The 60,948-nt window shown below is 42.0% G+C and overlaps 1 protein-coding gene across 3 annotated transcripts; it reads left to right on the top strand.

The window, feature by feature from the left end:
• The first annotated feature begins 1,230 nt into the window (after positions 1 to 1,230).
• taf1c (TATA-box binding protein associated factor, RNA polymerase I subunit C) lies at positions 1,231 to 52,953 on the top strand. 3 transcript variants are annotated; one of them, XM_043687082.2, is made up of 15 exons: positions 1,461 to 1,557; positions 3,234 to 3,330; positions 12,554 to 12,680; positions 16,421 to 16,530; positions 16,973 to 17,068; positions 17,516 to 17,586; positions 18,220 to 18,467; positions 25,840 to 25,968; positions 26,802 to 26,919; positions 30,057 to 30,128; positions 40,431 to 40,566; positions 44,335 to 44,463; positions 48,189 to 48,366; positions 50,929 to 51,066; positions 51,365 to 52,950. In XM_043687082.2, exons 4-15 carry the CDS (start codon positions 16,474 to 16,476, stop codon positions 52,648 to 52,650), a joined length of 2,658 nt encoding a protein of 885 aa, XP_043543017.2. In that variant the 5' UTR covers positions 1,461 to 1,557; positions 3,234 to 3,330; positions 12,554 to 12,680; positions 16,421 to 16,473; the 3' UTR covers positions 52,651 to 52,950. The 3 variants fall into 3 exon arrangements, with proteins under 3 accessions (XP_043542998.2, XP_043543017.2, XP_087845810.1); XM_043687063.2 differs by lacking the exons at positions 1,461 to 1,557; positions 12,554 to 12,680 and adding an exon at positions 1,231 to 1,391 and having other exon boundaries at positions 51,365 to 52,953; XM_087989684.1 differs by lacking the exon at positions 12,554 to 12,680.
• Positions 52,954 to 60,948: the final 7,995 nt, after the last annotated feature.

Raw genomic sequence — 60,948 nt, 5'->3', positions numbered from 1 at the left:
AATATCTCCACAGGGGCTGGTATCCCATCACCCAGTCACCCTGTATTCATATTGGTCCAGCTTCTTCTAAGCCAGCTGTCAGAATGAACAGAACTTCTGATACTCCTGTTTAGATCTGCCAGCCAGGGCTCCTTGATTGGACAAGGTTAACAAGCTCAGTGAATTTATATTCTGTGAGATCCATCTGGCTGACCTTGTTACAATCACTACACCTTCCTTATTATCTGCTATACCTGCATCCAAATTTTCAATGATTCATACAGAACACCGAGATCCCTTCACACTGAAGCACTCCGAAGTTTTTCTCCATTTAGATAAAGTTAGAAATCACACAATCACACATTAGAACGGGTTCTAAAAGATGAAAGACTTAACAGCAATCTAGGTTTGTTCAATTTATCCTATCAGTTGCATGACATCTATGTCTTATGATCCCGGTCCACCAGCTACCTGATAAAGCAGCAGTGCTCCGAAAGCTAGTGCTTCCAAGTAAACCTGTTTGTTGTGCGATTTTTAACTTCGTCCACCTCAGTCCAAGACAGGCACCTCCTCATCATGGCTTCCATTTAGATGAGTTACCTTTCTATTCTTCCAAACCTGCTGGATAACCTCTCACTTACCTTCGTTCAATTTTCGTTGGTAATATCTGTGCTACAGAAGGAGCATTAAAGTTTTCCATTTTATTTTTCGTTTTCTCTTTATTCTAATTGACTGATATTGTCAGTGCAACTTTGTCTGTGGTATTATTGATTTATTGGCAATTGTAACCACATGAATTTCTGTAAAGTCAATGTATGAGTATGGATGAGTAAATCAAAGTTGGTCGAGCACACTTTGCCTGTATCAAATCCATGATGGCTTTCAAACTAACAATTAATTTAGTCCCGGATTAGTCCATCATGCTTTCAAGTCTCCTAGATCGCCTCTTGGCAGAGTGGGCAAGCCCTGGTGCTCTCGGAACAAGCACAGATCCGTTATCGAGCGGCTTCTGCCAGAGAGCGTCTGGTTGCCCTGGGTAACGCAGGGGCCATTTGCTCGCCCTCACCAACATGGCGTACTCGAGCAGCCACAGAAGGTCGCGAGCTGCCGGGATCCCTGGCGGTTGGCGCAAAGGCTCCGGGCCTCATTCGTGTCAGACGGAAGTCAGTTGGAAGGCGGTCCTCACTCCAGGGAGCGCGCGTGCGCGCAGGCATCGGCCGGGGGTGAGGGGGCTGGTTTCCGTAGGGATGCCATGTGGGGTCAGTGATGGTCGAATGGAGAGCGCTTTCCCCTACTCCCTGTATCCCAGCTTCTACAATCCCGGCCCCTCCGTCAGGAACCCTCGGGAGCCGGGTGGCTGGGGGCAGTATGAACATGTCCAGCCGTTCTGTGCGGAGAGCGGGGACCAACAGGTGAGGGTTGAACTGCGGGAGCGGGATGATCCTTCTCGATGGTTAAGCGGGAAACGCCGCTGCTCCTCCCTTTGAGGAGGGACAGGGGCAGCATACAGCACGCTTAATCAGCAAAACACTCAGATGTGTCTTCACCTCACCGGGAATACTCAAGACTACTTGCTAGGTTAGAGCAACAGCAATTGTCATTTCATGTGGCAGGAGTGTTTTGTAAATCTTAAATGTTCGTGTGGGAGGCTGAAGGGACAGAACTCATCTGCACCTACATGGGATGTCAGGAAAGGATTTATTTTTGGGTATAGTTGACAAGGGAGGTGAAGCTGCTTGATGGATCAAGCATATTAGAGATGACGAGTGAAGGGTCATTTGATTAAAGTTTATAAGATTCTGAATGGTCTTAGCAAGGTGGACTTGAGTCCAGAAATAGGGGACACTTTTTTAAAAGACAGATTTAAAGGTTTTCTTTTAGTAGGGTTGTGAGGCTCTCTGCCTCAGAAGGTGGTAGAAGTGGGGTTATTGAATGACTTTAAAATGGATGCATTCTTGTTAGGAAAGGAAATTGAACATTGTTCTAGATCTCATTAAATGGCAGAACAGGCTTGAGTGCAGAAAGGCATAATCTGATCCTATATTCATATGTTCATAGATGTTGGAAGATGAGTCAATGCTCATGTAGTGGAAAGTGAAAATAAGGAGAGAGCCCAATTATATTTCTGAGAAGAGGTAGATGCAGAGAAGGTAGTACAAATCTATCAATTATTTGTTTTAACTTAAAAAACTCATAAAATTAGATTCCACTCAGGTTCAGATACAATGTAGAGGTAATCAGGTGAAACTTTACTGTATCAGCAATACTGCTCAAGGGTGTAGTATTAGTTCAGTTTGTCTTTTATATCCTGGGAATGAAGGGTTTGTCATGTGAGGAGTGGTTGAGGACTCTGGGTCTGTACTTGTTGGAGTTTAGAAAGATGAGAGGGTATCTCATTGAAACTTAGAGAATACTGAGAGACCTGAATGGTGTGGACATAGAGAACATGTTTATAGAGAATAGGGAATGGTCACAGAGTGAAGGGATGACCCTTTAGAATTGAGATGAGGAATTTCTTCAGTGAGAGGGTGATGAATCTGTGGGACGCATTGCTACAGAAGGTCGTGGAAGCTAGGTCATTTGAGTATATTTAAGATAGAGAAGATAGGCTCTTACTTAGTAAGGGGATCAAGGGTTACCAGGAGAAGGCAGAAGAGTGGGGTTAAGAAATGTATCAGCAATGTTTGAATAGTGGAGCAGCCTTGATGGGCCAAATGGCCTAATTCTGCACTTATACCTATAGACCGTATTGTTTAAAAGAGACAATTTTAAAAATCATTTGGTCATACAAGTTGATTTTCCAATCAGTCAGCACTCTTTATCTCCTGTAGAATAAATTATTGTACCCATTTGAAATTTGCATTCTTGCATTTGTCCTGATGACTGCAGGATGAACATCTTCAGTAACATGAGTCTGGATTAGAGTGGTGCTGGAAAATCACAACAGGTCAGGCAGCATCCGATGAGCAGGGAAATCAACATTTTGGGCAAAAGCCCTTCATCAGGAATCAGGGCTCCTCAGCTGCTGCCTGACCTGCTGTGCTTTTCCAGCTTCACTCTAATCTAGACTCTGGTTTCCAGCATCTGCAGTCCTCACTTTTGCCTACTTTTGCCTATCTTCAGCCACATGTCATTTGTCTGCAAAATTCAAGTTCTGCACTAGAAAGCAACTATTTAAATCTTTTAAAATCACATTTTCTTTGAATCAAGCCTTTGAATGTTTCCTTTATATATGCACACAACTGTTGTTGCAGGAAACTGAATTAAAATGGTCAGCTCTGAAAAGTCTGAAGCAAGAGAGTTGGGAGCCATTGGAACCCATTGCACTTCCACTTCTTCCAGCCAAAACAGGTAATGCACAGTTGGTTTCATTTATCAGCTACATTGTCAGTAGCTTTATTTATGAGTAAAAAAACTTATGAGAGCTCATGGATGAAAGCATTATCATGAAAACAGTTTGTTTAGCTTATCTTTTCATCGCCACCATTTTACTTTAGGCATTTGCTATGCAGTTTCTCACCATGTGAGAAGATGGTTATAGTGGGAACAGAAGCAAGATGCAACAGATACTGAATATTTGGGAATAAAGCAAGGTGCAAAAACCTTCCGCTGCCATTTGGATACAAAACTGGCTCAAAGGTAGAAGACAGAGGGTAGTGATGGAAGGTTGTTTTTCAGACTGGAGGCCTTTGAACAGTGGAGTGCCACAAGGATCGGTGCTGGGTCCTCTACTTTTTGTCATTTACATAAATGATTTGGATGTGAACATAAGAGGTACGGTTAGTAAGTTTGCAGAAGACACCAAAATTGGAGGTGTAGTGACAGTGAAGAGGATTACCTCAGATTACAACAGGATCTTGACCAGATGGGTCAATAGGCTGAGAAGTGGCAGATGGAGTTTAATTCAGATAAATGTGAGGTGCTGTATTTTGGGAAAGCAAATCTTAGCAGGACTTATACACTTAATGATAAGGTCCTAGGAAGTGTTGCTGAACAAAGAGACCTTGGAGTGCAGGTTCATAGCTCCTTGGAAGTGGAGTCGCAGGTAGATAGAATAGTGAAGAAGGTGTTTGGTATGCTTTCTTTTATTAGTCAGACTATTGAGTACAGGAGTTAGGAGATCATGTTGCGGCTGTACAGGACATTCATTAGGCCACTATTGGGATATTGTGTGCAATTCTGGTCTCTTTCTTATTGGAAAGATGTTGTGAAACTTGAAATGGTTCAGAAAAGATTTATAAGGATGTTGCCAGGGTTGGAGGATTTGAGCTATAGAGAGAGGCTGAACAGGCTGGGGTTGTTTTCTCTGGAGCGTCGGAGGCTGACGTGTGATCTTATAGAGGTTTACAAAATTATGAGGGGCATGGATAGGGTAAATAGGCAAAGTCGTTTTCATTGAATCGGGGAATCCAGAACTAGAGGGCATAGGTTTAGGGTGAGAGGGGAAAGATATAAAAGAGACCTAAGGGGCAATATTTTCATACAGAGGGTGGTACGTGTATGGAATGAGCTGCCAGAGGAAGTGGTGGAGGCTGGTACAATTGCAACATTTAAGAGGCATTCGGATGGGTATATGAATAGGAAGGGTTTGGAGGGATATGGGCCGGGTGCTGGCAGGTGGGACTAGATTGGGTTGGGATATCTGGTCGGCATGGACTGGATGGACCGAAGGGTCTGTTTCCATGCTGTACATCTCTATGACTCTATGGTCAGGTACCTGGACCAAAAGGTTGAGTTGAGTTTCAGACTGACAGCCTTTCATCATAACGAGAAACAAAAAGGTCAGTGAGCTGCAATGCAAACTTTAACTTGGGTATTATGTTCTAAAAATACGAATTGCTGGAGAAACTGATCAGGACTTGCAGCATATGTGGAGAGAGAGCAGAGTTAGCGTTTCAAGTCCAGTCTCTGTTCTTCAGAATCAATAATAGCAAGGAAATGGTGGCAAATATACTGAAGATAGAGAGATGGAGGAAAGAAGTGAGCTCGAAGAGACAGGATGACAATTAGACAGACAAAGGAATGGATGTCTTTAGGGAACATCTCCGGGACACCCGCACTAATCAACCACACTGCCCCGTGGCCCAACATTTTAATTCCCCCTCCCACTCTGCCGAGGACATGGAGGTCCTGGACCTCCTTCACCGCCGCTCCCTCACCACCAGACGCCTGGAGGAAGAACGCCTCATCTTCCGCCTCGGAACACTTCAACCCCAGGGCATCAATGTGGACTTCAACAGTTTCCTCATTTCCCCTTCCCCCACCTCACCCTAGTTCTAAACTTCCAGCTCAGCACTGTCCCCATGACTTGTCCGGACTTGTCCTACCTGCCTATCTCCTTTTCCACCTATCCACTCCACCCTCTCCTCCCTGACCTATCACCTTCATCCTCTCCCCCACTCACCCATTGTACTCTATGCTACTTTCTCCCCACCCCACCCTCCTCTAGCTTATCTCTCCACGCTCCATGCTCACTGCCTTTATTCCTGATGAAGGGCTTTTGCCCGAAACGTCGATTTCGAAGCTCCTTGGATGCTGCCTGAACTGCTGTGCTCTTCCAGCACCACTAATCCAGAATCTGGTTTCCAGCATCTGCAGTCATTGTTTTTACCTAATGCATGATAATATGCTAGGGATAAAGAAAACGTGATCACAGGGATCATAATTAGGTGGAAATGGGTTGGCTGTACTGAAAGCAGCCCATGTGATGACTGGGTTGGGGGGTGGATTAGGTTATTGGAGGAAAGTGATCAGGCTCTCAAATTATTGAACTCTATATTGAGCCCTGAAGACCACAGAGTTATCAAGCCGAAAATTAGATGTTCCTCCAGCCTGTGCTGAGCCTTGCTGAAACACTACAGCAAGCCCAAGACAGAAATGTTGGCTAGGGAACATAGTGGTGTATTGAAGAGGCAGACAATTGCAACCTTGGGGTCATTTTTGTGGATAGAGTGTCGGTATTCTGCAAAGCATCTATCCAGTATGAGTTTTGACACCCCAATGTATATCTCCCATCTATTTCCAACCATAGTGGTGGGGAATTCTTGGCTGAGGCAAAAGGTGGATGTTTCTGAGGCCCCCCCACTCTGCGGAAGGTAGCATCATCAATAGAGATGTGAGAGACAGAGAAATTGGGACAATGGAATAGAGTCTTTAGAAGAAGCACAGTGTGAGGTTTTATAGTCCAGGTAACTGTGGAAGTCAGTGGGTTTGTAGTGAATATCAGTGGCCAACCTATCCTAGGAAATGGAAACAGATGTCAAGAAAGGGAAAGGAGGAGTCAGATGGACCAGTTGAATGTGAGAGCATGTGGAAATTAAAAGTAAAATTGTTAACATTTTACAATTCTGCATGAGAAACAGAAGCAGTTGTGGGGAGTAACCTGAGTAGGAATGGAATAAGGAATGTTGCACGTATACCATAACAGGTATAACAGAGGTTCATGTGTGTATCCATGGCTACCCCTTTGATCTGAAGTAAAAGGAGAAGTTCCTGAAAATGAGGATGAGCTCAGCCAGGCAGAGGACGATGTTGACTCTTCAGGCCTTTTTTCTTTGAGGTTGTCAGTTCAGAGGCAGATAGTTTTGAATGGGTGAGTGGGTAGAGAAATTAAGATGCCATGTCACATGAACAGTTCTCAATGAACAGGTTGAGTGCATGTAAGGGCCAGAGGGTGGGATCTAGGTGGACAGTATTGGAGGTGGGTTAAAGGAAAAGACTCTTGCACAAACAAATGGATACAGAGGCAAATGTGATGGAAGGCGAGTTTAACGTTATTGTCCCCGAAATTCATTGACAGTGGAATTGCAAATGGAATGCTGCTGCAACCCCTTTAGAATTGTACCTATGCTCAGTTTATTTTCTTTTTGTCGTGCAGACCTCCAAGGTTTGTGCACAGCAGCAACTTCAGAATCCAACGGAACAACAGTGTAGCTGCAAAGATTAGATGGAACAATGGTTGTATGCTCTATTTGATGTTGTTTTTCAATGATCTTCTGACCAAGTATTTGCAATTAGTCAGCTGTGAAAGTGCACTGCTCCTTCTGTTTGGTTTAGATTCCCTACAATATGGAAACAGGCCCTTTGGCCCATCAAGTCCACACCGACCCTCTGAAGAGTAACACACCCAGACCCATTCCCCTAACCTATATTTACCTCGATTAATGCACCTAACGTTATGGGCAATTTAGCATGGCCAATTCACCTGACCTGCACATCTTTGGATCGTGGGAGGAAACCTGAGCACTCAGAGGAAACCCATGCAGACACGGGGAGAATGTGCAAACTCCACACAGGTGGTTGTGGTGGGAATTGAACCCAGGTACCTGGTGTTGTGAGGCAGCAGTGCTAACTACTGAGCCACCGTGCCGCCTCAGCCCTTCACCCTCTCCACGTGGTCGCTATCCTGAAAGTTCGTCTCCGACTCTCTCTCTCTCTATTTCCTCCCATTTAAGGTTTCATTGTTTTTGATTTTCTTCTTAAAAGTATCAAAAAATGCAAACTTTATAAAAACAGTAATTACTGCTCCAAGAAAGTAAGGAAATTACTTCCAGCATTGAAAAAAAGCCCTCAAAAAAAGGAGCAGCAATTACTACCACGATTCTCTCCCATCCACCATTTTTGCAAGGAGGGGAGACCAAAACTAGAAGGCATAGGTTTAAGGTGAGAGGGGAAAGATTTAAAAGAGACCTGAGGGATAATTTTTTCACGTGGAGGGTGGTGCATGTATGAAATGAGCAGCCTGAGGAAGTGGTGGAGGTGGATACAATTAAAATATTTAAAAGATATCTAGGTGGGTACATGAATAGTCGAGAGTGTGGTGCTGAAAAAGCACAGCAGGTCAGGCAGCATCTGAGGAGCAGGAGAATCAACGTTTCCAGCATAAGTCCTTATGCCCAAAACGTTGATTCTCCTGCTCCTCGGATGCTGCATGACCTGCTATACCTTTCCAGCACCACACACCCGACTGATCTTCAGCATCTGCAGTCCTCACTTTCTCTGGATACATGAATAAGAAGGGTTTAGAGGGATTTGGGCCAAATGCTGGCAAATGGGACTAGATCAGTTTAGGATATCTAGTCAGCATGGACGAGTTGGACCAAAGGGTCTGTTTCCACCCTGTACATCTCTATGAAATGCATCACCTCACTTTTTTCTGCATTGAAATGCATCTGCTACCTACTCACCCACTGCACCAACAAGTGTGTGTGTTTTTTGGTGTTCTAAACTGTTCTTCTCTGTTTATAAGTCTACCATGTTTTGCATCTTTTGCAAACTTTAAATTGTTCTCTGCACACCAAGATGATAGATATCAAGAAAAGCAGGGGTCCCAATACTAACCCCTGGGGAGCTCCATTACAAACCTTTCTCCATCCCAAAAAATATCTGTTGACCATTATTCCAGGCTTCCTATCACTCATCCAGATTTGCATCTACGTTGCTGTTGACCCCTTTATGCCTTGTCCTACAACTTTCCTCACAGGTTTGTTGTGTACCAAACACTTGCTGAAAGTCCATGTACTCCACATCAATGGCATTACCTGTTTGAACATTACTACCTCTTCAAATTCTGCAATAACTTTAGCTAAACATGATTTCTGCCTTAGAAACCCATGCTGATTCTTTTTTTTCAGAACCCATGACACTCCTGTTTATTGTTTTAAAAATTACCCACACTACTGCCTAACTGCGGTAGTGCTTATTTTATTATTTTTTCCCCAGCACCCATGTTGTGTGTGTGCAGGTTTGAGACACCGTGAAAGACACAAGGTATACAAATCTTTATTCAGTTTCCACCACCAGGAAGAAAAGAAACACCCAAGTGGTCAGTGACAAGCAGTGCCCTTCACATCAAAGGGCAATGCTGCGTGGTCAAACAGTGAAGGGGAGGGCAGGGATTAAATCAAATTAGAGTTGGAGGGGGAAATAATGCACTCCACTCCCTGCGGTGCCCACGTCTCCCTGAACAGCTCAAGGGTGTTGGTGGACACCGCATGCTCCTTCTCCAGAGACACCCGAGCTCTAACGTAACCGTGGAAGAAGGGCAGGCAGTCAGCTCTAACGGCTCCCTCCACGACCCGCTGCCTGGACCTGTTTATGGCCAGTTTGACCAGGCTCAGGAGCAGACCCACGAGGAGGTCTTCAGACTTGCCGTCACCCCTCTGTACCAGGTGCCCGAAGATCAGGAGCGTGGGACTGAAGTGCAATCAAAAACAGAGAAGGAGGTTTTTAAGAAAATCAAAAAGGGAGTTCAAACGCCCACACCCCATATATACATGGTCTAAGGAAAATATTTTAACCTAATTTTCTAACCAACCTGTTCAGAGATATTATTACACAACCCTGGAGTAGGTGAGATTTGAACCCAGGCTCTTTGTCCACAAACAGGGACATACCACTGCACCACAAGAAGGCCCTTCATGCTGATTCTTCCTAATCAACCCATCTTTTTCCATGTAACTATTAATTCTATCTTAAATAATTGTCTTCAGAAGCTTCCTATCACTGAAGTTAAACTGACTGGACTGTAATTACTGGGTGAAAACAATGACTGCAGATGCTGGAAACCAGATTCTGGATTAGTGGTGCTGGAAGAGCACAGCAGTTCAGGCAGCATCCCCTTCTTTAGAGACCGCAATTTCCCTTCCCACGTGGTTAAAGATGCCCTCCAACGCATCTCGTCTACATCCCGCACCTCCGCCCTCAGACCCCACCCCTCCAACCGTAACAAGGACAGAACGCCCCTGGTGCTCACCTTCCACCCTACCAACCTTTGCATAAACCAAATCATCCGCCGACATTTCCGCCACCTCCAAACAGACCCCACCACCAGGGATATATTTCCCTCCCCACCCGTTTCCGCCTTCCGCAAAGACCGTTTCCTCTGTGACTACCTGGTCAGGTCCACGCGCCCCCCCCCCTACAACCCACTCTCCCATCCTGGCACTTTCCCCTGCCACCGCAGGAACTGTAAAACCTGTGCCCACACCTCCTCCCTCACCTCTATCCAAGGCCCTAAAGGAGCCTTCCACATCCATCAAAGTTTTACTTGCAGATCCACTAATATCATTTATTGTATCCGTTGCTCCCGATGCGGTCACCTCTACATTGGGGAGACTGGGCGCCTCCTAGCAGAGCGCTTTAGCGAACATCTCTGGGACACCCGCACCAATCAACCACATCGCCCCGTGGCCCAACATTTCAACTCTCCCCCCACCACCCCACCTTGCCGAGGACATGGAGGTCCTGGGCCTCCTTCACTGCCGCTCCTTCACCACCAGACTGGAGGAAGAACGCCTCATCTTCCGCCTCGGAACACTTCAACCCCAGGGCATCAATGTGGACTTCAACAGTTTCCTGATTTCCCCTTCCCCCACCTCACCCTAGTTCTAAACTTCCAGCTCAGCACTGTCCCCATGACTTGTCTGGACTTGTCCTACCTGCCTATCTCCTTTTTCACCTATCCACTCCACCCTCTCCTCCCTGACCTAACACCTTCATCCTCTCCCCCACTCACCCATTGTACTCTATGCTACTTTCTCCCCACCCTCCTCTAGCTTATATCTCCACGCTCCAGGCTCACTGCCTTTATTCCTGATGAAGGGCTTTTGCCCGAAACGTCGATTTCGAAGCTCCTTGGATGCTGCCTGAACTGCTGTGCTCTTCCAGCACCACTAATCCAGAATGTAATTACTGGGCTCATCCTTACAGCCATATTCAAGAAAGCTTATAATGTTTGCAATGTTCCAATCTGACAACTCCCCCCAAATCTAGGGAAGACAGAGATTGTGTTCGGTGTCCCTGCAATTTTCACACTCACTTCCTTCTAACTGTCAGATGCATCTCATCGGTCCAGGTACCTTGTTAACTTGAAGTACCGACAGTCAGTCTAATACTTTTGCCCTATCAATTTGGAACCCTTCTAGTGACTGTCATCATGGTCTGGGTAGGTTCTTCTGATTAAGTAAAGGCAAACATAAAGTATTCGTTTAACACGTCAACTGTAGACTTTGTCTTGAGGTGTAAATCCTCATTTTGGTTCCTCATTGACTGTACTTCTCCTTTGACCTTTTAATTGTTTATACGCCTATAGAAGGCTTGGGGCACCCCTGTATGTTGGCTGACAGTCCTTTCTCATACCACCAATACTCAATAGCAGCAACGTGTATTCACCAACTCAGTGACTAGTAATCTACAGTCATCTAAGTTAGAGTTTTCCAAATATTCACAATCTGAGTGAAGGTATTTCCTCTCACCCCAGTTCTAAATTGATAACCGTTTTATTCTGAGATTACGATTCCTAATTTTATATTTTCCAGCCAGGGAAACGACCTCTGATATTTCCACTTTTTCGTTTGTTTCAGTGGATGTCCCATATTTAAACAGGCCATTTCTATTGAACTCTTGCTTACAGGACAACCTATACATTCCTGGAAAAAATAACATAAATGTTTGTTTCCCCTTTGTTACAACTGTATCCTTCCTTAAGAATAGACACTAAAGATTGTTTACAATCCTTCAAGGAGGAGAAAGTGAGGATGCAGATGCTGGAGATCAGAGTCAAGAGTGTGGTGCTGGAAAAGCACAGCAGGTCAAGCAGCATCCAAGGAGCAGGAGACTCGACGTTTTGGGCATAAGCCCTTTCTAGGGAGCTTATGCCCGAAACATCGATTCTCCTGCTCCTCGGCTGCTACCTGACCTGCTGTGCTTTTCCAACACCACACTCTGAACTACAATCCCTCAAGCCCCATATAATTGCAGCAAGACTTTATTGCAGAGCCTTCCATATAAAACTAAGGATCTTATTTCTTCTTAATTCCTTACTGTACTTCTGTTAATTTTCAACAATTCATATGCAAAGACACACAATCTATCTTTTTCCAAAAATATTCACAACATTTCAAATGTATATTCAAAACATTTCAAGTTGAGCAAAGCGCAGTAAAATTAAAAAATTTTCCCTACAATATGTTGCAAACAGATGCCTCAATACAGTTGCCGCACAATAGATATTTACAATATATTTTCCATGTGATGCATCTAACCTGACTGATTCTATACATTATACTATAACTGAAAGGCCTTGAACTGTTATTTCCTCAATGCACCTCTATGGCAGCTGCCCCAAGTTCTTCTGGGTCCCTTAACACGTGAATGTTGGAATGTGCCAGTCTGCAACACTTGGATATGGACTGCTCCTTGCACTGGAAGGCTAGCAAGTTTTAAACTGACCAAAGAGCATCTTTCACTGAGTTGATGACTCTATGGCTGTACATACTGTTTGTCTCAGTGCACATTCTGGGAACAGCATCATTGTCCTGCTTGTGATGAAGCTTGATCAAACCACTGCATCCCTGCAGGAGACCTTCTTTATAGAGGCATTTTCCATCTAATGGGATCTTCCCTATTTCAGCCACCCTGAAGGTGGTTTGTGAAGTGGAAGGGCCTTTCTCACCACCGGCCAGCTATTTCTTGCTGATTGTTTGAAAAATCTGGAGATGAGGCATTTTGCCAAAAGATTTTGAGTCATCTCGAGAAACCATCAAACAGAATTTACTATCTCCTTTTCCTGCAGGGCCTCAGATGTTATATGCAGACCACTCCATGATGAGCTTGTGGTTAGAAGTACATTTCTTTGGAAAGACCAGATAGCTATGGTGAAACAAAAACTAGACGTGAGCAGTGCTCCCTGTCCATTTGGGGTAAGATCCTGGTCATCGGGTGCAAGTTGTTCTTTGTGTTGCCGTACACGGCGTTATCTTCGTCATACCCGCTGCTGTGCTGTGACGATTGCTTGAGTAGTAATCTTCATTGTCCATACATTGAAAATGGACTTTATTCACAGAAACACGATATACAATTCTATTAAGAGTTGAAAAAATGTACCCAACACTGCTTTTATCCTGACAGTCACCTTTGTATGTGGCTGCTTCAATCTGTGCAGAGACCCATAATATGGAATGAATAAGCTTCAATACTTACCAAGACTCAGCTGTTTCTGGTGTTGCAAAGATGGGTGTGATCATGTTTCTGTGAATTGATCAAGTCAGCAATGTATGACCAATGTAGATAGAGTGTGGCACTGGGAAAAACACAGCAAGCCAGGCAGCGTCTGAGAAGCAGGAGAGTTGACATTTCAGGCAGTACCCTTCATCAGGGCTCCTGCTTGAAATAACGACTCCTGCTCCTTAGATTCCCCCTGATGTGGTTTTTCCAGTGCTACACTCATCTACTCTGACTCGCTAGCATCAGCAGTCCTCACTATATCTCAATGTACCAACCAGTGCCTCATGGAAGAGCTAGTGTAGTAAACCACACAAATCAAATATTTGCCAGTGCCTTACCCACCAAAAAATTATCTTTTTGATTTCTCTTGTTCCTATCAAAGTAGGTGACAAAACACTGCCATGTTATACTCCATTTGCCACCATCTTGATCTTTAGATCTTCTTCAGAGCTTACTTTCCCAGCAATCTTGGATAAATTACACTTGGACTGCTCATGTAAGTCATTGGCATAGATTGTAAAAAGAAGAGAGAGTTCCATTGATGTAGCACTTTCGATAACCGCTGTATATTCCAATGTCCTTTGCAGTCAATTAAGTACTTTTTGAAGTGCAGATGTTGTTGTAATATAGAAACATGGCAGGTAATTTGTGCTCAGCTAATCCCAGTGACAGCAATTTAGGAATAAGACCATACAAAATGGGAGTAGGAGTAGGCTATTTGACCCCTCGAACTTGCTCTGCCACTCAGTAGGATCATGGCTGCTTTGACACTCCTCATGTCCACTTTCCTGTCCACTTTCCCATAATCCTTGATTCACCTGCTGATCAAGAATCTAAATCAGCTTCAACTATACACAAGAACACTTCTCCCACAGGTCTCTGGGGCAAGGAATTCCAAAGACTCTGCCTCATTGCAGTCTTAAATTAGTGCTCTTTAATTCTGCGACTTTGCCTTTTGGGGGAGTGTAGAATTAGAATGCAATCACCTCTCATTCTTCTCAACTCTAGTGAGTAGAGTGCCAACCTGTTGAACTTTTGCTTGTAATCCCTTCATACTGGAGATCATAATGACCTGATTCTGTTTTGTGATGTCGATAGAGGGATCAATATTGGCCAGAACACTGGGGATAACTCCCTCATTCTTATGAAAATGTTCCATGACATTATTTCAAATATGTACCTGAGAGGGTAGACAGAACCTTGGCATCATTCTTTTCTTAAAATTTGCACCTCTAAAGGTGCAATGTTGCCTCTGTACTGCGCTGAAGTGACACCTTTCCTCTGTTCAGGGAACACTACTTAAACCCACAGCTGCCAACTGAGTCATGGTTAACACCCAATAATTTAGACCGAAGTACCAATCTTTGAAGCATTCCACTAATTACTGTCTGTATTCTGTAAGCAGCTCATTTGTTCCTATGTTGTTTTCTGTCTATTGACCAGTCTTCGAAGAATGCAAGTACATTGCCCCAAATCCCAGAAACCCTAACTTTGCATAATAACCTATTGTTGGTAAATGACTTTTGAAAATCCAAATATACAACATCCACTGATTCTCCATTATCTACCCACTTTATACACTTTAAAAAACTTCAAATTTTCTTTCATAAAAGTGTGTTCACTCTACATGATCCAAGTTCACCAGATAATAGGGAAGGCAAATAGATGGCCTTTATTTGAAAGAGATTGGAGTATAAAATAGGGAGATGTTGCTAAAGCTCTAGGCAGAGAGACCTGGATTACCATGAATAATTTTAGTCCCTTTATCTAAGGAAAGATTGGAGGCAGTCCAGAGAAACTTCACCAGGTTGATTCTAGGTTAGGAGGGATTGACTTAGGAGGAGAGATGAGTAGGTTGGACTTGTAGTCATTAGAATTTTGAATAATGGAAGTGACCTCGAAACATACATGGTAGTTGCAGAAAGGTTGTATCCCCTGTGGAAGAGTCTAGCACCAGAGTGCATAATTTCAGAGTAAGCGGTCAACCATGAAAGCAGAGATGGAACATAGAACAGTCCAGGACTGGAATAGGCCATTTGGCCCGTTGTGTTTGTGCTGGCCATGATGCCATTTTAAACTAATCCCATCTGCACACATTTTCTGCATCCCTCTATTCTCTGCCTGATCATGTGTCTGTCTAAATGCCTCAAACGTTGCTATCGTACTTGCTTCAACCACTTTCTCTGGATGCGTGTTTTAGACAGGTACAGCTTCTGTTTAAAAAGAAAGCTTTCTCTCTTTCACCCTAAAGCCTAGTATTTTACATTACCACCCTGGGAAAAGACACCGACTATCCACCCTATCCATTCCTCTCATAATTTTATATACATCTATCAGGTCGCCCCTCAACCTCTGATCCTGTCAGATCTTGGGATCGAGCCCATCAGGCCCTGGGGGCTTATCTACTTCAATATTTTTCGAGACATCTAACACCACTACTTCCTTAATATTGACATGCCCTAGAATCTCAACCTACCTCTCCCTAATCTTACCAAGATGAGAAATTTTTTTCTCTCAGAGGATAGTCAATCTGGAATTCTCTACCACAGAGCACAGTCAGAGCTGGGTCAGTAGCAATCTGTCTGTCTCAACCTTGATTATACTTAATCTGTAAGAGAATTAAGTGAAATTGGGGATAAGATGGTAAAGTGGAGCTGAGGATTGATAGATGAGCCATGATCTCATGAATGGTAGAACAGATTCAATGGCTAAAAGGCCAGTTTCTGGTCCTACATCATATTGTCCCTTTCCTGTCTCAGTCGAAGCAAAACGCTCAGCGACACAGTATAGTTTTACCTCCTTCATTTTTATTCTGGGCCCTGAAGGGAGAGAGAACGATCGCCCACGTGCACAGAGAACAGGAGTTCTTTGTCTTCTCTTAATGAGTAATATAGTCACTTGCAGGGAGGAGCATCCAGGTAAGGCAATATACATATTCATTGGGTGGCCACTACAATCAGCGAGTGTCAATAGTAAAGATTAAGCCATCTGTTGTTACACAATGAATAGCTCGCTTTTCACCTTGTTAAATGACTTTACATGCTGAATGCTTCTTGATCTTGTTAAATGGTTTTGCATAATGAATGCTTTTCCACCTTGTCAGCCCACTACCTGTCCCTCCAGCACCTCATTGTTTATTATGAGTTCTTAACTGATCTGACCTTTTGTTTCACAAAACTCAAAACTTAACTCTTTCCCTACCTGCTCATACCCTGTGCACATTCTCAGTATGGTCTTATTATCATTTTGCTATCCATGAAATAAGCATTGTTAGTTAAACAAAAAGTAGTTTTAAATGCTCTATTACTTTTTAAATTCCAATTTCCTTTTAAAGATATTTTGTTCATGTAGTGACCTCTGATGGAAAGTCTAATTTCTGTATGTATTTTTTCCTGTTGTTTATTCTGAAACTCTATATTTTCTCTTTCCACTTAAGTTTGCAAGTTTCAGCCAACAAGCCTGGAAGATCTAACTTATACTGGGAGGCTAATGACAACTGGAGGAAGGGATGAAATGACAATGGGTGCACTTAATTTCACGCTACAGGTATGTTGCATGAAACGTTTTATTTTATGTTGAGATATAGTTCAGAAATTGAAGAACAATTTTCTATAATTCATTATAAAAACCATGATTCTCTACGACCCTTCATTCTCATGATAATTGACCAGTGATAGTCTGTGTTAAATCTACACCTGTTTCAATTTCTATTAATAAAGGCTATATGGATCTTTTTGTGATCAATGGCTTCATTATTTGGTTTGAGTTATGATGCATTCATATCACAAAATTTGATATTCCATTCTATTAAAATGAATTAGTTTGTTTATTTACTGGAATGTGGTGTAATAGTTGCAACATGTTAAAGGAATGGCATGTAAAACAATCTATAAACTAGTTGATGAGCAGGAGAGGTATAACAATTTGAGTTGCTTCTATTATGCAAATTTGTTTATCCTCTGTCAACTTGCTTTTCATAATTTTGAAGATGGCTAATTTCTTTCTTGATCACCGTAATGATGCCTTCAGTTCAATGGGCAAACTTCTAGAGGAGAACTTCTATTTTGGAGAATATCCCCTCAGGGTAAGGATTGGTTTTGTTTTTTGTAAAGTGATTACAAGAATTTAATAAAATTATAACAATTTCATGATGAACAAAATGAATTGTATGATTTATTTTTGTTCCTGCTGTACTTACACAAGGTTGTAAGTCTGAAAGTATGTATTTGGCTATTAGGCAAGAACAGATTGGTGAGGATTGGGAAGCCCATTGATCTGACCAAACCTTGAACCTACGTCAGTTAAATACTGTAGGCTTTAATACTATGACCAGTCTGGCTCTGTGGTTTGACTAGTTTCGGCATTTCAGCCTCTGTAGCCTACATCTCTTGTTATTCTTCAGCTATCTTGGTGTTATGGACCACACCAAATTTGAACAGCTTTAGTCTGTTAGACCTTATATGTTTAATATAGTAAGTATAGAGAGCTTGGATATTAAATACTTTTGTCATCACAATGTTCTTCTTTCAAGGGAAAAGCAAGACAGACCACAATAAATGTAAGCCATCTGAGGGCGTTCACAGAGCAAGTAAAGCAAAATGAGTAAGTGGCACTAGAATTTATATCCTGTTCAGTATACATGTTGTAAAAAAAATTAAAATTTTCCCATCCCCCAGTCTTCAGGATATATACCACATTTTACTGGTTCTGGAGAAGGGTCACAAGACCTGAAATATTAACTTTTCTCTGCACAGATACTACTAGACCTGAGTTTCTTCAGGAATTTCTGTTTTTGATACATATTGTAATGTTGGTTTCTAGAAAAAAAGATCCCTTGCCAGATATGCTGAATGATTTGCCCAGGTTACATTTTACTGATGTCATCAAATTCATTTTAACAAAATACAGAGTAATGTAAAAAGTAAACATGCCGTATACATTAGCTCTAAATGACAGCCTTTGAGTATTGAATATTTTAGGTATGTATGAACATTTAAGTTGCATTTGCTGAGTTATAGGATTAGATTTTCTAAATATAAAAATCAATATTCAGAATGGCCTTTGATCTAGGTTCTTTTAAGAATTCACCAAAGTTGTTTGAAAAGTAATATATGGTTAAGTATAATTGTAACATTGTATTGCTTGTCCTACTGCATGTAAATATTAGGACCTGCAAAAATGTATAGGTGACTATATTTCACATTCTTCTGTTTATGCACTTCATAATTTTTATAGGTGCCCACTTTCTTGTAGAAGTATGCAAGCAAGACTTTTAAATACTTTGTTGCGGGAGTGTATTTTTGATATTCCACCAAGCTTGTTGGCAGAAAACATTCATGAAGAAATGAAGATTCAAAGAAACAAACTTCTGTTTGATCAGTCTGCCACTGGTGGTGCTCTGGTATACTGTCCTTTCTCCAAAGAAGCCAGTTTAGAAGAAGGATGCCTGATCTATCCTGGCAGCGAGTCCATGAGTATACTGAGTATCCTTTGGGTAAACATCATTTGTTTTTGATAGTTTGTTGGGGATTGCATTTTATGCATTTCTTAACACAAATCCATACCACATTTGAGGCAACCTAGTTATCTTTCACCACTTCACCCAATGCTTCCACAGTCATAATTCGGAGATGCCGGTGTTGGACTGGGTGTACAAAGTTAAAAATCACACAACACCAGGTTATAGTCCAACAGGTTTAATTGGAAGCACACTAGCTTTTGGAGCGACGCTCCTTCATCAGGTGATTGTGGAGGGCTCGATCGTAACACAGAATACGATCGAGCCCTCCACAATCACCTGATGAAGGAGCGTCGCTCCGAAAGCTAGTGTGCTTCCAATTAAACCTGTTGGACTATAACCTGGTGTTGTGTGATTTTTAACTTTCCACAGTCATTAGTAGTGAAATATATTTAAATATTTTCTTAATGAGAGCAATATACTCAAAACTCCAATGACTTGCTACCTAAAGGAACAAAAGTGGAATGTGCGTGGGAATGAGCTCCTCTCCAAGCTACAGGCCATTCTGCAACTATACCACTGTTTTTCTTTTGCTGCTAGTCAAAATCCTGGCTCTCCCTTCTCACAGGCACTGTGGGTATACCTACAGCACCTGGATTGCAGAGGTTTAAGAAGGTGGCTTACCGTCTCCTTTTCAAGTTGGAAAGTACAATAAATGCTGCCCTCGCAAGGAAGACTCCTATCCTGTGAATAATTCCTTATTGTAAAATGACTTTTCCTCACATGGGTAAGCTTTTTTTTTTGAGGCTGTACACATAAATAGAAACTGTCCACATTGCATTTGAAAGCAAGCACTGAAAGTTCTGTTAAAGTTGGAATCTGAGTTTTCTTAGTTCCATGCCAGCAGGACTCTAGCATTTAATATTAGGAACACAAGCTGACACTTCTATTCCTGTTCTTTTTGAGCTTGTTTTACCAATACTGGGATCATGACTGATCCTTTGTACAACTACACTTCTTTATTAAAAGAGAGCTCGCTTTTATTGTTTGCTATCACATGATAGATATTTTTGTGCTATTCTGCAGAAATGTTTGATAATGAGGATTTTTATAAATATTGAATGATCTTTGTTTTAGTTCCCACATTTTTACATTTTGGAAGATACTGAAATGACCCTTGATTAAAATGTGAAGAATATTAATGTTAATGATCCACCATAAATAAAGTACTAAGCAATCTATTAATCCATCTCTTAAGTTGATAAGTAGCTTCTGCCCATCATGTTTAGCAAGTCTCTTGTTCCTCCTTGTGTGTACAAGTGATAAACAGATCCTGGTTCTGATATATAAAGATAGTAAAATAACAGTAACAACGTGTTTTTATAGTGCCTTTAACAAAGTAAAGCCCCAAGTTCCTTCAGAGGAATGTTATCAAACAAAATTTGGCACCAAGCCGCACCGTGGCATATAAGATTAGATGGTCAGAAGCTTTGTCTAGAAGTTAAATTTTAAAAGTGGCTTAAAGTATGAAAGCAAGGTATACAGAAAGAGAACTTTATTGATTTTATTGTTGTCACATGTACCGTGATAGTGAAATATGATGTTTTGCATGCAGTACAGGCAGATTGTACCTTTATAAAATGCATCAGGGCAGCAGAATACAGGTTGTTCTGCTATAACATGAATTTGAGGGTTTCTAAGGTGCAAACTTTTAAAGTGTGTGTTGGCTGTAGCATAGCCAACTTTAAATGTGATTTGTATAATGCGATTTTTGTATAACACAGAGCTGCTCAGGAATGCAGCTACTGCGTAATAGCAGAACTACCTGTATAGTACTACAGCTGGAAGAAGGTGCAGAGAGAGAAAGCAATCAGAATTAACATTTGAGACGTCAAAAGTGATAACTGTGGGAAAGAAGCTATTCTTGAATCTATACGTACATGTATTCAATCTTTTATATCATCTGCCCGATGCAAGAGGGTGCGAGAGTACAACTGGGGTGCGAGGGGGTCTTTGATTATGTTGGTTGCTTTCCCAAGGCAGTGGGAAGTATTGATGGAGTCAATGGATGGGCAGCTGGTTTCCGTGATGGACTGGGCTCTCTGTAGTTTCTTGTAGTCCTGGGAAGAGCACATGCCATGTCACACTGTTACATCCAGATAGGATACTTTCTATGGTGCATCTATAAAAATTTGTAAGAGTCCATGACGACATGCTGAATTTCCTTAGCCTCCTGAGGAAGTAGAGACTTTGTGTTTTCTTGATCATCACATCGATGTTGGTGGACCAGGGCAGATTGTTAGTGATCATCATTCCTAGGAACTTGACGTTTGTGACCATCTCCACCTTAGCACCGTTCATGCAGACAGGGACATGCTCTCAACACCTCTTCCTGAAGTGAGTGGTTTTGCTGCTGATGATGAAGAGATTGCTGTCCTTATACTATGCTGTTGAGCACTCACTCTCTTTCCTGTATTCTGTCTTGTCATTGTTTGAGATCCAACCTACAATGGTAGTGTCATCAGCAAACTTGTAAATGGAGTTGGTGCAGAATTTGGCCACACAGTCATGTATGTATAAAGTGTATAATAGGGGGATGAGTATGCAGTCTTGCAAGGCATGGTGTTGGGTATTACGTGCTATCGCCTGTTCTTACTGATTGTGGCCTATAGGTCAGGATGTCAACGATCCAGTTACAGAGTGGGGAGCCAAGACCTAAGTCTTGGGAGTTTAGAGATGATAGCGAGTTTTGAGAAGGTTTGTAGCTCAGGTTGAGGTTCTGGACGTAAGTTTGCTTGCTGAGCTGGAAGGTTTATTTTCAGACGTTTCGTCACCATACTAGGTAACATCATCAGTGAGCCTCCGGTGAAGCACTGGTGGTTTGGCCAGCTTTTTATTTACGTGTTTAGGTTTCCATGGGTTGGTGATGTCATTTCCCATGGTGATGACATTTCCTGTTCTTTTTCTCAGGAGGTGGTAAAGGGGATCCACGTCAATGTGTTTCAATGTAGATCAAACACACTGATTTGGATCCCATTTACCACCCCCTGAGAAAACTAGTAGGAGCTGACATCACCACAGGAAATGACATCACCAACCCAAGGAAACCTAAACACATAAGTAAAAAGCGGATCATACCACCAATGCTCCTCCGGAAGCTCACTGATGATGTTACCTAGTATGGTGATGAAACATCTGAAAGCAAACCTTCCAGCTCAGTGAGCAAATTTACATACAGTTTAGAGATGGGTTTGTTTGGGATCATGATGTTTAAGGTGGAGCAGTGAGGTTTTTCCAGAGCTTGGCCCTGTCAGCAACTGAAGATACAGTTTTAGAGATTAAAACTGGGGATGCTAAAGAAGCCAAAATTGGAAAAATGCAGAGATTCTGCAAGTGTGGGCCTGGAGGAGTTTAAGCAGGTAATGAAGAGGGTAGTCCTGATGAAGAGCTTATGCTTGAAATGTCAACTCTGCTGCTTCTCAGATGCTACCTGACTAGCTGTGCTTTTCAGAGCCACACTTTTTGACTCTGATCTGCAGTCCTCACTTTCTTCTCGCCCTGGAAGGTTTGTAATGCAAATTTTAAAATCAGTACATTGCTTAACTGGGTGACTATGTGCATCACTGAACACACTTGTAATAAGTGACTTAGTATGCATTACCAGTCAGACAGCAGAGTTTTTAATTATCTTAAATTTATGGAAGTTAAAACATTTGAGGATGTCAAGGTGAGCAATGGGATAGTCATGTCTGGGGGAAGTAGCAAAACGATTTGAAGCAAATGAGCTCAGGTTGGGGTGAGTCAGGTGATGTTATAGAAATGACACTTAGCAATGGGTCCCAGTTTGATTTTTGGTTCACCTCCAGACAGTTGTCAGGGAGAGGGCTCAAGTCTGTAAGGAATGGAATTGGTGATGTGGCTCAAAGACTATGATTTCAGTGTTTCAGTGTGTTTAGTTCTGGTCACCGAATTATAAGAAGGATGTGGAAGCTTTGAAAAGAGTGCAGAGGAGATTTACTAGGATGTTGCCTGGTATGGAAGGAATGTCTTATGAGGAAAGGCTGAGGGCAATGAGGCTGTTCTCATTAGAGAGAAGAAGATTGAGAGGTGACTTACTAGAGACATACAAGATAATCAGAGGGTTAGATAGGGTGGACAGGGAGAGCCGTTTTCCAAGTATGGGGACGGCAAACACGAGAGAACACAACTTTAAAGTGAGGGGAGATAGGTATAAGACAGATGTCAGAGGTAGTTTCTTTACTCAGAGTAGTAAGGGTATGGAATGCTTTGCCTGCATCGGTAGTAGATTCGCCAAGTTTAAGTGCATTTAAGTCGTCATTGGACAGGCATATGGACGTACATGGAATAGTGTAGGTGGGATGGGCTTCAGATTAGTATGACAGGGCGGCGCAACATCGAGGGCTGAAAGGCTGTAATGTTCTATGTTTCCAACACATAGTTCATATGCACTGTGGCTATATTGAGCAGTTCTCCATCTGGAAGGGGCACATGTTTATGGGGGCCTTCTTGGGTCTAATGGCTGTCAAGCTCCTTCCCTGTTGCTGAATCTGCACAAAGTTTGAGAAGTGAAGAGTGTTGTATTTCTGGCTTAGAAACATATGCTAGGCGGCACGGTGGCACAGTGGTTAGCACTGCTGCCTCACAGTGCCAGAGACCCGGGTTCAATTCCCGCCTCAGCCGACTGACTGTGTGGAGTTTGCACATTCTCTCCATGTCTGCGCGGGTTTCCTCCGGGTGCTCCGGTTTCCTCCCACTCCGAGCTAAATTGCCTGTAGTGTTAAGTGAAGGGGTAAATGTAGGAGAATGTGGTCTGGGTGGGTTGCGCTTCGGCAGGTCGGTGTGGACTTGTTGGGCTGAAGTGTTTCCACACTGTAAGTAATTAATCTAATCTAATCTGCTGGATTTAAAATTTTCCAGTGGGGTGACAGAGGCAAAATGAAAAGTGAGAGGCCAGTTTACTCTCATGCCTGCTGTCTCAGCATGGCAAATTGAGCACCAGATGGCCAAGTATTGGTGCAAATGAGTTCTGGACCATTTGAGTGCTAAAGTCAAATATCATGAAGGAGACATTGTGCTGTGTGCAACAGCTAAGTCATGACCTTAAATTTAAAGGCCCCTGCTCTTCATCTCTCCTCTCCTGTCAGTGTCAAGATAATAAATGAGTAATGTAAAAAACCATATTACCATTGTCACTTTCACTAGCAAACACGAAGTCTTCTACGTATAGCCATTGCCCCATAGCAAGGCCTTTGTGCCCTCATACTGGCATAAATCTCTCTGAAGTATTTTCTCATTCGGTTGCAAAATAATGGAGGGAGTAGTAAAAAGTGAAATGCAGTTGGGTCATTAATATGTTCAATAGATTGTTGTTTCAAAATAGCAGATGGACCTCTGATTTTCACACCTGCTTGTCTTGTAATTTAAAGAGACTGGTGCAGTGACATTGTATTAATGATTCGATGCCATCACATCATTGCACGTGGGCCAATTCATAAAAGATATCACAAACAAGGCCTTCAGTCCACACAAACATTTAAAACAACTAGGGATGTGGCGAGAGTGCAGGAAATTGGTTTTGAAGTGGAAGACCAATCATTATCAAATTGAATGGTGGAGCAGGCTCAACGGTAGTGTTCCTTCTAGTTATCTACCTGTTGCATGGGCTACTAAGGCCTGGGTGTGGTAGTGACTTCCAGAATCTGAAGCCAGTGTTCTGATCGATGTGCTGATGTTGACCGCCATTGATTGGGACCAGGCCAGACCCCCTCAAAACATTTCAAGAAGGTAGCCCAGAACTTAACTTTTCCAGTTGTTTTGAGCAGGTATACAATGGATACTGCAGGAGTGATGCAGCTGGTCAAAACCCTTTGTTTTTAAACAAAACAGAATTCATTTACAGAGTACGGAATGAAACACTAACAAAAGAGAACAGAATACAGAATAACATAACCTCTCTGAAAACCCAACAGACTACCCCAACTTGCTATTCCAAATTTCTGCAACAATTTCCTTTTAATAGAGCAGTAAATCTGTTATCCTTAATTGATATGGCCTACATTTGACTCCAGACCCACTACAATGTGTTGAACCGTTAATTACCCTCTGAAATGACCTGGCAAGCTGCTTAGGTCAAGGGCAATTGGGATGTCCAATAAATCTCAGCCTAGCTAGTAACGCCATTTTCCATGAATGAATTAATAAAAATTTAGATTATGATAGCTTCAGAGCCCTTCCAAGTTTTTAATTTAAATGCAATGAGCATCTCTGCCTTCACCAACTTATGGATCAACTAGTTCCAGGTACCCTGTACTGATTGGGTGAGAAAAATTCTGTTCAATTTCCTTCTGTTTATCATCAGTCACTCTGCTAACAGATGGAGGGAAAAGAGTATTACATTGACCCAAACTGCTGATCCTTTCACTTCATGATGAATCAAATTGCAGGAGATCTGCTAACAAATGCATATTAAGTTGAGCTTCAAGATAGACAAGAATGCCCCTGTGTAACTCAGATTGCCTACACATGTGCTGTATGTCAGAACAAAATCCTAAATGGAAACAGTAAATATGTGAAAAATCTCTTTCTTTCTTTTTTCTCCACATCTTAGTGCTTTGACCTTGTATCGGTCCAAACATCCACTGCTGCAGGTGAATTCTTTGTAGACCGGCATCTGTGCCAGGGTGATTGCCCTTCCCAGCAGGATTAGCTTCCTCTGAGCTCCGTGATTTCACTCTTGTGTGACCTACCTCCATTACAACTGGTTGGATTGGTCATATGACCATCTTGCACAAGTTTGGCTAATCCGGATTTACCGGTAGAGAACTTTGACTTATCATTGACAGAATTCTGTTGGATTTGATTTCCTACTGGTTGGCAACTCCGAGACAACCAGAAAGTTGCGCTGTATGAATTTAACTCACCATAATGTCACTATGTTCAGCTTTGTTTGTTTTAAGCAAAAATACGCTTTAATTCAGAGGTTCTTGCTTCTTCACTTGGAAACCTTGACAGCTAAAATTTGGGAGAGATTTGTAACTAGTTTTTAATATGTCAGTACAACAAGTGAGTTGCTTGTATTATTTCTATTTAATTAGTAGTTTTTGTTTACTTGAAATTAGGTACATTTTTCTGAACTTTCTGAAGTTCTGTTCAGAACTGAGACATTAAGTCTGTTAGTATGAGGTGAACAGAAAGTTGCAGAGTGACTGTTGTAAATTTTGAACAAGTATCACACAAAACAAAAATAGAATGTTTTACCTTTATTTTTCTAAGACTCTGTGGCTTTAGACGACCAATGATGCATGAACAGAAAGTATGGAATTGCGAAAAAGCTATAATTTCTCAATATGTTAAGTTCCTTAATATGCCTCTATCAGACTTTCACAAAATCAAGTTGGGTCTTGATGAACATAAAATGCCCAAATTGAATGTGAAATTTAAACCAATGAAATTTAAACTAAATGGTAGAATCCATCAAATAGATTCCAGTGCTGTTGAAGAAGAAGGTAACTGTTGATGCAAGCTACTGAGATCTGCAACATTGCTTATCACATCAAATGTAAATAGAAACAACTCGTATTTGTATAGCAGCTCATGATGACCTTAAACATTTCACATTAAGGGAGTCATTCTTCAAATCCAGGGCTTTGGTTTGAGGCAGCCAATTAAAGCACAACTAAATTAAAAAAGAATAATGCAATTAATATTTTTGAAATATTGTTCCAGTGCTGGCTGAGGAGTAAATGTTGGCAAAGGTATTAGAAACCCTCCTGTTTTTCTTTCAATAGTGCAATAGTGTCATTGTAGTTCATCTGAGAGTCTCCAGAAATATCTCATCTGAAACGCACTATCCATGCAGTACAGCACTCCTTTCGTACCGCATTGAAGTATTAGCCTTTATTATCACTTTAGAATGGGTTTTGTCATAGCGATAAATGATGAGGACTAATTCAGCAGGAATGTACTTTTATTGACTTATTTCCACCTTTTGGGAGTTCTGGGCCAATGCCACAGAAAAAAAGCCAATGCCTGTTCACATTTGTATTTAATTTTTATTCAAATGCATATTTTCAAAATACTCCACCTAGCTACTTCCTTTAATTGTCCATACACTTATAACAGGGCAAAACCATTTCCTCCCATTCAGCTTGTGCTCTAGACTAAGGTGATTGACAGGCACAGAGGTATGTTACTGTTGAATGTCAGTAAATCTACTGGATAATGAAGGATAATTGTCTGCATCAGTCAGAGTTTATTTTTCAGTTTTAAAACTTTGTGCTTTAATTTACTTAGTCTGTTACTACCTCATTTTTATTCTCCAATCTTTTCTGAATGACAGTTTTTATAGGGGTTCGGTCTGACTATCATTGCGGAGTGTGGAAGCTTTCCCAGGATGTGAATCCATCTATTCTACAGGTAGTTCAGGTGGATAATATTGCTACTTGCATCAATGTCAGGTAAAAGATTATGTTCTGAATGCTTTATTTAGTAAAATCATCCTGCTGCTAAAAATGTCAATATTTTGATGTAGGCACTCATATACAAAATATGCTATGTAAAGCTATCATGTCAAGAAAATTAGTTTTCCTATTGTTAGGTGACACTGTAGTACATGAGATTAGAACTATTTTCTAGTCTACAAGATGAACGCCACTACAAAGTGATGAGAGATAGAGGTAGTTGGACCTGAACATTCTGAAGTTTTGAAGAATGAGCGTGTTCCTGTGGTTGAAGAATCTTAAAACATGTGCACAGCCTCAGGATAAGGAGTCGATTATTCAGGACTAAATTTGGAAAAATGTTTGATGTCTGATTACCAGTCTTTAAGGACTAAAGGCCTGTGCTTTTATTTTTCAGATTTAAAAAGGGGAAAGTAAGTGGCATGATAGAAGAAAATCAATCTAAAATATTTGGCCTGAGCTTTCACCATGACAAAACTTTTGGGCTTGATCACCCTGATGTTTTAATCTAGGCAATTCTGACTTGTTGTCAGCCTGACCACCCATGGATTAAAAATCTGATGTCCAGGCAACCAATTTTTAAAGGTTGGTTTGCAGTATCAGAATTCTTTCACCTCTGGGCACCCGATCTGGGAGAAAATAACCAAGCCATTATTTTTTCTTAGCTGATAGACAGTAATAGATTCAAACTAGTAAAACATGAAGACGTGAAATTGTTTTCCAAGAATAATAGGGCAGTTATGGTTAGATTATATTGCTTACAGTGTGGAAACAGGCCCTTTGGCCCAAAAGCGACCCTCCGAATGGTAGGGGATTTTAACTTTCCAAACAAGGACTGGGACTGCCGTAGTGTTAAGGGTTTAGATGGAGAGGAATTTGTTAAGTTTGTTCAACAAAATTTTCTGATTCAGTATGTGGATGTATCGACTAGAGAAGGTGCAAAATTTGACCTACTCTTGGGAAATAGTGCAGGGCAGGTGACTGGTGTCAGTGGGGGAGTGCTTTGGGGCCAGCGTTAGTTTTAAAATTCTGTTAGTTTAAAAATAGTGATGGAGAAGGATAGACGATTGAAAAGTTGAATTTTTAAATTGGAGGTAGGCCTATTTTGACAGTGTTAGGCAAAACCTTTCACAAGCTGACTGGGGGCAGATGTTCGCAGGTAAAGAGACAGCTAGAAAATGGGAAGCCATCAGAAGTGAAATAACAAGAGTCCAGAGACAGTATATTCCTGTTGGGGTGAAAAGAAGAACTGGTAGGGTAGGGAATGCTGGATGACTAGAGAAATTGAGCGTTTGGTTAAGAAAAAGAAGAAAGCATATGTCAGGTATCGACAGGAGAGATCGAGTGAATCCTTAGAGTATCAAGGCAGTAGGAGTATACTTAAGAGGGAAATCAGGAAGGCAAAAAGGGGACATGAGATAGCTTTGGCAAATAGGGTTAAGGAGAATACAAAGGGTTTTTAGAAATACATTAAGGACAAAAGGATAACTAGGGAGAGAATAAGGCCCCTCAAAGATCAACAAGGCGGCCTTTGTGTGGAGCTGCAGGAGATGGGGGAGACACTAAACGAGTATTTTGCGTCAGTGTTTACTGTGGAGAAGGACATGGAAGATATAGAATGTAGGGAAATACATGGTGACATCTTAAAAACTGTCCATATTACAGAGAGGAACCCTAGAACTCTGTGGGAGGCTAGGGAAGTGATTGCTGGGCCTATTGCTGAGATATTTGTATCATCGATAGTCACGGGTGAGGTGTCAGAAGACTGGAGGTTGGCTGACGTGGTACCACTATATAAGAAAGGTGGTAAGCACAAGCCAGGGAACTATAGACCAGTGAGCCTGATGTCAGTGGTGGGCATGTTGTTGGGGAGAATCCTGAGGGACAGGAGTTACATGTATTTGGAAAGGCACGGACTGATTAGGGATAGTCAACATGGCTTTATGAGTGGGAAATCATGTCTCACAAAGTTGATTAAGTTTTTTGAGGAAGTAAAGAGTATTGATGAGGGCAGAGAGGTTAGCACTGAAAAGTAGTGGACCTCGTAGCACTCTACTGGTCACAGGCCTCCAGTTTGAGAAACAACCCTCCACCATTGCCCTTATCTTCTATATTGGACCCAGTTCTGTATCCCTGTATTCCATGAGATCTAATCTTGCTGAAGTCCATATAGATCACATCTACTGCTCTGCCCTCATCAATCCTCTTTGTAATTACTTCAAAAAACTCAATCGAGTTTGTGAGACATGATTTCCCACACACAGAGCCACGTTGACTATCCCTAATCAGTCCTTGCCTTTCCAAATACATGTAACTCCTGTCCCTCAGGATTCCCTCCAACAACCTGCCCACCACCGACGTCAGGCTCACTGGTCTATAGTTCCCTGGCTTGTCTTTACCACCTTTCTTAAACAGTGGCACCACGTTAGCCAACCTCTAGTCTTCTGGCACCTCACCTGTGACTACCGATGATGCAAATATCTCAGTAAGCAGCCCGGCAATCACTTCCCTCGCTTCCTACAGAGTTCTAGGGTATACCTGATTAGGTCCTGGGGATTTATCCACTTTTATTTGTTTCAGGACATTCAGCCTGTTGTGCGACTAAAATAAAGAACTGTTTATAAGTAATGCATGATAACTTGTCTAGTCCAGAATTTCCAAATCTGGCATTTTATTGAAAGGACCCCATACACTTCACTTAATTGTTCTGACTGTGGTATAGCTCAGGAACATATGGTCTCACATGACCTTCAGAATGAGGGTAGAAGATGGCAGGTGATGGAGTGGATATTCTTGATGTCACAAGGAATTAAGGGCTACGGGGAGAATGCGGGTAAGTGGAGTTGAAATGCCCATCAGCCAGGATTGAATGGCGGAGTGGACTCGATGGGCCAAATAGCCTTACTTCCACTCCTATGTCTTATGGTCTTATGTTGACTGTTAATATGAAAAAACTCAAAACATGGTTACCAAGCCATTCCACTTCTCTCTCCAACCCTGGTAGTTTGTTTCTCCATCTCTCACTTTTTTAGTTCCAAATATTGTGAACTGGAGAGGTTGTAGTGTAAAAGTTTTTTTTTAAAAAAAACCACGTACTGAAATAGTTTTGCTGTAATCTGTCCTTTTTATCTCAGTCCTCATGTTCCTGGAGAGCTGGTGATTGCCAGTGAGTGTGGAACTGCGTACCTCTGGACTTTAGACAAAGGGTAAGATGCAACTGAGCTTTCAAAAGTCTTTCACGGGTGAAGATGAATTTGTATAAAGATTCTTATGTGGGATGTGTTTGTTACTGGTGAGGCTGGCATTTGTTGCCCATCCCTGTTTGCTCTCCAGATCATTTGAGAGGGCAGTTAAGAGTCAGCCATATTTTTGTGGTTCTGGAGTTACATGTTTGCCAGCCTTGGTAAGGGTGGCAGATTTGCTTCCCTAAAGAACATTGGTGAACTACATGGGTTTTTACAACAATTGACAATTCCATATTCCTCATGTTATTGAATTCAAATTTCACTATTTGCTGTGATTGGATTCAAACCCATGTGTCCAGTGCATGAGCCTGGGCTCTTGATTCCTAGTCTAGTAACATTACCAGATGGCACTACCTTCCTTCTGAATGTTGATGTGGAAGAGCTGGTGTTTGACTGGGTTGGACAAACTTTAAAAATTCACACAATACCTGGTTATAGTTGAACAGGTTTATTTGGAAGCACTAGCATTTGAGCACTGCTCCTTCTTCCAACTAAACCTGTTTGACTATGACCTGGTGTTGTGTGATTTTTAACTTTGTCCCTTCTGAATAATAGTCTTGATCAAAATGCTAAACACAGCAAAACTTTCTTTGAGTTGCAGTTACAGTATATTTTCTTACTGTACTTCTCTATCAAGTGGTGATATATCAAGCTAAATGTTTACCAATCAAAAGCATTTTTGCAGTAAATACCAAGCAGTTAGTTAATCCTAGCGTTTGACTATCTTGGTCTCTTTTAAGTACCTATAGTGGGTAGGAGTGAAACACAATGTTGGCTACTGAGAAGTTGTACAGAAAGGGTTATTGGAAAGCAAGATTTAATTCTCTATTTGGGTTATGATCTAACGATATCACTTCTTTAAAGCATCTGTTTTAATTTGCCAGACGTTCTGTATTTTGAGCAACAATGATCTGATCTTAACAATATTTGCATAAATCAAAAATCAGAATTCAGTTTCTCTTTGCATCATATGTTTCCTTTTCTTAATTTTCCTATCTAATGCTTCTATTATAAAGATGGTGAACATACTCTTCTTTTATAAGAGGGATTTAAGAAGGATTTTACTGCATGCCCTTATAAAAGGGATATGTCTTTGTTTTGTCATTTTTGTTAAAGAAAGTTGTACCAGTGGCTATCTATTGAATCTTTAAAAATATTTAATTTAACCTGATGCCGATGGATGGGAGGTCTCGTGGCTCAGTGGTAATGCGCCTGCCTCTGAGGCAGACATCCAAGTTCAAGTCCTGCTCCAAGACTTGCTGACCATGGAAAGGGTATTCACAACGCAGTCAAGCAAGTTGATAATTAATCTGCTAAATCATCCAACATGCCCATACTGGCATTAAAGCTGGAGAGATTCTGATAAGTAATGCTTGATATGGAGTGGTACCCATTCAAGTTATAACAACTATTCTATAAAACAGAGAGAGATGCCTACCAAAACCTAAACTATGGAACAAAGCTTGAAGGAGAATGCAGCCCAACCCTCAATGTTCATGCCACATCTTCTGGCGCCGTCCCTAGTTGACCTTGAGACGGTGATGATAAACTGAATTCTTGAACTGCTGCGGTCCATGTGCTGTAGATAGACCCACAATACCCTTACAGAGGGAATTTCAGGCTTTGGACCCAGTGACAGTGAAGAAACAGCTATGTATTTCTAAGTCATGATAGGGAGTGGCTTAGAACATAGAATATTACAGCGCAGTACAGGCCCTTCAGCCCTTGATGTTGTGCCAAACTGTGGAACCAATCTGAAGCCCATCTATTCTACATGATTTCATTTTTATCCATATGTCTAAAACATCGAACAGTACAGCACAGAAAAAGGCCCTTCAGCCCACGATGTTGTGCCGACCATTGATCCTCAAATTTCTGTGACCATATGCATGTCCAGCAGTCTCTTAAATGTCCCCAGTGACCTTGCTTCCACAACTGCTGTGGCAACGCATTCCATGCTCTCACAACTGTGTAAAGAACCCGCTTCTGACATCCCCTTTATACTTTCCTCCAACCAGCTTAAAACTATGACCCCTCGTGTTAACCATTTCTGCCCTGGGAAATAGTCTCTGGCTATCGACTCTACCTGTGCCTCTCATTATCTTGTATACCTCGGTTAGGTTCCCTCTCCTCCTCCTCTTCTCCAATGAAAACGTCCGAGCTCAGTCAACCTCTCTTCATAAGATAAGCCCTCCAGTCCAGGCAGCATCCTGGTAAACCTCCTCTGAACCCTCTCCAAAGCATCCATATCTTTCCTATAATAGGGCGACCAGAACTGGACGCAGTATTCCAAGTGCGGTCTAACCAAAGTTTTATAGAGCTGCAACAAGACTCTTAAACTCAATCCCCCTGTTAGTGAAAGCCAAAACACCATATGCTTTCTTAACAACCCTGTCCACTTGGGTGGCCATTTTAAGGGATCTATGTACCTGCACACCAAGATCCCTCTGTTCCTCCACACTGCCAAGAATCCTATCCTTAATCCTGTACTCAGCTTTCAAATTCAACCTTCCAAAATGCATCACCTCACATTTATCCAGGTTGAACACCATCTGCCACCTCTCAGCCCATCTCTGCATCCTGTCAATGTCCCGCTGCAGCCTACTACAGCCCTCTATACCCTCAACGACACCTCCAACCTTTGTGTCATCTGCAAACTCGCTGACCCATCCAAGTCATTAATAAAAATTACAAACAGTAGAGGCCCAAGGACAGAGCCCTGTGGAACACCACTCACCACTGACTTCCAGGCAGAATATTTTCCTTCTACTACCACATGCTGTCTTCTGTTGGCCAGCCAATTCTGTATCCAGAAAGCTAAGTTCCCCTGTATCCCATTCCTCCTGACCTTCTGACTGAGCCTACCATGGGGAACCTTATCAAATGCCTTGCTGAAGTCCATATACACCACATCCACAGCTCGACCTTCATCAACTTTTCTAGTCACATCCTACAAGAACTCGATAAGGTTTGTGAGGCATGACCTGCCCCTCACAAAACCATGTTGACTGCATTTAATCAAGCAATGGTCTTCCAGATGGTCATAAATCCTATCCCTCAGAATCCTTTCTAACACCTTGCAGTTAGGGGAGACTTACTGGTCTGTAATTGCCGGGGATTTCCCTATTTCCTTTCTTGAAGAGAGGAATTACATTTGCCTCTCTCCAGTCCTCAGGTATGACTCCAGTGGAGAGCGAGGATGCAAAGATCTTCGCAAGTGGCGAAGCAATTGCATTTCTCGTTTCCCAAAGCAGCCGAGGACAAATCTGATCGGGGCCTGGCGACTTGTCAATCTTAATGTTTGACAAAATTTTCAGCACATCAGCTTCCTCTATCTCTATCCATTCCAGCATGCACACCTGTTCTTCAAATGTTTCATTCATTACAAAGTTCATTTCTTTCGTAAAGACAGAAGCAAAAAACTCATTTAGGGCTTCCCCTACCTCCTCAGACTCCACACACAAGTTCCCTATACTATCCCTGATCGGCCCTACTCTTTCTTTGACCATTCTCTTATTCCTCACATAAGTGTAAAATGCCTTTGTGTTCCCCCTGATCTGTTCTACCAAGCCTTTCTCGTGCTCCTTTAGGGCTCTCCTCAGACCATTTTTGAGCTCCTTCCTCGCCTGCCTGTAATCCTCTAGAGCTGAGCTTGACCTTAGCTTCCTTCACCTTATGTAAGCTACCTTCTTCCTTTTGACGGGAAGCTTTACCGCTCTCATCATCCAAGGTTCCTTTATCTTACCCCTTCTTGCCTATCTCAAAGGGACATATTTATTCATCACTTACGATAACTGTTCCTTAAACAGTCTCCACATGTCTAGTGCCTTTACCATGGAACAATTACTCCCATTCCATGCTTCCTAACTCATGTCTAATCGTATCATAGTTTCCTCTTCCCCAATTAAATATCCTCCCATTTTGCCTAATCCTCTCCTTCTCCATAGCTATGTAGAATGTGAGGCAGTTGTGATCACTATCTCCAAAACGCTCTCCCACCACAAGATCTGATACCTGTCCTGGCTCGTATCCGAACACAAAGTCTAGAATGGCCTCTCCCCTCGTCGGCCTGTCAACGTACTGAGTTAGGAAACCCTCCTGAACACACCTTGCAAAAACAGCTCCAGTGATCATTTAAATGCCCTTAAAGTTGGCAAGTCTACTACTGTTGCAGGCAGTGCGTTCCACATCTCTACTACTCTGAGTAAAGAATCTACCTCTGACATCTGTCCTGTATCTATCACCACTCAATTTAAAGCTATGTCCTGTTGTGCGAGCCATCACCATCAGAGGAAAAAGACTCTCACTGTCCACTTTATCTAACTCTTTGATTATCTTGTATGTCTTAATTAAGTCACTCTCAACCTTCTTCTCTCTAATGCAAACAGCCTCAATTCCCTCAGCTTTTCCTCATAAGACCTTCCCTCCATTCCAGACAATGTCCTAGTAAGTCACCTCTGAGCCCTTTCCAGAGCTTCCACATCCTTCCTATAATGCGGTGACCAGAACTGTCCTCAGTACTCCAAGTTCGGCCGCACTAGAGTTTTGTACAGCAGCAGTGGACCTCGTGGCTCCAAAACTCAATCCCTTTACCAAAAAAAAGCTAACACACCCATATGCCTTCTTAACAACCCTATCAACCTGTGTGGCAACTTTCAGCGATCTATATACATGGACAGAGATCGCTCTGATCATCTACACTACCATTAGCCCAGTACTCTTTATTCTAGTTGCATCTTCCAAAGTGAATCACCTCACACTTTTCCATATTAAGCTCCATTTGCCACCTCTCAGCTCTGCAGTTTTCTATGTTCTTCTGTAACCTGCAACATCCTTCAGTACTATCCATAACTCCACCGATCTTAGCGTCATCTGCAAATTTACTAACCCATCCTTCTCCACTCTCATCTAGGTCATTTAGAAAAATGACAAACAGCAGTGGCCCCAAAACAGATTCTTGCAGTACACCACTAGTAACGGAACTCCAGGATGAACATTTCCCATCAACCACCACCCTATCTTCTTTCAGCTATCTAACTTCTTATCCAAACTGCTAAATCACCCTCAATCCCATGTCTCTGTATTTTGTGGCAATAGTCTACCATGGGGAATCTTATTGAAACTCTTACTGAAAACCATATACACCACATCACCTGGATCATCTCTGACACCTCCCTCCCCTTCCTGGACCCCTCCATCTCCATTAATGACAACCGACTTGACACTGACAATTTTTACAAACCCACCTGGATTACACCTCTTCCAAACGGACCCCACCACCAGGGATATATTTCCCTCCCCACCCATTTCCGCTTTCCGCAAAGACCGTTTCCTCCGTGACTACCTGGTCAGGTCCATGCCCCCCAACAGCCCACCCTCCCTTCCTGGCACCCTCCCCTGCCACGTAGGAATTGTAAAACCTGCGCCCACACCACCTCTCTCCCCTCCATCTAAGGCCCTAAAGGAGCCTTCCATATCCATTAAAGTTTTACCTGCACATCCACCAATATTATTTATTGCTCCCAATGCAGTCTCCTCTACATTGGGGAGACTGGACTCCTCTAGCAGACCGCTTTAGGGAACATCTCCGCACCAATCAACCCCACCGCCCTGTGGCCCAACATTTCTACTCCCCCTCCCACTCTGCCGAGGACATGCAGGTCCTGGGCCTCCTCCACCGCCACTCCCTCACCACCCGACGCCTAGAGGAAGGGCGCCTCATCTTCCACCTCGGAACACTTCAACCCCATGGCATCAATGTGATTTCACCAGTTTCCTCGTTTTCCCCTTCCCCCACCTCGCCCCAGCTCCACCCTTCCAGCTCAGCACCATCCCCATGACCTGTACTACCTGCCTATCTTCCTTTCCGCCTATCTTCCTTTCCGCCTATCTTCCTTTCCGCCTATCTTCCTTTCCGCCTATCTTCCTTTCCACCTATCTTCCTTTCCACCTATCTTCCTTTCCACCTATCCACTCCACCTCCTCTCCCACCTATCACCTCCATCCCCACCCCCATTCACCTATTGTACTCTATGCTATGTTCTCCACACCCCCTCTCATTTATCTCTCCATTCTGCAGGCACTCTGCCTCTATTTCTGATGAAGGGCTTTTGCCCGAAACGTTGATTTTCCTGCTCTCGAATGCTGCCTGACCTGCTGTGCTTTTCCAGCACCACTCTAATCTAGACTCTGGTTTCCAGCATCTGCAGTCCTTGTTTTTACCTACTATCCTTGATTGGCCCTAGTCGTTCTTTTATTCCTGATATACCTATGGAAAGTTTTAGGGTTTTCCTTGATCCTACCTGCCAACGACTTCTCATGTCCCCTCCTGGCTCTTAACTCTCTCTTGAGGTCTTTCCTGGCTAACATGTAACTCTCAAGCACCCTGACTGAGCCTTCACGCCTCATTCTAACATAAGCCTCTTCTTCCTCTTGACAAGAGATTAAACTTCTTTCGTAAACCACGGCTCCCTTGCTTGACCCTTCCTCCTAGCCTGGCTTGGAGGGGAGTTCCCATCTATCTGCTGCTGTTGTTCTTCAAGATGGAAGTGGTCGTGATTTTGGAAGGTGCTCAGGATCTTTGGTGAATTTGTGCAGGGTATCTTATAGATTGGTGATGGAGGGAATGCATACTTATAGAGATGGTGCCAATCAAGCGGGCTGCTTTGTCCTAGATTCTGTCCAGCTTCTTGAGTGTTGTGGACCTGCACCCACTCAGGCAAGTAGGGAATATTCCATCATACTCCTGACATGTGCTTTATAAATGGTGGACAAGCTTTGGCAAGTCAGAAGGTGAACTGCCATTGTAGCCACTTCATTTACTTGGTGAGTCCAGTTGAGTTTCTGGTCAATGGTAATTCCCAGGATGTTAATTAGTGGAAAATTCAATGATAGTAACATCATTGACTATCAATGGGCAGATATTAGATTGTCCACTATTAGAGATGGTCATTGACTAGCATTTGAGTGGAGCAAATGTTACTTGCCACTTGTCAGCTCAAGTCTGGACATTGTGCAGATCTTGTTGCATTTGAGTATTGACTGTTTCAGAATCTGAGGAGTTGTGAATGGTGATGAGCATTGTGTGATCATCAGCGAACATCCCATTTCTGACTTTATGGTAGAGGGAAGATCATTGATGGGGCAGCTGAAGATAGTTGGGCCTAGGACACTACCCTGAGGAACTCCTGCAGAGGTGTCCTGGAGCTGCGATGACTAACTCCTAACAACCACAACCATCTTCCTATGTGCTAGGTATGGCTCCAACCAGTGGAGAGTTTTCCCCGATTCTCATCGTTTCCAGTCTCATTGTCTCATTCCTGAAGAAGGGCTCATGCCCAAAATGTCGATTCTCCTGCTCCTTCGATGCTGCCTGACCTGCTGCGCTTTTCCAGCAACACATTTTCAGTCAGTATTGTAAGGCTTGGCTAAGGGAGCAGTACGTTTTGGAGCACAAATCTTCAGTGCTATTGCCAGAATGGTGTCAGGGCTTACTGCTTTGCAGAATCCAGTGCCTACAAATATTTACTGTTAGCACATGGAGTGAATCAAATTCAATGACCATAATTCTATAGTTTTAAAATAGTGATGGAAAAGGATAGACCGGATATAAAAGTTGAAATTCTAAATTAGAGGAAGCTAATTTTGATGGCAAGAACTTTTAAAAGCTGACTGGGGACAGATGTTCACAGGTTAAGGGACAGCTGGAAAATGGGAAGTGTTCAAAAATGAGATAACGAGAGTCTACAGACAGAATATTCCTGTTAGGGTGAAATGAAAGGCTGTTAGATGTAAGGAATGCTGGATGACTCAAGAAATTGAGGCTTTGGTTAGGAAAAAGATGGAAGCATATGTCAGGTATAGACCGGAGAGATCGAGTGAATCCTTATAAGAGTATCAAGGCAGTAGGAGTATACTTAAGAGGGAAATCAGGAGGGCAAAAAGGGGACATGAGATAGCTTTGGCAAATAGGGTTAAGGAGAATCCAAAAGGTGTTTATAAATACATTAAAGACAAAAGGGTAACTAGGGAAAGAATAGGGCCCCTCAAAGATCAGCAAGGTGGCCTTTGTGTGGAGCCGCAGGAGATACTAAATGAGTATTTTGCATCAGTATTTACTGTGGAGAAGGACGTGGAAGATATAGAATGTGGTGATATCTTGAAAAATGTCCATATTACAGAGGAGGATGTGCTGGATGTCTTAACGCATAAAGTGGATAAATCCCTCGGACCTGATTAGGTGTACCCTAGAATTCTATGGAAAGCTAGGGAAGTGATTGCTGGGCCCCGAGCTGAGATATTTGTATCGTTGATAATCACCGGTGTGGTGCTGAAAGGCTGGAGGTTGGCTAATGTGGTGCCACTATTTAAGAAAGTGGTAATGAAAAGCCAAGGAACTATAGACTGGTGAGCCTGACAGCAGTGGTGGGCAAATTGTTGGAAGGAATCCTGAAGGACAGGATTTACATATATTAGGAAAGGCAAGGACTGATTAGGGATAGTCAGCATGGTTTTGTATGTGGGAAATCACGTCTCACCAACTTAACTGAGTTTTTTTTGAAGTAACAAAGAGGATTTATGAGAGTAGAGCAGTGCATGTCATCTACATGGACTTCAGTAAGGTGTTTGACAAAGTTCCTTATGGGAGACTGATTAGCAAGGTTAGATCTCATGCAGTACAGCGAGAACTAGCCAGTTCTGTATCCAAATGGCTCAAAGGTAGAAGACAGAGGGTGGTGGTGGAGAGTTGCTTTTCAGACTTGGAGGCCTGTGACCACAAACTTCAAAGCCAAGTCCACTATTTTTCGTCATTTTATATAAATGATTTGGATGTGAGAAAAAGAGGTATAGTTAATAAACTTGCAGATGACACCAAAATTGGAGGCGTAGTGGACAGCAAGGAAGTACAATGGGATCTTGATCAGATGGGACGATTGGCTGAGGAGTGGCAGATGGAGTTTAATTTAGATAAATGCATGGTACTGCATTTTGGAAAGGTACATCAGCGCAGGACTTAGACACTTAATGATAATGTCCGAGGGAGTGTTGCTGAGTAAAGAGACCTTTGAGTGCAGGTTCATAGTTCCTTGAAAGTAGAGTCACAGGTAGATAGGATAGTGAAGAAGGCGTTTGGTATGCTTTTCTTTATTGGTCAGAGTATGGAGTACAGGAGTTGGGAGGTCTTGTTGTGACTGTACAGGACGTTGGTTAGGCCACTGTTGGAATACTGCATGCAATTCTGGTCTCCTTCCTGTCGGAAAGATGTTGTGAAACGTGAAAGGGTTCAGAAGAGATTTACAAGGATGTTGCCAGGGTTGGAGGATTTGAGCTATAAGGAGAGACGGAATAAACTGGGGCTGTTGTCCCTGGAGCGTCAGAGGCTGAGGGGTGACCTTATAGAGGTTTATAAAATCATGAGAGGCATGGATAGGGTAAATAGACAAAGTCTTTTCCCTGGGGTGGGGGAGTCCAGGACTAGAGGGCATTAGTTTAGGGTGAGAGGGGAAAAATATAAAAGGGACCTAAGGGGCAACTTTTTCATGCAGAGGGTGGTGTGTATGGAATGTGCTGCCAGAGGAAGTGGTGGAGGCTGGTACAATACAGAATTTTAGCCATCTGGATGAGTTTTTTAATTAAAAGGGTTTGGAGGTATATAGACCATGTGCTGACAAATGGAGCTAGATTAGATTAGGATATCTAGTTGGCATGGATGAGTTGGACAGAAGGGTCTGTTTCTGTGCTGTACAACTCTGACTCGATGGCTGAAGGAAGACTGGTATCTGTGATGCTGAGACCCCTGGAGGAGGCCGAAATGGAACATTCAACTTGGCACTTCTGATTGAAGATTGCTGCGAATGTTTCACTCTTATTCTTTTGCATTGATGTATTGGTCTCTTCCATCATTGATAGTGGGGCTATTTGTGGAGCCACCTCCTCCAGTTAATTGTGTAATTGTCCATTATCATTCACGACTGGATGTGGCAAGACTTCAGAGCTTAGATCTATCTTGTGGTTGTCAGATAGTTTAACTCTTTCTATCACTTGCTGATGGACAGCTTTAAAAAGTGCTCTGTTTGTTTGAGGGACAGGCTGTTGTTCGGCATACTGTTTCCTTCCCTTCCCTTTCAGTCATGTCTTGTAAAATATGGTGTGATCTATGTGAAGATGGTGCTAAATGTACTTGCTTAGTAATTAATATACATGTCAGCTGGAGCATCTTCTATCATTCATTTTTATTATCTTTCTTTGTTAAAATGTCATCAGCCTTCAGAAAATTCGAAAGGAAGCGGATAATCTCTACTTTAATGCCCAGTTGCCTTGGAGATGGTGCGATTTCACAGCTCACCCACGAGTTTATATGTATGCTGACAGAACCGGCCTTGACTTAACTGATGTGAGGGTAGGTACGCTTTTTAAAACAGATTTAGGACTCTTGGGACTTAAGTTGACGAATATTCTGTATTTTCAGAAATTGATTGTTGATTGCTCTTTCCCTATCTCTCTCACCTCCAATAACGATGTTGAGAAGTATGTCTATTGGTGTTATGATGTGTCTATAACGGGAGTTTTTTATTGCATGTGCAGTTATCATCCCTTGCTTCAGTACTGCATCTCTGGGGTTTTACAGAAAGCTTTGTGCAGAAGTAATTCAAATGTCCAAAAACAAGAACCTCAGCCATTGCAGATGGCCATGTGTGTGTAGTAATAGATGTTGGCAGCTGGCAACACCAACTGAAATATTCTACAAAAAACAGTAAACCTGTTGTAAACAGTTATTGGACATTTGCCTTGGATGCTTCATGAAGGCAGTATTTGACTGAATATGGAATCAAGGAGGCTTAGCCTAGGCAGAGTTATTGGGAGCTGGGACAATCATCCCCAGGATTTCTCTGCAGGAGGTCCTCAGGGTAGTGTTCTTTCTGTAATCATCTGCAGTTTCCTTAATGATCTTCCCTCTCTCATAAATTCAGAGGTGGGGATTTGTTACTTCCCAGATACTGAAGCAGACCGTGTCCTAGTGCAGCAAGATCTGGACAGTATCCAGGCTTGGGCTGTTAAGTGGCAAGTACCATTCACTTTACTGATGTGCTAGGTAATGGCCATTCCCAACAAGAGTAAATCCAGCAACTGGCCTTGACATTCAATGGCTATGCCATTGCTGATTCCCCTCGGAATTCCTGGGATTCTGAGAGCAGGTCCAAGACTGGGAATTCTTCAGCTGATAGCTCATTATTTGACTGTCCAAAGTCTGGCCACCATCTACAAGGTACAAATCCAGGACTGTGATGCAATACTCTATTTACCTGAATGAGGGCAGCTCCAGCAATACTCATGAAGCTTGATACTATCCAGGGCAAAGCAGTCTACTTGATTGTTAGTCCACAACTTGTGAAGTGTGTATTATCCCAGGTTTCCCTGATATGTCAGGTTGTTCACTGAGATAAGGGAGGGGCACTAGCAAAAATGTTCATTTCCTTTCTGACCAAAGGGGAGGTATCCAAGGACTGGAGGACAGCCAATGTGGTACCTTTATTCAAAAAGGGATAAACCAGAAAACTACAGGCCAACCTTGATGGTGGGGAAGTTCTTGGAAACAATTCTGAGGAACAGAATTAATCTGCATTTGGAGAAGCATACATTCACCAAAAGCAGTCAGCATCTTTTTGTTAAGGGGAGATCAGGTCTGACCAGCTTGATTTAATTTTTTTTGAGGTGGTGACCAGATAAGTAGATAACGGCAATGCTTTTGATTTGGTCTACTTGACTTCAGCAAAACTTTTGATAAGACTGATCGCATAGGTAAGTCCTCATGGGATCCAAAGAAATTTTGGCAACTTTGATCCACAGTTGGCTCAGTGGCAGGATGCAAAGGGTGATGGTTGAGGGTGTTTTATGACTGGAAATTTGTGTCTAGTGGGGTCGTGCAGGGGTCAGAGTTGGGGAGGCCTTGCTGTTTGTGATTTATATAAACGATTTAGACTTGAATTTAGGGGGGTTGATCAGTAAGTTTGCAGATGCTACAACAATTGGTGAGGTGATACATAGTGAGAAATATCACCTTCAATTAAAGGAGGATATAGATGGGCTAGTCAGGTAGCCTGATCAGTGGCAAATGGAGTTCAATCCATATAAATGTGAGGTGATGGATTGGGGCAGGCAACCAAGGCAAAGGTGTATATGTGAACAGTAGGTCCTTGGGAAGCACCAAGGATCACTTACCCCTTAGTGTGAGTGTTCTCTGGTCCCTTAAGCTGTCAGGAATAGATAAAATGGTTAAGAAGGCATACGGGATACTTGCTTTTATTAGTCAAGGGATCAAATTTAAGAGCAGGGAAGTTATGCTGGAACTGTATAAAATGTTGGTTTGGCCACGGTTAGAGCTTTATGTGCAGTTCTGGAATCCACATTATAGGAGAGATGTGATAGAACTGGAGAAGGTGCAGAGGTGATCAACCAGGAGGATGCAAGGGCTGGAGTGTTTCAGTTCAGATGGGGTTGTTCTCCTTGGAGCAGAGGCGATTGAGAGGAACATGATTGAGATGTGTAATGCTAAGAGGGGAAATAATATGGTAGACAGGAAGAAACTTTTCCACGAAGTGATCAAAGACCAGGAACTTTAAAAAAAAGGTTTAGAGGAGATATGAGGAAAATCACTTTCACCTAGAAGGCGATGTGAATCTGTAGCTCACCCTCATAATGTTTAACAAGTATTTAGATCAACACTTACAATGTCAAGACATATAAGTCTATGGGTTGACTGCTGGCAAATTAAAATAATTAGGTGATTGTTTTTGACGACATGGATGTGATGGGCTGAAGAGTCTTTTTCTGTGCTGTGGAACTTTTGTCTCTATGACAACTGACATACAGTGGCAGCAGTTTGTACCATCCACAAGATATGCTACAACAACTCTCTGGGGCTTCTTAGACAGTGTCTTCCTCCTAGAAGGGCAAGGACAGCAGCTTCATGAGAAAACAACATCTGCAAATTCCCATTAAAGTCACATACCATCTAGCGATACAAACATTAATGGAGTTGTGGATAGCGAAGTGGGTTGTCAGAGGATAGGGCAGATATAGGTCAGTTGGAGGCATGGATAGAAAAATAGCAATTTAATGCGGCCAAATGTGAGGTGATGCATTTTGAAAGGTCAAGTACAGATTAAAGTTATACAATGAATGGCGGAACCCTTAGGAGTATTGATATGAAGAGGGACCTGTGTATGCAGGTCCACAGATCAATGAAGGTGGCAGCTCAGGTAGATAAGGTAGTAAAAAAAGGCCTGTGGCATGCTTGCCTTCATTGGAAGGGGCATTGGGTATTAGACAAGCTATGCTGCAGCTTTATAGAACTTTAATTAGGCCACATTTTTGCATGCAGTTCTGGTCATCACACTACCAGAAGGTTGTGAATGCTTTGAAGAGGTACTGAAAAGGTTTACCAGGATGTTGCCCAGTGTGGTGGATTTTAACTATGAGAAGAGGTTGGATAGATTGGGTTTGTTTTCACTGGACAACATGTGGTTGAGGGGCGACCTGATAGAAGTTTGGATTGTGAATGGCGTGGATAGAGCGGAAAGTGTGAGGCTTTTTTCTCAGGTGAAGGGGTCAATTACTAGGGGACAGGGGTTCAAGGTGGGGAGAGGAGTTTAAAAGAGATGTGCGGGGCAAGTTTTTCACACAGGGTGTTGACTGCCTGGAACGTGCTGCCAGAGAAGGTGGAAGCAGACACAATAGCAGTATTCTAAAAGCAGTTGGACAAATATATGAATAGGAAAGGAAAAGAGGGGCACAGATCCTGTAAGTGATGGCCATTTTATTATGCAAGGGCAAAATGTTTTGGTGCAAGCTTCATGGGCTGAAGGACCTGGTCCAGGAATGGATTGTTCTTTGTTCTGACATGTAACTAAATTGCCATTCCTTCATGTCCCTTTAAGCACATCCATGGAGCCTTCTTGGACTGCGATAGTTCAAGTGGCTCATTTCCACTTTCCTGAGAGCAATTAGAGAAAGGCAATAAATGGTAGCCTGGCCAATGATGCCCACATCCAAGAATGAATACTAAAACCAAAGCCTCAAGACTGTATTTTGTTCAAGCATATTGCACATCATATCTATTTGCGCATCATTTTCTAATTCTAAACTGCTTTTGAATATGCACTTTTAGGCTGGCAAGACCTGTGACCAAACCTTGTTTAAGATAGGAGCGACTGCCAACTGTCAAAAAGGTGAACGTGTAATTCTTCCCAAACATCTGCAAGATGTAAATCCATATCATTATCTTGTTACCACTCAGGTTTGTGCTCTTGAATCTTTTTTTGTTTTTGATTATCTGATTTTGTTTGCTTCTTTGACAATTGATTAGTGAAAAGGAAATGAATACCTTAGCTTCAAGTCATGAGAGCCACTGTTTTCTGCAAGAGACTTTAAACCAAACTTCTGTGTGCCTATTCATAGAGTCATAGAGCTGTACAGCATGGAAACAGACACTTTGATTCAATTCATCCACGCTGACCAGAAATTCTAAATTAATCTAGTCCCATTTGCCAGCATTTGGCCCATATCCCTCTTAACCCTTCCTATTCATATATCCATCCTTTTAATGTTGTAATTGTACCAGCATCCACCACTTCCTCTGGCAGCTTATTCCATACATGAACCACCCTATGTGTGAAAAAGTTGTCCCTTAGGTTCCTTTTTAAATCTTTCCCCTCTCAAGTTAGATCAATGCCTTCTAGTTTTAGATGTCCCCAACCTGGGGAAAAGACCTTGGCTATTCACCCTATCCATGCTCCTCATGATCTTATAAACCTCTGTAATGTCACCCCTCGACCTCAAGCTCCAGGGAATATAGTCCCAAACTCTGCAGCCTCTTCCTATAACTCAAACCTTGTAAATCTTTTCTGAACCCTTTCAAGTTTCACAAAATGCTTCCATAGCAGGGAGATCAGGATTGAAAGCAGGATTCCAAAGTGGCCTAACGAATATCCTATCCAGCCGCTACGTGACCTCCCAACTCCTATATCCAAATTAATTGAACAAGCATACCAAATGCCGCCTTCACTATCCTGTCTACCTGGAACTCCACTTTCAAGAAACTAAGAACCTGCACTCCAGGGTCTATTTGTTCAGCAAACCTCCCAGGACCTTACCATTAAGTGTGTAAGTCCTGCTCTGATTTGCCTTTCCAAAACCCAGCACCTCACATTTATCTAAACACCTTTTGCCACTCCTTGGCCCAACTGATCAAGATTCCTAACTGTCTCATCAGAGGCACAGACAGGCGTGTCTACAGTCACACCTGAGATTCCAGGGTGGTGTGCCACCATAGTGGGTGGCACGGTGGCACAGTGGTTAGCACTGCTGCCTCGCAGCGCCAGAGACCCGGGTTCAATTCCCGTCTCAGGCGACTGACTGTGTGGAGTTTGCACGTTCTCCCCGTGTCTGCGTGGGTTTCCTCCGGGTGCTCCGGTTTCCTCCCACAGTCCAAAGATGTGCAGGTCAGGTGAATTGGCCATGCTAAATTGCCCGTAGTGTTAGGTAAGGGGTAAATGTAGGGGTATGGGTGGGTTACGCTTCGGCGGGTCGGTGTGGACTTGTTGGGCCGAAGGGCCTGTTTCCACACTGTAAAGTAATCTAATCAAATTCCATTGTACTCTGAGGTAACCTTCACTATACCGAGAATTTTGGTGTCATCTGCAGACTTAGTAACCATACGTCCTATGTTCACATCCAAATTATTTATATAAGCGGACTGAGCACCGATCCTTGAGGCACACTGTTGGCCACAGGCCTCCAGTTTAAAAAGCAATGCTCCCCCACCACCTTCTGTCTTCTATCTTCAAACCAGTTCTTCATTCAAATAGCTAGTTCTCCTTGTGTTACATGTGATCTAACCTTGTTAACCAGTCTACTGTGAGGAAACTTGTAGACACCATACTGCCACCCATATAAATCATGTCCAGCACTCTGCCCTCAACAATCCTCTTCACTACTTCAAAAATTCATTTAAGTTAGTGAGACACGATTTCCCAAGCGCAAAGCTATGTTGACTATCCCTAATCAGTTCTTGCCTCTCAGTTCAGGTCCAACCTGTCCTTGTACAGGTCACTTCTTCCCCAGAAATGATCCCAGTGATCTAAAAATCTGAATCCTGCTCCCTGCACCAGTTCCTCAGTCAGGAATTCACCTGCCAACTTCTCCTATTCTTACCCTCAGTAGTGTATGGTGCCAGGAGTAATCTAGGGATTATATCTCTTGAGGTCCTGCTTTTTAGGCGAGTGGTTAACTCCTTATATTTTTCCATCTATGTCATCGCTACCAATATTTACAACGAATTCTGGCTGTTCATACTCTCCTTTGAGCAGTTGCAGCAAATTCTTAGAGATGTCCTTGACCTTGGTACCAGGGAGACAGCACACCACCCTGGAATCTCAAGTGTGACTGTAGACACGCCTGTCTGTGCCTCTGATGAGACAGTTAGGAGTTAGGTCATGTTGCGGCTGTACAGGACATTGGTTCAGCTATTTTTGGAATATTGCGTGTAATTCTGGTCTCCTTCCTATTGGAAGGATGTTATGAAACTTGAAAGGGTTCAGAAAAGATTTATTACAAGGATGTCGCCAGGTTAGGAGGGTTTGATCTATAGGGAGAGATTGAATAGGCTGAGGCTGTTTTCCCTGCTGCATTAGAAGCTGGAGGGTGACCTTATAGAGGTTTTAAAATCATGAGGGGCATGGATAGGATAAATAGACAAAGCCTTTTCCCTGGGGTGGGAGAGTCCAGAAATAGAGGGAATAGGTTCAGGGTGAGAAGGGAAAGATATAAAAGGGACCAAAGGGACAACGTTTGCACGCAGAGAATGGTGCGTGTATGGAACGAGCTACCAGAGAAAGTGGTGGAGGCTGGTACAATTATAGCATTTAAAAGGCATATGGGCCAGGTGCTGGCAAATGGGACTAGATTAGGTTTGGATGTCTGGTCAGCATGGATGAGTTGGACCGAAGGGTCTGTTCTGTGCTGTACATCTCTATGACTCTGAGAGTCCCCCATCACAATTGCTCACTTGGATTTTGCCATACCCAGCTTTACATTATAGCCAGTCATGGTGCCAAAGACCTGGCAGCTACTGCTGCTATTTTCCCCTGAGAGACTATTCCCCCCAACAGCATCCAGAATGGTATACTTGTTTGAGAGGGAGATAATCACAGGAGACTCCTGCACTCCTTGCCTATCTCTCCTGGTTGTCACCCATCTACGTGGCTGTACCTGCAGAGTGACTACCTCCCTGAAACTGCTATCTATCACACTCTTTGCCTCCTCTGTGCTTCTGATTGCTTCCAACTGCTGCTCCAACTGATCCATGGTGTCTAAGAGGAGCTGCAGGGAGATACACATCCTGCAGATGTATTCGCCATGGACAGTCGACTGCTCCCTGATCTTCCACATCTGACTGGAGGAGCATACCACTCCATTGACTGCCATCTCTGCCTCTTTAACAACTAGCAGACTTAGGGTAAAAATGAGTCTCATCCTCACCTTGTTGCTGCTTGTCCTCTTCTTCAACAAAGTCTGGTATTCACCTCGGGCTGCTCTTCAATCTAACCTGCAGCACCTTGACCACAAAGCAGCCCCTTGTAAAAATGGCTGGAGAAAGACACAACAATACCTCCTTTCAGCACTTGTCTGAACTCCCACACTTAGCTCAACTCCAAGAGTTTGCACACTCTCTTTCTGCACACTCCAACATTTGTATTGAGACATACCCATGAAAAATAGTCACTTTGTCAGTCTGGTTGACGTCAATAGATTTTATACCAAAATGTATCAGTTTGGCTTTCGCGGTGGGAAGAAAATGGTGGTCCAAAAAAAGATTATTTTGTGTCAATGTTGAGGTCATGATCTAAGCATTTTAAAACATAATATCTAATTATGAAACCTGTGAGAGATTTTAAATAATATTTAGTAATTGATACTTGTGGTGCTAGAATACTAAATCAATATTTTACTTTTCAAATATAGTATTCTGCCTACATTGTAGATGAACGGTTTCCAACTGTACCTGTCCTAAAATGGGCTCACATGCTGAAGTCACCACCGATGTTTGCACAAGTTGCATGTGGGGCAGCCAAAAAAAGAGCAAACAAGATTGTCCTGGGGACTCAGCGTACCCAGGAAGTCTTACTTCTGCAGTATTCAGGTGATTAGTAAATTCTGACTTATTATTAGTGAGATTTTGTTTGTCTGCTCTGTAACAACAAGATGATAATGATTCAAAAAAAAATAGCGTGCTTTGGGAGATTTTAGGATGTTCAAGGTGGGCTGATGGGGAGAAAGGAAAATATTAAAGGGGCACCCAGAAATCTATGGCTAGTCAAAGATATTTAATGGCAGCTATAAACAATTTTCTGCAAGATAACAATGTTTGGTAGCTTATCTGGGATTTGGAGAACATTTTAAATTCTATTATAAATGCTGCAAATGAATTGGATATGAACTCAGAAGGTATAGTTAGTAAGTTTGCAGATGACATCAAGTTGGAAGTGTAGTGGACAGCGAAGAGGGTTACCTCAGATTAAAACAGGATCTTGATCAGATAGGCAAATAGGCTGAGAACTGGCAGATGGAGTTTAATTCAAATAAATGTGAGGTGCTGCATTTTGGGAAAGCAAATCTTAGCAGGGCTTATACACTTAATGGTAAGGTCCTATGGAGTGTTGCTGGAGTGCAGGTTCATAGCTCCTTGAAAGTAGAGTCGCAGGTGAATAGGATAGTGAAGAAGGCATTTGGTATACTTTCCTTTATTGGTCAGAGTATTGAGTACAAAAGTTGGGAGGTCATGTTGTGGCTGTACAGGACATTGATTAGGCCACTGTTGGAATATTGAGTGCAATTCTGGTTTCCTTCCTATCGGAAGGATGTTGTGAAGCTTGAAAGGGTTCAGAAAAGATTTACAAGGATGTTGTCAGGGTTGGAGGATTTGAGCTATAGGGAGAGGCTGAACAGGCTGTGGCTGTTTTCCATGGAGCATCAAAGGCTGAGGGGTGATCTTATAGAAGGTTTATAAAATCATGAGGGGCATGGATAGGATAAATTGATAAAGTCTTTTCCTTGGGCTGTGGGAGTCCAGAACAAGAGGGCATAGGTTTAGGGTGAGAGGGGAAAGATATAAAAGAAACCTAAGGGACAACTTTTTCACACAGAGGGTGGTACGTGTATGGAATGAGCTAACAGAGGAAGTGGTGGAGGCTGGTACAATTGCAACAGTTAAAGGCATTTGGATGGGTATATGAATAGAAAGGGTTTGGAGGGATATGGGCCAAGTGCTGGCAGGTGGGACTAGATTAAGTTGGGATATCTGATTGGCGTGGACGAGTTGGACTTGAAGGGTCTGTTTCCGTGCTGTACATCTCTATGACTCTGACTAAGTGTGTTAAACCAGTGTCCTTTGTTGGAGAAGTTGTGTTAAACTGATTTTAGGAATAGTATTAAGGGAGAAGAGGGATTGAGAGTTGGTGAAATGATGGAGCAGAATATGTCATCACAAGTGTAAAAGCTGATCCAGGGTTACCAAGGTGCTGTGGATAACGTGGTTAATCGAGTGGGGGTCTAAAGATTGGTGGTTCCTAAAAGTACAGTAAAGGGTCAGAAGAGAAGTCATTGATGGTGGTGCCTTGGCTCAATTACCTGGGATTTGCAGTTAACAGTAAAGCAAAGACACTCACTGCTGACCCCTCAGAAAACGGTTAGATCCAGAAATTTCTGTGGAGAGAACTTTAACTTAGCTATACTGCATTTCAATGGGGATTACGGGTGTCTCACTCCAGTAATGTCATCAAACCCTCAAAGCACTAATCAGATTAAAGTATCCTTAGCCTACCAGGAAACAAAAAGCACTAATACTGAAATCATTTTAATTTCACAATTTCATTGAGTAAATTAAAGATTGGAACATAGACTTGGATTAAACAGACTTCTTTAAATATTTTTTTTTTAATTATTTAAAAGTCTAAGTCACTGGAGATATTTAACATAATTTCCACAAAAATAAAATTTAAGATTGGTTGTACAGTAAGGCTGAATTTGTTGCTGCTGTAACTACAGAGGTTGCACTCTGACCTCAGTGCCTCTGACATCATTGCCAACATTTTCATAGGTAGCTGCTGGCATTAAAGGATAAGACCATCCACGATTGAGCAACTCAAATATATTTTAACAAGTGTAACACCAATAAAATATATTTTTCAAATGTTTCTCCAATATGCAGAGTCATAAATGTTGTGTTGTCGCATCTGGCAAACTTAAACCGTACTTAAAGATTGCAGTTTTCAGAGGGTGTTGAATCACAAAACACCAGATAAAAATCCTGGGGTCACAATTTAATCTCTGCCCCACTTGTAACCATTGGCTGTCTAACCCACTACATTATAACTGGTTATCTAACTCCAAACCCTTCACTGTCTCCCTACTCTCCTGAGGACTGAGGTAAGTGAGCTGGACGGCTAACGTAAGGTAGTGAGACAGATGAGCAATAGGGTGGCAAGCATTCAATGGGTGCACAAAAATGTCGTCTTCAGCACCAACCTCCTATTAGTGTGAGAGCAGGAAGTGCAGTGATTAGTACTGAAATCACAATAAAGCCCACACATCTCATTGACGATTTGTTGTAAACTGCACAAGTTTCAGGCCAATTAAGTGGTAATGCAGGAATATAATTATTATACAATATTCAATTTCATCAAAACATTTAAAAATTCATTAGGTGGATCTCAGCTTCCTTGCAAGTCACTTGGCCCACCACTGAAGCTTTCTAGTATTTACGATATGATGCAGCATTTACCGGTCAAGTTACCTCGGCAACATGAAGCAGTTGTTGAGAGACTTCACTCCCCTGGAGCAGGTGAGATGTGCATCTTTCAAAAGGTTGTATTAAAATAGTCTGATAACCAGCGTAGTTGTTTGTAAATTTGTTTACCATTTCACAATGACTGATTCATATATGGGAAATATAATTTTTATGAAATCTTACAAGATCTTCGCTTTATAATCATTAAGGTAGCATGAAGGTATGTTGCAGTTTTTATGTACCCGTAGGTTTGGAACAAGATGAGAAATAGATGCAATTTAAATTTACAACTTGGTGTTTGAGGTCCTGAATGAATTTGATAGGAAGAAAAACCCTTGTTCTTATTTTACAGGACTCGCAACACTTTACCATTGTTGTGGCAAAAAGTCCCTGTCAGTGATTCAGCTCTCTGCAGTGGGAGACCTGTTTTACCAGATGCTAATTCATAAGAATTCATCAACAAGTAGAAAAACCTCTAGAGTGAGGGTTGGATGTGATCATGAACCAAATAACTCAATTTTGACTGAAAGGGTACAATCATCAAATCATTCTACAGAAAGTAGGGATGAAGGAGCAGAAGATTTGGCACAAGGTGAAACTGAAAGACCAGAAGGAAATTCTTCACGAAGTGAAGTAGATGAACAAAGTTTCCAATGTACTAATAAACCTTTAAAACCCAGTTGCTCTGCTCTTGCCACATGTTCAAGATGGGTAAACTCATTTTTAAAGAAGCAAAAAAGCTTTCAAAGTGCCTCCAATATGCTCTACAAACGTACTGGTATCAGTTCAAAACGTTTGTTTCCATGTAAAACATTTAAGAAGGGTGAAGAATCAACTGACACATGCAGGGAACTGTGGAATAAAATGAGTGCAGTTATGGAGAAGCAACAAGTCCTTTGTCACAGTACGTTTCCAATACTGGATCCTGTTAGTGTCCCAGATGTTGTGGATGCCTCAAATTGGAGAGATGAACTAAGTGAAAGGCTGACAGCTGCGTGGGAAGGAAAGTGGAGTCAGTGGTGGGAAGAAAAGCTAGGTATGAACCGGGATAAGAAGGTTCAAGCACTACGTGCGAAAAGACGACGTGAAAAATTAGCCCGGATAAGGCAACGGAAAGAGCTCTCGGGCAGTTTCACTTCCTCAGTATCTGGCTTGTCTGACTTCAGTGATTTTTCAAGTTGGAGTACTTTCTCTGGAATAAATTCAGAACACAGTGATTATTTGTCTGGTACAGAAAGTAATGTTACATCCAATAAATCAGCTGAGGCAAATCAATCAATTAGGACAGTTGCTAAAGAGTCTCGTAGAGAAATGGAGGCTGAGTCCAGTGCGGCTGTAGTGGAACAAAGCCAGGCACCCATACCAATTTTTTCACAGGAAATGCAGTTAGTCAGTATTCCCAAGGAACGGAAAAGGATTCTTCAAAATTACTTAGCCGCCCTGGAAGACCATTCATTCCAACCTTCTCAAGAGGGTGATGAACCAAGTATGCCATTATCATTAACTTCATCCATTCAGATGTCTTTTCCTGAACCATCACAAGTTGCATCTTCTTATGAAGTACCCTGGCGACCATCCTCTCAGAGTCAAGTTGGATCATCTCAGCCAAAGAAGAAAAGAGCCAAGATGGGATTTTAAGAATTTAAACCAAAACTATTGAGTCTTCATTTTGGAGAGAATTACCTTGCACACATCCCATTTAAATGTAGATTTTGACTACCTGGATAGTACTTGTATTTGCAAGATGATTGTTAGTTCCTGTTTGGAAATTTTCAGTCCAAAATTGATATAGTTTTCACCTGGATGATTTGTTTTATTATTTGTTAAATTTATACTTGAAAAAATATATAACATAAATAAATAAATATTTAAAGTAATGTTTCTTCAGGTTTTTGTTAGCCAAATATTGGAATATGTCTGTTCACAAACTGGTCAATTTATAATGAGGCATGTGATGAGCAGAGTAGACTTTTTCCTCCAAGCTCCAGTATGTAAATGTCTTCCATTAGTTAGGTGCTTCATATCTAAACCATTTCAGTGCACAGATGCTAACATTGTAACAAGTGAAGCTTCTTCATGTCGACCAGTCAATGAGAAGTCTCAGTTATATTCAGTCTTCCTAGTTTTAGTTCTTTAACACTGAACATGTAAGGAGTGTATACCTCCTAATTTTTATTTTCATCTGTAGGGATCTCCAAGGCCTGTGAGTAGCAGTAACTTCTGGAACCGAAGTCAGTGCCACAATTGAGATGCTGATCTCTGTGTGCGAAATGTTGGAGTAGATGTATACACACACCCTCATGCTAACGCAACTAACCAGGGAACGCGATTGAAAACGTTCACTGATACGGAGTGAAACTTAAAGGGTGTTGTTGTCACATGCTCAAGGAACTCTGCGGTATAGACACAGCAAACTGGGATGCATATGAATGACAGTCATGAGCGAAGGGTCAGGAAGGATAGGAGTGGTGAACACAATGGGGGAAATTGTGTACTCTGGTGAGGGCAAATGAGCAGGTAAACTAAGAAAGGAATAGTAAAAGCCTAAGGCATAAGGATCTTTGTGGGAGTGGGGACAGTGGGAATGAGGTGGAAAATTGAGGATGATAGTGAAAGGGCTGATAGTCACAAGGGTGCTGAAGAAGGACAAAGAGACACCAGAGGAAAGAAGACTATTTATAGTTCTAGGAGAAAAGAAATAGAGGACAAGGAGTTCATGACTTGAAGGAAAAGTTTGCCATCACTGTTTTTCTCCAATTCAGTTTTCAAAATACATTTTCTCCAAAAATGTGCAGTCTAAATGGGAGGGACCCCCAGATTTGTTTGCATTTCTTCCTACACAGTGCAAATACCAAACTGAGGGAAGCAAAGCAGAAATTGGGGGAAAAAACTGTTCTGTAGGCACTCTTAATATCGTTGCATTAATGGAAGCAATTCTACAGAATTAAATCAAAGAATCTTTATTTAGGGCGGCACAGTGGTTAGCACTACTGCCGCACAGTGCCAGGGACCCGGGTTCGATTCCAGCCTCGAGCGACTGTCTGTGTGGAGTTTGCACATTCTCACCATGTCTGCGTGGGTTTCCTCCAGTTGCTCCAGTTTCCTCCCACAGTCCAAAGATGTGCTGGTTAGATGAATTAGCCATGCTAAATTGTCCATTGTGTTTAGGGATGTGTAGGTTAGGTGCATTGGCTTGGGTAAATATAGGATAATAGAGTAGGGGGACGGGTCTGGGTGGGTTATTCTTCAGAGAGTCAGTGTGGACTTGTTGGGCCAAAGGGTATGTTTCCACACTGTAGGGATTTTGATTTTAATCTCTTAGAACTCCAAACACTAATGTCCCAACAATGTCCCTTCAAGAAAGGCATCTAAGATTCACCAGCTGAGGGGATCGTGCTGGGGACATTATTCCACATTCAGACATGCAGGAGTGTACACAGGGCAGTATACCTGATAGTTAACAACATGACAATGAAATGGTAATGCAAAGGGTCAAGTACAAGATTATTGGGCTGTATCACAGGCTATTGTGAAGGTCACCAAGAGTCACATTGCTTTCTATGTGGCAGCACAATGTAAAGATCGAGGCTGCCACTTAAAGAAGGGAAAACTTGTGCACTTTATCATGTATATATGGCAATGGGACAGGCTTTCAAGACATAATCTGCCTGATAATGGCTCAAAGGTTAGATTGATTATCTCAACTGGAAAACATGCATCTCGTTCCTGATATTTCTTCTTGGATCAATACACCTGTGCTAAATGTTTGACTGCCTTAACCCAGTAGCTGACTTGACTTTACTAAGGTTAACACTCTCATCCTGGGGGTTACCATTGACCAGAAGTTGAACAGTGCATTTAAGGAAGGAGAGCAATGATTTTGATCCAATGACAGTGAAGAAACAGCAGTATAGTTCCAGTCAAGATGGTTTGTGGCTTGGGGAATTTTCATGCGATGATGCTCTGAACAGACTGAATGCCCCTTTTCAGCAATTTCTCATGGATCTGTCCATTTGGTAGAACACAACATACCCAAAGATGGTGTTGGTAGTGTCTAGGACTATAATGCAAGCAGTGCTTCATCTGTGGTTGCTGTGAAGAGACAGACATTAATGAGGCAAATGATGGAGGAGATACTTGCCAATCAGTGATATCCAGACAATGTAAGCAGCTTGAAGCATTGAGCAGAACAGTGGTGCATACATCATGGAACAAAGCTAGTCATTCATTCTTTTGTGGCACTGGACCCAGGTTCCATTGGAATGATCAGGATGATCTTGCATTGCTAGCCCTCGTAAAAAGCACTTCTTTATGGGTTAGACTTCAGGAGATCTATAGGAAAGAATTACTGAAATGTTGTGCTTTTCAGTTGGTTTCTGGCATCTCCAGGGGTGGGTTGAGGTGATGACAGGAAAGGTTAAGTTGAGGAGTAGTCCTGGGTGGTGGAGAATCAAATATGCTGCCTAAAGGTTCAGCTGAGAAGATCCCATCAAGAAGCAGAATGCGTTTCCCATGAAATTTGTCATTGTACCCATACGTGAATATATGATAAGCTGAGAGGACTAAATTCTTGCAAGAAACTCCATCTTGTCCCTGAATTGGAATACCTCCCGCTTTTTGAGCCTTTCTTTACACTTGAGGACTTTTGTTCTTCGGTTGTGTGATTGACATGTCATCATTGAACTATAGATATGAATTTTCTGTGGATTATTCGTGTGAAATAATCCCCATATGATTATTTGTGTGAAATATTTTACATCTTCATTTGTAAAATATGTATGCAACTACAGTTATATTCAAAATTGCCTCCTGAAACAATTATATCCAAAAAAAGTGGGAATTCATTGAAGTTTACTGTTTTTACTTTTGTTCATGCAGTGGTTCCATGTTAAATACAATTGTTAATCTTATATAGATTTAGTTAGTGATGCGTAGGCCAGGGCTTGGAGTGTTATTTCTAAATTTGTTTTTAAAACTACGAAACATTGAATTTATGTAGCATTTTACAGAGGAACCTTGATTATCCGGCGTTCGATTAACCAAACGAAAGACTCCCCGCCAGTGTCCTTCGGATAATCGGGGTTAATGTGGTGTACCTGGACTTTCAGAAAGCTTTTGATAAAGTCCCACACAGGAGGTTAGTGAGTAAAATTAGGGTGTATGGTATTGGGGGCAAAGTACTAGATTGGATTGAAAATTGGTTGGCTAATAGGAAACAAAGGGTAGTGATAAATGGCTCCATTTTGGAATGGCAGGCAGTGACCAGTGGGGTACCGCAGGGATCCGTGCTGGGACCGCATCTTTTTACAATATATGTTAATGATATAGAAGATGGTATCAGCAATAACATTAGCAAATTTGCTGATGATACAAAGCTGGGTGGCAGGGTGAAATGTGATGAGGATGTTAGGACATTACAGGGTGACCTGGACAAGTTAGGTGAGTGGGCAGATACATGGCAGATGCAGTTTAATGTGGATAAATGTATGGTTATCCACTTTGGTGGCAAGAACAGGAAGGCAGATTACTACCTCAATGGAATCAATTTAGGTAAAGGGGCAGTACAGAGAGATCTGGGTGTTCTTGTACACCAGTCAATGAAGGCAAGCATGCAGGTACAGCAGGTAGTGAAGAAGGCTAATAGCATGCTGGCCTTCATAACAAGAGGAATTGAGTATAGAAGCAAAGAGGTGCTTCTGCAGCTGTACAGGGCCCTGGTGAGACCACACCTGGAGTACTGTGTGCAGTTCTGGTCTCCAAATTTGAGGAAAGACATTCTGGCTATTGAGGGAGTGCAGCGTAGGTTCACGAGGTCAATTCCTGGAATGGCGGGATTACCTTACACTGAAAGACTGAAGCGACTGGGCTTGTATACCCTTGAGTTTAGAAGACTGAGAGGAGATCTGATTGAGACATATAAGATTATGAAAGGATTAGATACTCTGGCAGCAGGAAACATGTTTCCGCTGATGGGTGAGTGCCAAACCAGAGGACACAGCTTAAAAATACGGGGTAGACCATTTAGGACAGAGATGAGGAGAAACTTCTTTACCCAGAGAGTGGTGGCTGTGTGGAATGCTCTGCCACAGAGGGCAATGGAGGCCCAGTCTCTGGATTCATTTAAGAAAGAGTTAGTTAGAGCTCTCAAAGATAGTGGAATCAAGGGTTATGGAAATAAGGCAGGAACAGGATACTGATTAGGAATGATCAGCCATGATCATATTGAATGGCAGTGCAGGCTCGATGGGCTGAATGGCCTACTCCTGCACCTATTGTCTATTGAAGGTGTTCCTCAAATCTTGTGCAATTGTGTTTTTCTCGTTGAACTAATAATTATGAAAACTAATGAATGTCTCGACAGGCATTAAAATTATACTCCACCGAGCACCAAATGAAATTATGATGTGGGGTTCTGTAAAAGTTCTTGTACAGCTTGTTTTCCTGTTATTCCAGAATCAGATTGAAACATTACTCCAAGTAATGCAGGTAATTTTGGTTATTGGCACTGAAAGGTATTTGGCAGTAATGCAAGATCACACCCCTAACCAGTTGTACTTAAGAGTGTCACTCACTGCATTTTAAAAACTGAGATATAAGTTTGCTAAATCCCCTGATCATTCTGCTAATGAGTAGAGTGATACAGGTCAAGGTGTGCCAGGTTTGGTTTTCTCAGTTGTGCAATGTTAGCAGGACGCAGTACAGCTTTTAGAATGGCATCGGTGCCCCAAACTTTCTCCTGATTGCCATCAGGTGATTCTACTGGAAAAGCATTTATACAATTCTACGTAGACACTACGGTGGCTTGGCTACATTGCTTTTTCTCCAGATTCTCTTAGTCTAGACTAGACTGGCAAAGCATTAGAGGGAGCTGATCAGTTGTGAAAATTGAATTCAGCCTGTCCTGAACACCTTCATAACAGAAAGAGAGGGAAAGAAGAAAAACGTATCAAAATGCTGATAAAGGATCTTACAAGTTGTTACCTAGTCAAGAAATGTATAAGCATGAATCAAAGTAAACCAAGATTTAACGTATTTCTTAATTTTGATTGTGTTCAAAACACTGCTTTGATAAGACATTACCAAGATTTATTGTTATATATGATTTTGTCAAGTGTCAATGTAATTCTGGACTGTTGCCACTAGGTGTTTCTGAGATCTGCTAAATCACAAAAATCTATCATAGTTTATATTTATAAATATAAACTAAGTATTTATGTAAATATTTAAAATCAAATTTGTACATATTGAAAGCAGCATTATTGCCTATGCTTATAATTCTGAAATGTAAGCTGGACTCCAATAAATTAAGGGATGCCATTACTGCAACAAAGCAAGGACAGTCATTTAAAAAAAAATGAAATAACTCCCCTAAAGAAGAGGTGAGCAGTGTTTTAAAAAAAAGCTTGCCAAGTGCCCCACCTTAAAGGCACACTGAGTAACAAGCACTATAAGGAAGGAAATGTTTTGGGTTGGAAGATAGACTCGAGAGAACAGGCAGTCTCAGGATTACCTTATTTTAAACAGTGTGAACTCGTACTTTTTTTTGTGTGGTACATCATGCAGTACAGGCCCTTCCCAGTGTTAAAAAAAAATACAGAATGGTGAGGCATTTTGGCTCTTTATATATAGAGAAGTTACATTATTTTGCTCAAGCTAACAAAATTGAATCAGATATAGTTGCCCTTGCATTCCTAAGGATCATGGGGAGCACAACTTTTAACCTCCTGAGAAGTCTGATACAGCCAAAAAAGTTGTGTTAAAAAAGCTCTGAATAGTAGGAATCCTACAAATTCATTTTTCACCAAAACCAGCAGTGACTGTTGATGGGTTCAGAATCCTGAGACACAACCAGTACAATCTGTCTTCAGTTCATAGAAATTTTAAAGATGTTGGCAGGAATTTTGGAATTTGGAGACAACCGATGCTATCAGAGATAGTCTTGATGGAACTTGCAGCCAAGGAAGCTCAACAGCTAAGCTTGAGCAGAGAGTTCACAAAATGGTGGCTGAAAGAAGAGAACCAATACAGACTCAAAGCTGCCATCAGTATGGAACAACAGTCACAGCAGGAAATTACTGATGTTGGGAAGCTGTATGTCGAATGTGTAGAAAGAAGGGCATGTTGAATTAGCATGTTTGAAGAAGAAACTTAACATCCAAGTGCAGAAACTTGAGTAGACTAGTACAAAAAGGGCATGGGAAAAGCCCACCCACTCAATCTGAAGAGGAGCTTCCGATACTGGGTCACTCCCTTAGTAAATATCAAACTTGTAAAAAATGGTGGTAGATATGAGCAGAATTTTCATTGAATTAAAACAAAATTCCTTAAAAATTAAAAGTTTTTTTAATCCACTTGTTCAAGGATGTTACTACACAGCTCTGGAACAGGTGGGACTTGAGCCCTGGCCTTTCGGTCTAGGATGAGGGGCACTACCACTGAGCCACAAGTGGGCCCATATTTTTATTAATCCGTCAATGTATCAGAAGCATCTGAGTCATATTGTGCTGCAACCCTCAAAACATGTATTAAGAATGTGCACAACCGAAGTGATGCCTTTAAGGAATTGTATCAATGAGAATGTTTGGTTACCCTGAACACTTCTTAACACACTACCAAAGGAAAATTTCCAGTTTTATTAGGAAGAAAATCAAACTCATTGGGCTTAAGTAAATTGCTTGTCAGATGCAGAGACTGATCTATCAGAAATTCTAAGGAAACATACCATCGTTTTCAATAGGAATATGGGAAAGATCTCTGTCAAATTGAAAATCAAGCAAAATATTGCAAGGCTAGATCAATACTTTCAGCAATCAGACCAAAGATTGAGGCAGAAATCAATTCAAACAAGAAGTATGAGTTGAACCATGATGGTACTTTCCTAAGCCTTACAATTAATCTGCTTGAAAAGATTCGCAATGTCCACTGAATCTGTGACATTGGTAACGCACAATCAAGAGCTCATCTGACAATTGCAGCCTTTTCTATGACCTTCAAGTAAAAGTTTAAGGATGAAGAAGATGATACACCATCATGCAATGTGAAATTTGCAGATCAGATACAGTAGTGCAGTTGTATTAAGGACATCCACAAGCGAAGTGATGCTTATATGGAATTGTATCATTGAGAATGTTCAGTCACACAGTCCAGTCCAGCCTTTAATGCCAAATGAGCAATGAAGCAAAGAAGGATCTGAGATTGAGCTGATTGTTGACAAACTTAAACCAAAGGATACTGGAAGGTATATTTGTACATTGGAAACTAACCAACTAGCGCCTCCTTGAAAGTTAATGCCCTTCCTGTATTTCTCAAACAAGTGCCTTAGAACAAGGAAGCTGATGAAGCTATCACCATTACTCTATGTTGTGAGTTAACTAAGAGAAAGTGAGGATTGCAGATGCTTGAGAGTTAGATGTTGAAAAGTGTGGTGCTGGAAATGCACAGCAGGTCAGTCTGCATCTGAGGAGCAGGAGAGTCGACATTTCGGGCATAAGACATTCATCAGGAATGTTTATGAAGTCTGAGTTCACTAAGCCTGATTCTCCCATCCAGTGAGACAGCGAACTGTGGAGCTTCATCCTGAGGACAACTATGAAGTAAAGCAAGTGGGTTCTATTGCTGAACTATCAATCTGCAATCCAAAACAAGTGGGAGAATATACCTATGATTCAGATCAACAGACCACATATTCCCTTAAAGTGAAAGAAAAGCCAATGGCTTTCACAAAATCCTTGAGAGAGAGAGAATTCTTGGTCCAAGTGACAAATATGAATTATTGAATGCTGAAAAATCACTGTTTTACAGCACATGACCTCAATAAAAGTGATGCTGCATTTATACAGTATATTTGTCTCATAGGCACTAGAGAGCAAGTGCTAGGGTCATGATCCAAGATCTGAAAATGTAATCACAAGAGCACAGGGATTAAAGAAGGTGAAA

This window comes from Chiloscyllium plagiosum, unplaced genomic scaffold (genome assembly GCF_037043375.1).
Source record: "Chiloscyllium plagiosum isolate Xiang-an unplaced genomic scaffold, Cpla_swu_hap1 HiC_scaffold_1, whole genome shotgun sequence".
Classification (NCBI taxonomy): domain Eukaryota; kingdom Metazoa; phylum Chordata; class Chondrichthyes; order Orectolobiformes; family Hemiscylliidae; genus Chiloscyllium; species Chiloscyllium plagiosum.
The sequence above is the reverse complement of the archived record's forward strand: the minus strand, read 5'-3'. Positions and strand labels throughout refer to the sequence as shown.

Bases quoted from the DNA above. Each gene is read 5' to 3' on its own strand.
- taf1c (XM_043687063.2), top strand. From the start codon at position 1,254: ATGGAGAGCGCTTTCCCCTACTCCCTGTATCCCAGCTTCTACAATCCC. The intron at 3,331-16,420 runs GTAATGCACAGT...TTTCCACTTAAG, and splicing joins ACTTCTTCCAGCCAAAACAG to TTTGCAAGTTTCAGCCAACA. The intron at 48,367-50,928 runs GTGATTAGTAAA...AAAATTCATTAG, and splicing joins CTTACTTCTGCAGTATTCAG to GTGGATCTCAGCTTCCTTGC.